This window comes from Amblyomma americanum, chromosome 4 (assembly GCF_052857255.1).
Source record: "Amblyomma americanum isolate KBUSLIRL-KWMA chromosome 4, ASM5285725v1, whole genome shotgun sequence".
Taxonomy (NCBI): Eukaryota; Metazoa; Arthropoda; class Arachnida; order Ixodida; family Ixodidae; genus Amblyomma; species Amblyomma americanum.
In genome coordinates, this window is record NC_135500.1 from 175141833 (window position 1) to 175205413 (window position 63581).

The window sequence follows — 63581 nt, forward strand, 5'->3', positions numbered from 1 at the left end:
CTATGCGCAGTTGTTTAATGTTCTCATAATTAGGAAATCTGATCCAAGCATAGCCTGACGACTCACTCTGACAGTGCATTGTAGGGTACTAACAAGAGCTGCATACAGATCAAATATGAACCCTTGTAACAAATTGATTGAAAGTGTGAAGACTGATTGCTAAGAAACTTCTGAAGTCGGGTTTCTTTTGAGTTGAGTTACACCGTTCTCTTTTATCAAGGACTGAGCGCGAAGACAACCGCTGTGGCTGTGCCAGGGATACGCCAGTGTTCATCAACGAAGGCGGTGTGAAAAAATGCGTCCGAGGTAAGCAGTTAATTCCAAGGTTGCACATTTGCTTCATCAAAAAATTTTTGTTGAGGGTTGCCTAAAAAGGTTTCGTATTTTTAGTTGCGTCCGGTTCTACTCTTAAATCTATGACGCGGCCAAACAGAGTTATAGGCGGTGGCACGCACGTGCTTGTAATTAGAAGTGCAGCTGCAAATTCTTTTGGCAAATCCCAGGGGTTTGTGAAATGATAACTCCCAATGGCGCCAAGGCACTCGCAAACTCATTCGATGTGATAGTTGACAAACTTAATCCAGATAGCGTAATGGGATTTTTGTTCAGGAAATAGCTGTTCGTGCTTTGTTGCAACTTTGAAGAGGAATAAACAGGCATCATTGGCACGCATCTGGTCTTCAGACCCCACAAATGTATCTTACTAGTCAATAATGAGCACCGTTTTCTCTATTGTTTTGATGTGCAAAGCGCAGGAGGGCAATATTCGCCTTTTTGGAGGCTTTTTAATCACGTTGTAGTCGCGCACCGTTTGGAGTGTCGCAGCAGAACCGAGAAGAACCAGCCCCGACAGTGTCGGGTCTCTAACTGTATACTTTCACTACACTGCTCGCACTATACGGGGCCCCGTGTCAACTTCTTCATTGACGGGCGCGAGTTGTGGCCCGCAGCCATAGCGTTACTCGAGGGGCGCTCTCTGGCGGGATACTCTCAGAATACTGTCTTGACAGATGTCTACACAGTGTCCTTTCGAAGTAACACCTCTAAATCGAGTAGCTCGCAGAATGAGCCTAACTTCAGCGTTATGTAAATTCGGTTCTTCGCAGCCAAGTCGATGTACGAGTCATGCGTGAGCCACCAGGAGTGCAGCTACCAGAACCCGAACCTGCAGTGCGTGGACTTCCTCTGCTACTGCCCGCTGCCATACGTGCTCACCGAGGCACATCGGTGCCTTGCACGTAAGTATGGCCGCCGACGCCCGTGCAGGCTTTGGGCTAAGAGCTGATGGCGTAAAGTATTGCTGCGTATACGGGGGAGCTTTTGTGCAACAAAAAACAGTTTTAGCTGTGCGTACGCAAGTGCTTGCATACGCAAAGCGCTACGGCGCTGCGTGCGTTACGCTGTCCGCTCCGAAGTATAGTTTTAGCTGGCCGTGCCGTAGCGTCCCTCAGGCGCACGTGGCGCCATCTAGTGACAAGACGTCAAACCACATCAACCCTCGGTTGAAGAACATTTCATCCGTTATTACTGATAACTAATGTGAGTGCATTGTGAGCCTTTTTTGTTCCAAGAAGAAAAACTATGCAAACCGAGGAAATAGAAGAACTGGCTAGAAGCCAGAAAACTGTTTCGCCAGGTGTCGTTGCTACGAGGAAAACACACTGCATATAGTTAGGCCTAGGAGCTTGAAAATCACCAAATTATCTGAAAAACAGGGGCTAGTTATCGCTTATACCGCTGCGTGTGGGCAAGAGTAGGCGAAATAAAAGCGAACCGCTAACATTTGAGCGAGCTCATGCGTCGGAGAATTCAGCGGCGACATGTATTTATTCCGAAGCGGGCGAGCAGGGCGCCGCGATCTTGTCAACGTTAGCGTACGCAAGCCACGCAAGCGCCGCAACGCAAAGTCCGCTGGCTAGCGTGTGCACGCAAGACGCAGGGCTTGCGTTTGCGTTCTGCGCATGCGCACTACCGTCCCAGCAAACTCCTTGCGTACGCTAAGCCGTTGCGTACGCACAGCTAAAACTGTCTAAAAACAGTTGAAATTGAAGACTTGTAATATCTTGTGCTGACGGGTTGTTCTTGGCGTCGATATCTTACGACAATAGGAAAGAGTGCGCCTTAATATTTTAGTTTTAAAACGTCAACATGCAAATGAACTCCTTCTGCGTTAACTTCAGCTGTGGCCAGTTATTTCAGATGTATATTAAATAATCGACGACGCCAAAAACGAGCAGTTAACCGCTAACCGAATGTAGCTAGTGTCTGGTTATGTTGAAAAGCAGGTGTGTGTGCGTGTGTGTGCGTGTGCGCGTGCGCGTGCGCGTGTGTCTTTACGTAGGTGTTGAGCTTGTGGCTGGTAAGTTTTTCATTGTGAACTATACACTTCTTTCCATCCACAGCGCCCGTTTCGTATAACAACATGGTCTTCACCATCGTACCAACCGCGGTGCTGATCGGAGCTCTACTTATGATCGGCGGTGCTTACACCTACAAAAAGTGAGTGGGGCGTCAGCATTGGACCCTTACGTGACGGCGCAATGGCACAGTTATATGATGAATAGATTCTATACATACGTAGACAGCGCACCTATAGTTCCTATACGTATTGTTCAGGCTAACTTATCGAACCGTTGCAGTGCAGTTCAGCCAGGAAATCCTAGGAAATCTAGCTTATAACCGCTTCTCTTTACTGTTGCCCACTGCTTCTACCCTCTTTGATCTGCGACAATGCGGCTCATCTGCTGTTATCGAACCAACGTGAAGGTTGTGCGCAGTGCACAGACAGCGTTGATCCTCTAAGCAGTGGAATTTTTCAGTCGATCTGGCCGTGATTTGTTTGTTGGCATTTTTGTCTCTTTAGTCAGAATATCGTGGCGCTGAAACACCACTCTTGTAAGTTAACACCCATAAAAAGAAATGTTAACGGACGTCGTTGTTGCCATCGTAAGATGTCATAACCATAAAGTGACGTGGTCGACTTCTTCAGGCTAATGAGATTGGTTTCCGCTAGGGTCTCTAAAATACAATGGCCGTCCGGCATTGCGGGTGCCGACGCTCTCAAGGATGAATGTGGCCATGTGAAAGAGGTCGCCAGTAGCGCTACTGAACCTTCCAGAAAGACTTCACGGTGCACAAAGCCTCTGCCTTGGAGTAGATAAGATCAGCTTCGATTTTAAGGAAGCATTGCTTCATCCGAGGACGGCTAATGCATCCTGGATACTTAATGCTTATTTTGGTTGCAAAGTTTAAGGGAGCGCAAGATTGTCCGCTTCATGTCTGCAGTCCTGTGAACATAGGTTAACGTGGCTTATAACTGCGACCTAGCTGTGTTCACATTAACCGTTCGCAAAGCTGGAATGCCTCATATGCATTTCTGGAAGAAAAGACCCGAGATGCGTTTGTGTGCACATGATGCGCGTGGGGTATAGTTCTCTGAGAGACGCTGTCATTATGGTCAGTTTCTATTCTGCTTGACACATGGATCTCACGTTAATATTTAAGTCACCACGGCGCTGTAACATTTGCTCGTGGCCATTTAAGTCTAATATGGCTAATAACCATTCCTCACACCATGCTATTGGCCATTAAGGTATTCTTCCTCACCTGATAACCTCCTGTAAGGGCGTGCGTGGCTTGGCCCGACCCACTTGTGCTTGAGAGCGATGTGCCGCAGCGTACCATACACTTGCGCTACATGCATACGTTGCCGCGTGTGGTATGAGGCAATAAATCTCATGACTGCCGCCATGGTCGTAGGGTTGCGGGTGGCAGCGGCGGCCGCTGGTCGTCGGCCAGCAGCCTCTTTACTCTGCGCAGCACAACTGAGCGGCCCTGGGAGTCCACGCGACGCGCGTCTTCGGCCATCCGGCTGAACCGCAAAGCCGGCTCCGGCCAGCGAACGCGGCGACCGCGGCGCTCGCTGGACGAGCACCGAGAAGCACTTTGGCACGCCAGGGCACCACGGCACCCCCCGCGGTACATCAGACCACGGGAGCAGAGCGTGCAGGTGCGCCGTCGTCCATGTTTTCCTATAAAGCGTCCAGCACTAAGCCGGCTTAACTTGGCACCCTTAAATCGCGTTCGAAGAACGTGTGAACGGGTATATAGTTATAGTAGGATACAACTTAGAGAATTTGCTTAGCGCCGTCCTGTATTACTCCGCTGGCCAATCACAAAAGTAAACGAAATCTGCTTTTGAATACTCGACTACATTCAACAAGGCAGATATCAGAATTCTACTGCTTATAATTTTTGTTCTTGTGATTAGCTGCTTGTTTTGTCAACGAGAGAAGTTTAGCCAACGGACTACTTTTTCGTCGTGGAGGAGTTCTGTGCGGCAGTCCTGAATGTGGGCGGAGCTTCACTGCAGACTTAAGTTGTATCCGACAGTATAGCTCTAGCGATCAGACGGGACACAGGGGACAACTCCTGCTGGTGAGATATGAGATGCCGATGCACCCGGTAATACGTGAACGTCGCGCACGAATTAACCGTACGTTGCGATTCCTTTGCGAATATGGCTCTGGTGGTGTCGCTCGAGGCTGTGTTTCGTGCCTGCCAGCTTCGGATAACTCCTAGTACTTCCTGCACTCTGAACAGGAATACGCCTATATGGGAGTAAACAGGGAGTAAGCTGTCTTCTAGCACAGCCCGCTTTAGAGAAAGAGAGTGCGCTAGAGAGGGGTTTGCTCTCTTTTTATTCCTTTCTGTTTAGAGCGTGTAATTGCACTCACCAGCGGTATAGATTGCTCGCAGGCGTTACATATTAGCTGAGTGTTGTCCACGAGGCCCATTGAAACCGAGCCCTGAGATTTTCTGAGATTTTCTGGAGATGGCGCTTTACACAGTGTTACACAGGAAGCACCTGTGCTTTATCGCTAGTAGGGAATGCGTGAGCGTCTGTCAGAGCAGAGGAGCTTTTGGGCTTCGGCTAATTAATCTACTGCCTCTTCCATCTAAAGTGGAGTGAAGCAGAGCCTGGAAGGAAAAAAAAAGTCTGATCGCGGAATAGTGAAACTGCTCTGAATAAAAGACAACCCGTTTGTTGATATGAGGTCGTCCTTCCCGGCATTGACCTGATATTCACCGGTACCAAGCTCTCTTTACACCATTCGGCTCTCCACGTACTTTTAGGTGATATCGCGAACTGCTGCTAACCGCTTGTGCGGCCGCAGTATCCTGCTTCTCAATCCTACAACAGCCATTGTCATGAATTCGCCACATACCGTTTGCACGCCGTGTTCTCAATACTTTATTCCGCTTGCATACAAAAGCTTTATGTCAACATATTCTCAGAAAACGACACTTTCCGGTCGAAATGTTTGTAGTGACTTTGAGGAAGCTGTGCGGAAAGAAAAAGGGAGAGCAAATGTAAGGACTCTCAGCCAGAGTTCAACAAATACTTTTCTCTCATTTTCTGACATACTGTTGCGGGAAAATTAAGGAGACGCATGTCGGATAAATTACTGTTTTACTGTCTCTGGGCCTTCTAGTTAATTAGCAGCCTTAGAGGTGGTATTTCACAAAACTGACACAAGCTGCACAAAATGGAACTAATGCCCATTATTTCGAATTTATCGACATGGCGATTTATGAAATCTGAACGACGCTTAGAAATTTTGGTAATGACATCTACTCCGGCCTAGCCACAGGAACTATGCTGCGCCAGCTGATCGCGCAGCCATCATTCAACTTATTTCCCGTCGCGGGGTTAGCAGCGAAAAGGTAATCAGGCGTGTCAGACACGTCGTCGCGCTCCGTCATTCTTCGGTGTCGACGCCAGTCAACCAGTGCAGTGCGGCTTGTGGCGCGTTAATTCAGAAGATGACATGTTCTGTGTGTGGTAAATCTGTAGAAACAATAGAACACCTCATACTAAATTGGGATGGTCTCCATCCCGATGTCGATGCTGGCACAGTCACTATTCCTGAGGCCCTAGGGTTTAGAGTTAACAGTAGTAGTGTAAATAAATCTGCGGCGGAAATTAGCAAAAAGCGATTGGAAGATTGGTGGCTCAAAATAAGAGAGGTGACATAAGATTGAAAGTGTAGGAAGACGTATATAAAGAAAATAGCGAATTTTATAGCTTACAACACAGTTAAACAAAAATAAAAATAAAGCTCACCATGGTGGCAACTGCCATCACCCCGTTTCAAAGAGGACGCTCCTACCTTCCATCCATCCATCCAGTGGCACCGCGGGCGTGTTTCTCCTATGGCCTACGTCACCGGGAGCAGCGACCCATAGCATGTAATCAAATTAAATGATTTCTTACATAAGACGGCCCCAGTTGTCTTTCGTTTATATTTTTGTTCCCCTTCTCATTGGTCCAAGTGACGTCACGGCACCGGTATCGAGAGACACCACTTGATATAACAGGTGCTTAAGATAATATAGAACTGAATAAAATGCGTGTTGTAATGCACATCTTATACGTGCTATCTAGCTAACTGTTCACGAGCAGGAATAATGGATGCTTAATGCGCGCTGACGATCGCAGACGTCGTTCTTGCAAGACGTCCGCGTCAAGGAGGAGTCAACGCTGTCGTCGGGCTCGGATTCGCACCGGGAACCGGCGCGTAGCACGAGAACTGCGGCCAGCAGGCAGCAGAGTCTTTCTGTGCACGAAGGGGTGTCCGTGCATATCATCGACAAGAGCCCCACCTCGGGGCGGGCCTCACAGGAGGTGTCCAGTTGAGTCACGTCCGCTATAACCTCTAGTCACACGGGAAGTCTGTATATTACTGGTTTTGTTTTAATACGGCGGTACAGAGATATTTTTGTTTGGCTATGTGCTTTGCGGATACATTGGATGAAATTCATAGCGTGATTATACAAGTGTTGACAACGAAATAGGACTCGCGTTACATATATTGATTAGCCACAGCCATGCGACTAAGGGCGTGGCAAACTAAACGAGCGCGTGTCTGTGCTAGATCTCATAGATGATTTTAAATGAGTTTTTTTGTTTACGTGGCGGTTATAGTTTTTTTGGACACGTTTAAACCGCAGGCTTATATATTTTCTTCAATTTTCAGGTCACACCTTAAGTAAGCAAGTGTTCAAAATGAGAGGAAGGGATTGTTCTTGTGCATCAAAGTTTTGGCCGACATGCATGTAAACTTTCGCTTTTACTGCTTTGCTGTTAAGGTATACTAAGGACAGGAAGTTGGCGTGTATGGAAGGATTACCGCTTTCTAACGGCAAGGAGACCGCTGTCATGAAACGAAACATCTATAAGCTAAAAAAGGCCAAAAAATGAAAAACAGGTGCCTCCATTTGCTACTGATTTTGAGAAGTAAATTGCGGTACGTCCAATGTTTTTTGACGCGGATCTCAGAGGCTCGGCAACAAAGCCATTTACTTCAAATGAGTGATCACGGAATCCTTTTCGGTGTAGACGTCACAAATTTGAATCGAGTGGCGGAAAAAATTTAAAAATCAATTTTCTCAGCTATAAGTGCGTATTTTGCTGCTGCAGAAACATCGAAATACCGAGGAATAGCCACACAATTAGTGAGAATTGAAGATCACTGGACGGTTCCGAGTTTGTAACGCGAATGATCCAGGGATAGCTGGCATATGGTCCTAAATAAATAGACACACCGGACTTGATATACTAGAGTGAGTGGGCTAACCACTAGGCCACAGCCGCAGACTCTTTAATGACGAAGAAGCGCATATAAAGGAGGGCAGAAAATAAAAACGAAGCTCAGTAAAGCCCATTTTCCTGCAAAAAAAAAAAAAGAAACCATTCAGAGGTTCGTATCTGGAGTTGTGCAGTTGGAATTTTCAGGTCCCCGGAACTCTCAAAGCCTTCTTGGAATGCGATATTTGTCCATTTTCGAGGTGAAGTAGACCTTTAGATTTTGATTGCTAAGGGGCAGCGGATCGATTCCATTACAGAGTGAATTAAAATACTGTTTTTTCTTCTCCGTTTTTTAGCTGGATCTGTTTGAAATTCGCGCGTACTTCGGCACTTAGGTCGGAGCAAGTTAGACTATTGGAAAAAGTGTCCAGAATTGCGAGCGCTCTTGCTTTTTGCTTTGCCGCAACTGTTTTTTCCTTGCAGATGTGCGTGATAGTTCAATGGAGGCCCTTTCGCAGGGTACAGAGAGACCGCTAGATCGAGCTTTTACTTAATAGCCCAGGAGAGGAAATTCATGCGAACGCATTGTGTGCAGCTGAGGTTCCTTGGCTGCGGCAGGCCCGGGGAGAGGTCAGCCGGCGCGAATCTCCGACTCAGCTGCTGCGCAGGGTGCTCGACGAGGCCGAGGTCAAGATCAACGTTGAGAGGTGCGGCTCCTTCGACCTCCACGACACAGAGCAGCCGCCGCTGCCAAAGTGCGTCTAGCCCCCCGCACGCTGTGCGGATAGTTATCGGTCGGGTTTCGTTTGAAGCTAACTTTATTCGGCAAGGATTACCATTTGTCCCTCCAACATTGTGTTGGAGGCGGGTTTTTAGTTGTGTCAGTCTTTACTGGGCCTCACAATAAGCACTGAAGACAGTGCCAACGGAAATAATTTTCCGCTGTCAGAAGCGACCTTCCAAACAATATATTGTAGTTCTTAATATGGTGGGGAATGGCGAGAAATGAGATGTTCATTCGAGAATCCGCTACCATCGTAGCTGTCACACAAAACAACAGAATACGCCTGGTGCCAGATTGTTTGCAAGCGTGGCATGCTGTTCCGTGAATGCAAGAAAAGAAGACATATAATCCAGTGAATGTTTACTGCGCTCGTGAGCGCATAAATAGGAACAATATGGGGCGTATTCCCACACGATTGCCTCAGCTTGCCAGCACCTCTGGGCTTATACTACGAAAAAGGAAATGTGCACCAGAATGTTTCAACCTCCTGGCTACAAGGCGCCGTTGTACATTATGGAGGCAATTCTGAGGGAAGCAATGGCCTGCATCTGTTCGAGACTTCGCCGTCGAGTTTAAAGCTTCGGACCTGAGGTTCACATTTTTTTTCTCGAAGTGTTAGAAAAGTGGCTGACAGCTCTGCGCTCTTGGCTCAAGTTTCCAAGAGCGTTGAGCAATTTATAAGGCGCACGAATCAGCTCACGTTAAAAAACGGCAACCATTTATAAATCACCAGATTGATTCTAATGGCGCTTGGATTTATCGAAAGTGCCATCTCACTATCGAAAGAACGCAAAAGCAAGACAGGAAAGATGAGCTTTTTTACCCCTGCTTCAACAGCGTTCGTGTTAGAAAACATGGCATCATTTGCCAACCAGAGTATGTGCGGTCAGTGTTTTTCAGGCCTATGAGCATAACGACAAAATTGTCTTGTCGATTGCTTCAGACTCTACTCTTATGTCGAGCTTTTACTGTTCTACGCAAACTAAAGGCTCGGAACAGAGAGAGAAACTAGGTACTATGACATGACCCGATGAAAGAGTCACTGGGTTCAAATGTGGCCTGATGCACGAGCCATTGTGAAGGTTGCGCGGCGGTTGGCGTTAGCACTGCACCAATGAGTACACATTGAAGGGGGGGGTGGTGCTCTTAAGGCTGCTGTCGACAGGTGTTCAAGATTCCCCAGTGCCGGCAGTGTTGTGATTGCAAGGGCTGGCGATCGAAATGTGCCGAACTCACGCAGTTCACCTTCGCACGGAAACCGGATCGAACGGGTCCGAAATAGCAGTGCTCGTAAGCGAGAACGAGGCACCCGCGCATCTGTTACGAGCAGTATCCCTCGCCTACTACAATGGCACGGCGGTGCTCTTAAAAACTGCCTGCAATCAAGCGTATCTGAATCACGGTAGAGACGGGCGGTCTTTTTTTTCTGTTCATTGGCAAACAACACCTCGAGCGGGGGAACTGCGCTGCTTAAACAATTGAGCGGAATAGGCGCGGCCTGATCGAAAGAATCTGCCCAGGTTGACCGGAAGCTGATGTAATACTAATGCTATTTAAGACCTAACACTGTGTATGAATAGTGCAGCATGATAACTAAAACCCTCGCAGGTGGCTCTGCGTGAGGAAGAGAGGAGGAGAAGGGGGGGAATGGTTTACTGTGTGCTTCAAAACAATATAGTGACAGCAGCCTCTGTCAAAAGAGATCTCATTTGTTAAACACTGCGCCTGAAACTTCATCGCAGTATTTACTGTTCCATTGCCAATATAGCTAGAACCATTCGTAATGGGTAAATAGACGTTTCACACATTGTGGAAGTTTCAAGATAATGTCGTCATTCTACAATTCTGGATGAGGTGGATGGGAGTAAGTGTACTGTATACGTGATCCGAACTATAAACACTCGCCTGAGAAGTATCGCATACCTAATATTTGTTTACAACAGTTTCGACGATGAGCTTAGAAAGGCTTTACTACATTTTCCTTCAAATGAAACACCATTATTAAAGTTCGAGTTGCGACAACCTAATTACACATGGGCTCATTATACATGACGCAAGCATACTTAAGACGTGTAGTGTGTTCAAGTGCAAGCGCACCTTTCAAATCGCTGTGATAGCCGTACGACTTCGTGCTCGTTAGCAGGGTCACATTGACCTACGCAGGGCTGTTTCACTTGCGGGAATGCAAGGTGTACAAAAGGCTTTTTTTTTATATTTCAAGCGAGCTGCCATAAGGTAGAGTTTGATACGAGAAGACTCGCTGGCACAAAATTATACGATTCTTGGCCTTTTTTTTTGTGACAAATAGAGGGCGGTGAATGCATGTGGTTAAGAGGACCCCGCTGAAATTCTGAACAAGTTTGGAACGTTTGCGGATTTCCACAACTATAAAAAAGAGAAACTGAGCGCTTTGATCTCGCGCAGATGTTCTTCCGTAAATCCCCTATTATAATTACCTTATCAGAATCCTCCACTCCGCGTTATTACAGAACCAGACTTTAACGGAACTAACCATTGTGAACAAGCAACATTTCTTCGGTTCTATTGCATCAGATCCTTATTGCTTGTTTTGTTGACTGGAAGATAACAGCAACAAAGCGTTTGCTGATGGAAAGCGAAATGACCAGAATGGAACGGAATTGAAATATGATCATTAGATTCATCTGGCTTAGACAGCACAGCTGGAGAAACTGCACACATCACATTACCGTATCTTCTCGCGAGGTCCGTGTCGAGCAACATAGCTCTTAATTTGAGACGTCCAAACTGTGCGCTGTGGCGCAGGTTCTTCGGTGACTATTCCGGTTCTCCTGTGAGCAAGTTGCAGGGGTCGGCCAAAGGGGAGTCTACCACCGAAGACTCGTTCATGAGGGAGATACGATACCAGATGAAGGCTGCCTTGTCGAGACCCTCCGTGCAGGACCGTGCTATGTCTACTGACGCTGCGCTCACCACCGATAGCGCAGTTCAGCTGGATAAGACTGCTCCCGACCATGTCGACAGGTCGCAACAGATGTCCGATGCACCTAGTATCAGTGAGACTGCCTTCTTTTCCATAGGTTTGATTGATATTTTGCATATCGCCTGAAAATGCAAAATGCTGCTCAGAAAAAGCTAAGGGAACCTTGAAGCGTTGCGATAAATGAGCAATGTGCTCCGAAATTTCGTTGCAAGTGAATCTGAAAAAGTACACACTACTTCTGCAGGCTAAATTCGCACTTTTTTATAAGATAATGGATACGGCTTGAAGGAACGATGAGAATCTTATGCAGAATTTACATATTCAGGAATACACATACTGCACTTGTGGGAGTTCTCTGTAGTGGAGTGTGAACAGTTATTTAAAGACGCATGCAACACAGTGATGATAGCTCAACAGTAGAGAACTGCGGAAACAGTGCTTTCTAAGCAAATACGTATCCTGGCTGTGCTACAGCTTATATGCGATGTGATTTCAATGAGTTACGTGTTTTTATAATTAGGCGCTGGAGCAGCATCAACGATGAATTTAATAGATACTTTCCAGTGCCAGGGAAGATTATCTGCAACGCTATATAACTTAACTACCACAAGGTGAAGTTGAAAAGGTCTCGTATTATGGCTCCTTTAGTTTTTCCTTCTCGTCTGTCTCATTTAGGTTTTGCTGAATGAGCCTTACATATCAGGCACTCATCTTTATGTGCAAAAATAATGCGTTCTAATTTTTGTGCTATCGTGCGCAGCGTCCATTGCGCACGAGTTTCTAGTGTATTGAACAGGGGACATTACTACTGCTTGAATGCAGGTCCAGAGCAAACCGCTGTTGCCCCAGCCCTGAAGTTAGTCCAGGAAATGGAACATGAGGCTACCGTTCCTGTTCAAAAGTTGGTCCAGGAAATCGAGTCCAAGCAGAACGCTACTAGGGAACCGGTCCCGACTGCTAAGCAGACAGAAGAGAGGGTCGTAATATCTGAGGTTATTTCACAAAATGTTGGAAAGGAGGGAAAACCCAATAATACGGACACATGTGCAACACGAGGCGAACAAAAACGGAGTGTTATCTCTTCTGGCAAACCGCTGAGCGTTCTTACGAGCATAACCAGCCAGGCCGCTGAGAGCGGTCCACTGCTGAATCTTCCTGACACTGCAAAGAACGACCGACAGCGTCTCGTAAAGTCAGATTTCGTGTACTTGACGACGGAAAATGTTAAAGACGTGGAGAAGACCGAGAAGGATGGCAGCAGCGTGAAGTTCACGCTGCCAACATCGCCAACATTTGGTCCTAAAGTCATATCAGACGTCTCAACTGCTAGGAGCCCTACTTTCAGAGACGTCCTTCAGGAACTCATTCAGCAGCATGCACAAAGAAAATCTGCAGCGTCATCACATGAAGGAGCACCGCGCAAGAATATTCAAGAAAAGACACCACCGCAGCTAAGCGGTTCTACTTCGGCGACTGCTGAGAGCGCGACTTGTCCTTCGCTTGCGAGAAAAAATTTCCCTCTTAAAGGGCCCGTAAAAACGAGTTCTTTTCTTCTCAAACCGCAAGGGGTAACAAGTAACTCGACGCCGGCAATGTCCCCACGCTTTTACACCAGAAGAATCGAGGGGTCTGAAATGCTTTGCTCGGCAGTGCAAATAACAACAAATGCTGTGGTGAATGAGGAATGTGCAAATAAGACTCTAGGTTACGGCGGCAAACTAAGCCTCGAAATAAAGAATAGAGCATCTCCTGGCTCACTGAATTTTCCGACGACAGCTGCCGAAGAATCTCGACCTCAGCTCGTGAAGAGTTTTCTTCTGCACACTGTCGGAGACGATGGAAAGCAGGATCAGAAACGAGCGGCTGCTATGCAACAAGTCAGACATAGACGAAGCTCTGATAGCTTCGTCACGAATGTAGATAAGAAGCCTTCTATAGTGTATGCTTCGGGAGATAGTTTCAGTGGATCGGTTGAAACGCCGTCCGACGAAAGCAAGCTGGAAGGATACGTATCGCCCAACAGCCCAAGGAATAATGGACCAGGACAGGCAATTTCGCTGAGTCAAGAACTGCAGACGACTCAGGCCGTTGTCAACCATGGCTTGGAGCGAATGTTCATGTTCTCGAGGATCGAAAACAATTGGAGCTTGACGTCTCCGAAGGCCATCCTCGGAAGCATGGACATTGAATCGAGCGAGACATCCTTGGGAGGTCTCCGAGCTACTTTCAAACAGTCTGCCGGTGCTTGTCAGATGGTGGTACCTCGGGACGAGGCTACGGTAGCGGTTCCTGCTCGGAAAGACAAGAAAACTAAAGGAAGTAAGCAAAAGAAGAGGGTGAACTTTCATGAGAAGCCCTTTGCTGACGTGCTTGCAGAAATAGAGCATTCTTATTCTGACCCTGGAAAGGTCAAGATTATGGAAGGTAAGCCGTTCACTGTCGCCTAAAAGCTACTCAGATAGGTTGATAAATTTCTTTCTCGCGCGCAGTACTGAGCATAAAGATCAAACTATTTTATAGTCTCTCATGAATATTGTCACGACCTGTGGAGCCGGCAGTATTATATATTTATAGTGTCGTAGCGGAAATGCGGCGCAAGGCACATATGCAAATCAAATAGCTAATCCACGAAAGTGATTCGGCGCCTTCGCACGCATAAATTTCTTGTGCTGGGCTGGCGGCCACAGCACGCTCAGTCCCATAAGATTCACCTAGTATTATGATTGTCTAGAGCGCAGACCAATCGTGACTGCCCTAAGAACGATATTTCAGTGGCAGGTCAGTCGCGACCGATTGTTTGGTACGATGTCATACAAACAGCTTTGTTAATTCGACCTGTGGTTTTGGCAGTAAGAACCGACATTGTTTATGCTAACACTGCATAAAATCAGTTGCTGGGCGAGTTGGTACTTCACGCTTACATTCACAGCGCAAAGACGAACATGGACACGAGGGGAGACACCATAGATATACTAGAATACTTGTTGTAGCAGATATAGTAGGATACTTGTTGTGAAGACATAAACAACTATTGATGGCTGCTGAATACGTATCTCTGTCCGTACAAATAGTGACTTTTTAAGATGCTTATTAGCAGAGAGCCAAATCTGTGATGCAAAACAGCGCAATAAATTGTTGCTGAGAGGACGTCAGTGCCCAGCACTTGAGAAAACTATCTCACCATGCACGCTGGAGAAACATGTACTCTCTCTCTCTAGGACTGTGTTGGCTTGGGAACAATGCTCGTTTTCTCTCACTGTAGTTTTCTTTTTGGAATTTCTTTGCACGTCATTCATGCACCAGCTAACCCACATCGCCACTCTCACAGCCTGCTCTCATAACATCGATCACATCTAGATGTTTCTGGTAATTACCAGCGCAATCCCAGTCGGTTATAGAAAGACTGTTGAGTTATTTACGCTTTTTCATTAACAGGTTTGAAAATGTACCAAACATGAAAACTTGTACACCGCGAGACTTCAGAGCTTTCCGAGAACCTGCGTATTAGTCTTAATTTATTTTTTTTTACGAATGTACTTTCTTTCCAGGCGAGAAAGAAACATCTGTGAGCAAGGGTGACACTGCGGCCGAAGTGTCTGCAGAAAGGAGCAATAATGAAGATAAAGAAAGCTGTGACGACATATTCATGCAATATTGCCGAGGTGCTGCAGACAAAAACAGTATCAGAGAGTGTGAGAGCGAAGACGGAAAAAAAGAAAAAACATGGACACCTCCACTTTCCATCGAGCAAGACGTAGGCGGACAACAAGTTAATACGCAAATCATGGAACAAGTCGGTGCTCAAGCCAAACATAAGGAAGCAGGGCGAAGTCTTGTCGAGTGGTGCGGCCCCCACGAATTGGCAGTGCGCAATAATGAGCTGTCGCTGTCGAATTCACAGGAAGCAGTTTCAGAGGAGTCGCTTGTGAGCCACCCGTTCTGTCCGTCGAATGAAGGGCCACTGGTGCCATCAGCATCGGCCACGCTGTCCTTCCTCTCGTCACAGTCGTGCGTCAGCGTTGTGCACCGCATGACAGACTTGACAGTCCTGGACAGCTTGGCAGACCTGGCTACTCCATTTCAAGAGACGGGAGATGAGAAATCGAGAACGGCAGCTGCAAATCTTCCCTACACATCAAAGCCCGATTCACGTGCACTGAAGGGGATTCATCACAGCCTGCGAGGGGCACTGGAACAGTATCAGCAAGGTGAGCAGCAATGGAAGGGGCACTCGTTGCTGTCAACATCTCGGCAAACCTCGGCTGAGAGATCTGCATGTTCATCTCGGCGCCTGCGTAAGTTGGAGCAGGCAAATCGACAGGACAGCAGGGAAGAAAGATCACGGCCGTTAAAACGGCCGAACACTGATGAAAGCCAGCATACGGTTCGGTTTGCAGCCAAGGAACAAAGATGGGGCGACGACATCATCCAGGTCATATTGATTGGAAACAAGCACTACCTTCGCGAGCGGTCACTCACTTCGCCGCGTCCGCTTTCGCCCTCGATGGCTGCGGTGTCGCCGCTGGACGAGACGCGGTACATCGCCCAGCAGATCGAACTGACACATGCCATCAAAGAGGACGTCGCCCACACCTGCCCTTCTCCAGAGCTGTGCTTGGCCGCTGGCGTGGTCCGGACAGTAGCGGTTCCAGAGGAAACGGTGATTACACCGGCGTACGCTCGCGACTTGTCGGCTTGCGATGCTACGCGAGCGTCGGCCCGCGCGAGCGACACTGGTCTGGATCAGAAGATGCCCTCATCGCCGTCTAGTAAAGCGTCGCCGCAATCATTGCCAGGGGCCTGTTCAGGGCCTCTGTCCGGGGTGAGATCACCAGATTCACTTGGCGCCACACATCGCGGTACCTGGAGCCCCAGCGGTGAGCAGCCTAAAATGGAAACGATTGCCGATGCGGTCTGCGAAATCGAGCTGCAGGACCCGCAGGCTGTTTCGGAGGCTCTGGGGTCCAAGATATCAGAGTCTGTGACCGGTGACGTGTTCAGCGGAGACAAAATTCAGATGGACAAGAGCCGTGTCCAGATAAGCGTGATCGAGGGCAGCACGGACCATTTCGTTCCCAGCCTGACTTTCGAGCTGGGAAGCGAGAGCCGGCTGACGCCCACTTGGCCTCAGTGGGACGCTCCCACGCGCGACCTGCTGGCGCCGGTTAAGCTGCTTTCTGCGGCCGTAGGCACGCCGGAGTCGTTCTCCAAGACCATCGGGTTGCCTTCAGCGGAGGGCCTGCTGATGTCGGACACCTCGACACCGGCTAGCCGCGTGAACACCGCGGTGCCGAGCTCGATGGATTGCAGCGTTGTCCTGGAGGCCAGCGCGAGCGCTCTGCCGCATGCCAGGACCGGGAGACCCAAAAGCGTGCGAAGCAGCAGCCATTCTGCGAAGATCATCGATGGCCCCTGCTTCGAATCCATATACAATTCCATCCTGCAGCGAGGGTCTTCACCGGGGCTTTCGCTGAGCATTCCGACGCTCGGATCTCGGGATTCAGCGGGCCTCTTTGGGGTCCGAGAGAGGCCAGAAAGATCAGCCTCTGAGTACTCGACTATTCTATCCCGACACGATGACTCGACGGACAGCGGAGCGGTGAAAATAGTTGCGACAAACTCGAGATCCGTGAGCTTGGCGCCGGGATTTTCAGATCCGCAGCCGAGTGAAAGTTGCTTTCACCAAGCCCTCGTGCAACGCACCATAGACGCTGCTACGGTCTTTGTGGAGGACGCAAAGAAAAGTGGCGACGAACAGAAGAAATCCACGCCTCCTTCGAGTGGCGAGACGCCACCGAACTACAATAGCAGGAGAGGCGTCAGCCACCCATCAAACGACCTGCCGCAAGGCGACGTGGTGGTCAGTGATATCCAGGACGGTGAGTGGGTCACTTTTTGTCGTTCTTGAGATAGATGAAACGTTTTATGTTATTCAGACAATTGAATTGCTTACCCTGAGGAAATGTTATAGATTTTATAGAAAGCTGGTCGCGTCTCATTTTGCTCTGTAACAATTTAGGGACAGAGAAGCTGCGCTGTGGAATGCTTCGTACAAGTTACGGTAACGTTTAGAGAAGTATTTGGTGGAAAGGATGTCATTAGTAGTTTAGTTTATACATGTTTGGCTTTGGCAAGGTCAGGGTATGTCGAGGCATTGCGCAGCATTTCTTCGCTGTTCGAGGATGGACGTGCGCGTGCAGATGCCGGCAGCGATGACGACGAGCGATCCTCGTTTTTCTCGTTCGAGGAGTCTGCATCCGAGACCTCGCTGCTTCCGGACGGCGCCAACTTGGACTGGTCGGTCTCGTCGCCTGCCTCACGGAGCCGTGCGGACCGAGGATGAGAAAGCGGGGTCACATGAAATAGGTAAGGACTGATTCTAGTGTACCGTGCTAAAGTTAAAAAAAAGTAGTGCATTCGAAGGGATACCTCCCTTTCATCCTGGAGCTGTGGCTCCATGGCAAAGGCGTCGTGCTGCTATGTCAGAGTTCGGGGTATCTATCGAGGCCGAATGCCAGATCGTCGGTGTACTGGTGTTCTGGTTTATGCTAAGGAAGCTTAGGTGGTTAAAAGTCTGTTTACCAGTTATCAGTGCAGCCCTCTAGTCTCTGACGCCAACGTAATGTCGAGAAGGACCCTTAACCAATAGCAGGCTTCCATTTGCTTCGACTTCACAAAGTTTTTATAATTGTGGGCTGGCTGCACTGTCCTTAGTGCTCTGGTTTACTATGCCAGCCCCGTGTGTCTCACATCGAAATTTGCGCAATAGTTGGCTTAAAAATGAAATAAATTATTTTCCCGATTTCACGCTTTATCTTATAATAGATTAGTTTCGCTCTAAATTTGTGCGTTTACGTCGTTAAATGGACGTAAAAATGACAGCCATTTATTACGAATGAATCGCGAAAAGCGGTTCTATGCTGGGGGTGTCTCTTGGATGCATGGTACACGCATAATTTCTTAGTGCTACGATGTACTCGATTAAAAAAATTCTGAAAGCCAAAACTTCCACATGGGTGACTTATCTTTGACGTCCTGTTGCTCTTGATTCACCTCCATAAACATGCTCGTGACCCATGCTCGTGGCACTGCACACCTACCCTCTAAGCAGAAAGGAGTAAAAAGAGAGTAAGCTGTCCTCAAGCACAGGCTACTCTCTTTTTACTCCCATGTAGGCGTATTCGTGTTTAGAGTGAGTAGCGATTGTGGACATCAATATCTTGGTGAACTGCGATGATGTAGTAATTAAAACACTGAATCGCTCATACTTCACACAGATGCATGTCAGGACCGCCATTAGGATCTGCTATCGCGAAACCATGGCAAGAAAGCCGCCTGCTAGTCGAGATTCCTCGGCGCTGGGCGGACACAAGAAATAGTTACCGGGATACACGACGAAGACACTCGAACGCGTCACAGCTCAATGCGTCCAGAAGTGGCGGCTGACGAACTGGGAATGTGTGGTGTATGTGCGAGTGATATTCGTATGCTTGGTCGAACGTAACGTTGCACGCGTTTGGCTCGCCGTTTCAAAGGTGGTTGTTAAGCGTGGTTTGTTCACTGCTCGTTGTTTGGAGGAGAATGATAAAAATTAAAGGGAACTCATGACAGCTTTCTCAAATGTGGCTGCACGCACATTTTGAAACGTTGTACCAAAACTTGACATAAGTGCGCCGTGCACATTCTGTAAGCGACTGACTCCCTGCGCTGGCTCGGTGGTTAGGGCGCTCGACTGCTGAGCCGGGTGACCTGGGTTCGATCCCGGCCACGGCGGCCGCGTTTGTTTCGATGGAGGCGAAAACCAAGGCGCCCGTGTGCTGTGCAATGCCAGTGCACTTCAAAGAGCCCCAAGTGGTCGAAATTATCCAGAGCCCTCTACTTCGGTGACCCTCATAGACTGAGTTTCTTTTATACGTTAAACCCCGTAAATCGAATCATGAAACGACTTATTTTTTGCGAAATCAGAATTTCACGGATGCAGCTAAGGTCGCAGTTTAGGAATATCTTGCGGGCGCAAAATTTCAGGAAGGAGAGTTGCAGGCCTCTTAGTGCTCCCCTCTTCCACGAAAGACACTTTCACGTTGCTATGCCGCGCTTATACAGCTAATAGAGGAAGGACAAACTGCACTGGACGAGTAATGTGAGATTTAAGAGCAAATGTGATGAAGACCGTTCGCGGCATTACTCAGTGAAATGTATAGTGAACTGGAAGGGTTCGAAGCGTTATGAATAAGAGATAAGCTGTCCCAGTTATTGTGAAAAAAAGTCAGTGAGCGTGCATCCCGTTTGACATTTCATTTATCTCAAGTTTATATTAAAGCCAATAGGAATGTGCTCTTTTTGGATAATTTTCTTTTCCCACAAATTATTCCCGTGTCCAATTTTCGAAGTTGTATGCGACTCAAGAGAAAAGCTAAAATTAGTTCATCGCGATAGTAGGTCGTTTATAATACTTCAAGTCCCACTAGAGGATCCCTTTGGAGGAGTCGTACAAATGAAGTATGCAGTAGAAACGGCGCGCTCGGTTAATGAACCTCACGAAGGCCACGAAGCAAACTGTCAGCGGATTTAGCAGCGCTGAATTGCTCTTCTCTTAAATGAATCGCGCTACCTGTCTGGTGGAAAAATCTCAGTTCTCCTCAGTCGCCAGCGTTATCGTACAACTATAGAGAGAACCTGCTAACTCTGAGGCCCAAATACACGCGGAAAACTTCGGCGATGTTTCTACAGAGTTTTTCAGACGTTTCCACTTTTCTCATCATCGCAGCTGCCGAGGTAACTGCCCCCGAAGACGAGCAAACTCTGTGAGCAACGACGGTCTGCCTATGCTGCTTGGAGCGCAATCGACCGCGGGGCTGTTGCGAGCTCTACTTATGCGTGCCTAAATTTGGTGAACAGAGCAACGTTATTGAATAAATGAGCATATAAACGACTCCGCATCCCGTCCATTCAGATATATATGGTTGCACTGGATTCATTGCAGCATAACACGGCGCATTGTGCGAGTTGGTAGGCCTGCATGCTGGAAGGCAGTGAGCGTGTTCGATCTGCGCCTTCTCGCCCTTAGACTGTCTTCCACCATGCTGGATATGGGAGCCATGGCTTTGCGAGATGACACTGCCGAAACCTCGATACTGGAAGACACTGAAAGGGAGCCTCCTCTTTACTGCGGGAGCTACTTTAGAGAAGTCCGCTTTTCGCAATTACTGCAGCAGAGGTGAAGGCCAGGTCTATTCAGATTCCTTAACAGGTGGCCATCAGATAACGTAGCCTTGTTGTTGCACTCTGATCAAGGAAAGAAAAAGCGCTGCAGGGGTCAGTCCTTTGAGAGTAGCTGCATTGACCCAACCATTAGTTCCTAAAGAGGGGAACCATTACTCCCTCAAGAAATATTTAAAGTAGGACGAACGCCAGTGTTAGTCTCTGTCACAGTCTGGCCATTTCTTCTAGGAACTTAGTGGTGCAATTACTCAATTAAGCAGTTTTTGCTTACAGTGTATGAGCAAGAAGTAAATCCAATATCTTAAAAGAAACACTTTTTCTGCCATGTATCACGGTTACAGATAGTAAACATTTATTTTAAGTTAAATTTGCATGGAATATGCCTTAAGCGAGCCTGTAAACAATGTGGGCAAGAAACCTGGCCGAATGAATATCTAAGAGGCTCGTCCGCGTGAACCCCTAATACCGGTGAGCTGTTCGCTGAAGTGACTAGATCGCCTTAGATAATGAAAACCTTTCATGCTGGTAGCGTGTTGCAGTTAGCCATCATAAGCAATGCCACGATGAGTCTTTGTTTTTATCCAAGGCAAAGAAGTAAGACTTGCATCAATGTTCAACAGTTTCGTTTGCATAACCATACCACGGTTTCAAGTGCAGTATCAGCGGATGCTAAAACTTTCAGCACTGAGTCAACATTCCTAGCTTTTTTTTGCAGGAAAAAAATGCAGGTACGCTTGCTGGCCGGTTAAGGAATAGGAGGCACACACTCGTGATCATCACTGGTCACGTTAGCGTAATCCACTTCGCTGGCACAGGCGTGATGGTTGGTGGGTGTTTTGTGAAATGTATGGAGCACTTTTTAAAAATCTGAATGTAAACAAAATTGTTTTCTTAGATGCTATGTGTGAGAGATATAGAGAAATGAATGTCAGAGTAGATATATTACTGGCAGAGTCACACATGTTTCCGATTTCGTTATCTAGAAGCCATTTTTTAGGAGGAGCTTCAATGACCGAGTGTTCAGGAGCTTTGTCATAAGGACCGCCATAAATGCATGCCCAGCTTTCGTGGGTGTCACCAACTGGCGTCACCTCTGGGCCGCCAGTGGCGAACACCGCCTAACTGATTGGGAATATATTTATTAGTAATTGAGAAAAACTAAAGCCATTGCCGAGCTGCGGGCGTAGTCAGGCTGATGGAGATGATTACTCTTCCTACGCGGCGCAGAATCTGACTTATCAAGTTCTCACCGTCTCAAAAAACCGATCAATGTTGTGGGAGGTGCAGATCATGCCGGCTTGCCGACATGCTTGTCCTGTCCGCAGAAATTATTAGCTTGGGACCGGGAAACGCTGATGCCATAGCAAACCCCACCCGCACGCGGGATGGAGTGATTAATCGCACACATTCCGCGACAAGACGCGAATGTCTCTTGACAAAGCGAACGGTGCAGCGAAAACGAGCTAGGGCGGTCTTTCTGCTTGAACCGTCTCAAGAAATGAACGTGCTGTTTATGTGCAGAAAACGCGTTCGAAGCCACTGTAATTCCTGAAATTCTCAACCGTGCTAAACAATGGAAGATATATCCATGCTCAGCCCGTCTCAGCGCTTTTATCAATACATATTCAGTTCTTTGTCTGTTGCAAGCGTCAGACGTTTTTACCTTCAAATGCCAGGAGACCCTGCAAACCAGGCGTATGCAAATGGGAATGTGCCTACATAATTTGTATATATCTTCTGTATTCACAGTACGCAATCTGATCGCAACTAATTGCTGAACTACCAGAAACAGGTTTGTCAAAAGATGCTAATGGATCGCGACATCGATGCCGCGAATTCTAGCTCACGCAACACCACACTGTTTTACTTGAGCGCAGTATCACCTTTGCTGATGATGTCAGCTGGTGATCGTGCTTTGTACCATGGCAAGTAGTAGTAACCCGGCAGTGCTAGTATATGGGGCCTGTTGTGTAAGCACTTGGGAAATTAAGTAAACTGTATCACTATAGGCTTTCTCTTTAATAGAGATTTTGTGCTTAGGGTTGCCCGTATATAACCGCGAATTAGGAGACAATAATGTACGTATTTGCTAGTCACACCAACGAACCCCTATTTGCGCAAAATGTCAAGAAATATCTGTTTGTTTTTCACTTCTTTCTGACGCACCGGCATAATTCAAAGGATAACCTAAATATTCCGTCAGGCTGGCTTTTTGAACTTGTAGAGTGCGACCTGTTCCTTGTGTTCCTTTCAGACGCAGTCCTTTTGTAGGCACTTGCTAGCTTTATGTGGTAACTATCATAGCATATCTCATACTGCCTGGTGAAAGTGACGGTGGCATGCTAGGTGGCCTCGCAGCAGTTAAAAGTACTGTACCTTCTCGTGCGTTTCATTTCGTTCGTCGAGGTCAATACTCAGACGCATTTAAACATGAGTGATGGTGCATCTTTGCACATTGGCTGACTTCATCGATCTCCTTCAATAACGTCTTTCGGAGTGATCAGGGGTAAAAGCTGCGCTGCACGCGCAAACACCGCCAAGATCTCAGCGCGCCCCAAGCAACCACCCGTCACCTGGAAGACATGCGCGCCTCTTCCTTCATTCCTCGCCCCAAGGCGGCCTTCATTTTCCTCCTCGTTCTGTCCCGGACCTGGCAAGGGGGTCGCTTGCGGCTGCCGTCATTTTCCGTGTTTCCGTCATGCGCCGTGATTACGTAGTTTTCCCGTTATCGTACTGCCGGCCTTGTTTCTACAGCTTTTAGTTTGTGCTTTTTTGTGCACGGTTTCTTTCCGGTTAAGTCGAGTACAACCTCGGCTTCGGAGCTAATTTATCTCCTGCTAATAGATGGACGCGTTTCTTCCTGCCCGATTCTTGAGGCTTCTCGTAATGTTCAGAGACGTGCTGAAGGAAAAACACAACCGGTAACACTGCTAAAGCTGCTGTAGATACCTGCTCAATTTTGTTAGATCTCGACAGATATTACGTTTATGCATCACTTCAGTGAATAATGTTTCTACGCATGACTTGCAGAGGTACTTCAGCTTTGTTGCATTCCTTGTAAAGAGCAAAAACTCGCAGTTAGAAGGGATTCGGCGGTTTGAGCGCGGCCTGAAGTTGACTGTTTCTACAGCTCATTTTTTCCTTCTTTATTCCAACCTCGCAGTGGTAGTTTCGCTTTACGTTCGATAATGGTGCCCTCTATTTCTGTTTTTCGTTCTCTGAAAATCTTCTCGTTATTACTAGGATGTGAATTCTTCCTTGTGTGGCCACCCTTTGAATTTTTTCCTTCCACACCCTTCCGAAGTGACGTCATCAGTCAATAGGTTACACAGCTTCTTCATGCTATACGTGAGGAGGTGTTTAAAGGAAACGCTCACTTCAGTGGCTACCGATGATCTGAACGCGCACACGACGACTTCCGCGTGTGTATCGTGGTCCTTAGACGTGGTCCTTAGATATATCTCTCTCAAGCCATCGTTAATGTGTTCAATTTAGTCACAGGCGGTAATTTTATGCAAGGCCGCAAGGAAAAAAAAAATACGTAAAATGTCATTACAGGGTTATAAAAACGTTTTCCTATGTAAAGTAGATTGCCCCATTCGCTCTGCTAACCCCTACTGCGTATCCTGCTTAGTTAAATTGCAGGCATGCAACGCCAAGAGCTCTGGCACAACACCAACCTCTCTGTGTTATTATGTTCCACTCGCAACTAGAGAATTTCCAGTCTTGAAGAAGGTTCACCATGCTCCTGAGGCGAAACAATACAGATTTTTTAGTTTGGGCGCGTGAACTGGTTGCCAACATGGTTTGTGGATAGCGGCCCGCGTTTCTTTTTTCTGTGGTTTTTATACGCTGCCTGCTACCACCACTGACTGTTTGGTTATTTTACTTTTTGAAAGTTAAGAGCATAAAAAAAACAAAAGTCGTGGCAGCCTACCCTTCTCACAAGTTACGCCTTCATAAAACCCATATGCGAATTAGAAAAGGATATAAGGATATGGTCCTAGTATAGCAGCTTGCAACCAAACCTTCCAAAAAGTTTTCAGTCTCGGTCATGATGCTCGTCGTCGTGCTCAAAAGATTAACTTCTGTGAAGGGTTCTGTATACTGTCCTTAACGAAACCATTCCGATTTTCTTGTGAAACGCGGCACGCAACGCGTGATGAACGTTTTTGTTCGCGCAGAAAACGCCGGCTCCTGACACCTCAACCCTCGAAATACCTCGCGAGCAATCGGAGACTTGTTTAATTGATTCTGTACACAGCATACCGACGGCACTTATTCTTTTTACTTAATTAGGAACGCTAAGGTAACGATAGGAACACAATAGGCTCATAGTATAAAGCTCTGAAGGTGGCTTTTTGGTGCAAATGATTGTTTATTTTTCCTACAGTTAGTCTTGTCTTATTCAGTAACCAAAGGGATAGCTCTGATGATTCGGCTTTGGTTAGACCTGATCACACCTTGAAAGAGCGAGGACCATTGCACCGATTCTAAAGTGTGCAAATTTTCGATACTGAACACAGAGAGGAAGAAAAAACAGCGCAAGACCAAGACTTTCAATGTGCGCATGGCATTCGTGACATTAACATGTCGACGAAGCCTTAGCAGAGAAGGAATACGAAGAAGAGGAGCCGGTCAACGTTTATTCCCAGAGTGGTCTCAGTCGTCAAAATTCTTAGTTGCAGGCATACATATTTTACTCCAGTGGTGATCGCCGTACAAACCTCACGCGCTCTCCTCATTCACACACCTGTAGAACGGAGCCGTACACCGAATCTCTTTACAAGGTCAGGGGCATCCTTTGCGTGTAGTGGTTGATGTCACGAGCCATGGCTACAAACGTTCTCTTGCCTGCAGACTCACTGCATATGTATGCAGGGCTGAAGTAGCCTTCATAATGACAGTTCTGTCGGCCACAGGCATGAGGAGTATTTGCTATATTTATTAGGCTAAACTGATATCACGAGAAACTTTCACTGCGAAATAGGCACAGGCAGATTTCTACTTCGCCGCGCGATAACCATGTGAGTCGATCTCCTGGAAAAATTTATCTTCGTTCATTAGCTCCTCCTTTATTACATCGTAGTCGTAGCTCTCGAGCGTTCCTCCGTGCTCCTCAGGAATCACGTCGTCCGGCACCAAGGTGTGTAGCTCCTCTAAGTTGTAGCCGAACAGGCGGACCTGGAAACAGGCGCGAAAATCCATTAAAACAGCACTGTGCGCGTCCTACACGCGTTGTTGATACAGGCGCTCGTGAAGCATTCGAGGGGTTCAAAAACATGGGACCTTTACAATGCTCGCTGCATATCAGGATTTCTGCGAAGTAAACAGCATGACCGTCACGTGTCGCGAGCAAACACTTCCGAGTTCACCTATCAGCCAAAGCAAATGCTATCCTGGTAGGACTGCAGGCAAGCTCTCCCGAGAAAAGTGGCTTTCATGATCCAGGTGGTCCAGATGTTGTGTTCTAAGTAAGATTGGCTCTTGTGTGACAGTGACAGCTCCGTCGCTATCACAGTGAAGAGAGGGAATAGTATGGGAGCAGTCTTTTGGAAATAGTTACGACCAATTCTCTTTTGTTGCTCTGCCTTTTAGACTACGAGGCCACTTGTACGACCGAACTAGTATGCCGAGCGGCCTGCTGTGCACTCAGACAACTCTATTTTGAAGCATATTAAAGTTAGTGAGCAGAAGAGACTGCGGTACTTTACTTACCCTTTTGACCAGCTTAGACTTCATGAAAGGCTTGGCAATAGCGAAAAGGACGTCAAAGAGTGCAGGGTTATTGATAATATAGGCTCCTTTGACTCGTACCGGAATCACGTCCTGGGAAAAAAAAAGCAGACGGTTTAGCACAGCTAAGCGTGGATTATCGTGAGGTAGCACTAGTTAGCCTGAACAGTTAGGGTTCTTGTGTGCTAGACGCAGTGGACCGAAAGGCCTTTACCAGGAAGGCATTTACCATGAAAACCTTCACTATAAAGGCTTTGTAAGCACCTGAGTAAAGGCCTGCCAGGTGTACACTCCGGGCAGGTTTCCCACAACTTGGTGGGCAGATGGGCCGCCTGCCACAAAGCAGGCTTTACGGACGGACAGGGTTATTTCGGGCGTACGTACCATTGGCGGCAAAAGAGACAGACCCCCCCCCCCCCCTCCAAGTTGCGACCCGTGCCACTCTGCTTGGGGGCGCCACCTGACATAGGCTTCTGGGGTCGAAACGAGCCAACTGCGCCTGTCCCGCCGGTCAAAATTAGAAAATGCGTCTAGTGGTGCTACCGTACTAAAAGAACATGGAGAGCGACGACCGTCTGCAGGCTTCTTAATGTTCCTGCTAAGAAAGCTTGGTGCGGTACCAAACATGCAGCAAACATAGTTAAATTTAGGAACGTTCCTGCATGTTTCTTGAGTAATTACACCAAATCGTTGCATTAACTTTACGCCTGGCCCATCCACTTCCACTGCAAGACAACTCATTAAACTGAACGAGGGAGTTCAACATAGACGATTCCGTGCTTGCCACAGCACATACGAGTCGCTGTGCAGGTTTACGTTTCTTTTTTCTGTTGCTGAACCTAATGGCTCGCGGCTCAGCGCGGGAGGGTAAAACAAATCAAGGAAATGAACGGCCAATAGGACATGCTTAGACGTGTAAGAGATTTTTCCTTATTGGAGCGTTAATTATTTCTAGGACGAATCGGGAATACTTTTACTTTTCTCTTGCACAGGGTAGAGACATAAAGCAAATAAACGACTAGAATAATCTGAACCCCAAAAGGATGAACCGACATACCTTGAGGGAGTGCAAATAACTTCACATATATGGTGTTATTGATCGTGAAAAAAGTATCTACTACAGGTAGTCCAATAGAATCTCTGCTTGAAATGCTAATATTGTTACGTGACGGCCAGCCGAAGAATGAGACGAAATGACCGATGGCAATGAGATGGTTTTAATGGCCGCTGGCCTAGCGCGAGCGCTCCGTCTCGGGCCACTGCCAACTTCGTCTTCTTCGTCACACTACCCGGGGCCACCGAGCGATCGTCCCCATCGGTGACAAAGAGACGCGCGAAGTGGTGATGGGCTTCAGAGGATGGCGGGACAGGAAGCAGAAAGTGGTGAGGTGCTGGCCGCCACGATGAAGGACATGGCTGAATGATTCCTGGCCCGCGAAGCTTCCTGGCCGTAGGTCACCAGGAGCCGACGGCCGGGGCCCCAGGACGCGCCGAACGGCATGGGCAGGGGAACGGTGTCGTCACATGTGGGCAGCGTCTCGGGTCGGTGGGGTCGGGTCCTTGCGTCAGGTTCAGTTCATCGTGTTAAGTGATCTGGGCGGGGGAAGAACGGCCAGATCGGTTCGGGTCTGAAAAGCTGGGGCACGGCCGGGCGACGCAGACCAAGAACTCATGGCCGACGACCGCGGCTCCCGCATGCGCCGAAGCTACCGGACCAGTATGAGGATGAACTCCGCACCTCAAACCAAATGTTACGTGACGGCGAGCCGAAGAATGAGACGAGATGACCGATGGCAATGAGATGGTTTTAATGGCTGCTGGCCTAGCGCGACCGCTCGGTCTCGGGCCTCTGCCAACTTCGTCTTCTTCGTCATAATATTTTGTCTGTGAAATGGCGCCTGTAGAGGTAAAATATCTCGTCTTTGTACTATTTCTCGAGGTGTTAAAGTTATTTGCAGCGCCTGCGTGTTTAGACTGAGGGCAAAAATAGACATGCTCAAAATGCTGGACATTCCGCTGAAAGTTTATCGCTAGGATTATTCGTGCGGCTAATTCCTAAATCTAACTTACATCCTCCGAAAACACTGCGCCTACTGTAACTGTTTCTCGCATTAATCTTCATCATCCGTTCATCAAACGCTGAAACTAGTGAAACTTCTACGATCGCTTTTAACGAAGTGCTTATCATGATGGCGTTTCTTTGCATAGTACGCTTTCGGCATGTCCGAGAAGCAGTTTTAATGGATTTGCCTATTAAGCGTGCATTTTGTGTTTATGACATTCTACAGTTATGATAAAGTTAACAATTCCATGCCCTTTTCGTTCTGCTCTGAAGAGTGGGAGAGAAATACGAACGAAATAAGGTTGTCTTTTTTATCTCCGAAGCAAAAACAGACTTACCTGTACAAGGCTGAGGAACGTTCTGATCACAGAAGGCGTGAAGTGCGGCAGGTGGTAGGCACTGAGGTGCTTAAGGTCTAATACGGCCACAATGCCCTTGATTTGGAACTCTTCACGAAGAAGCAGGTGCTCGCCGTGAAGTATGGCTGCTCTGAAGAAGTCGTTCAATGAGCATATGTCGGCTCGCCAGCTTCCTGAGAGTGGAATGAGGGGTTAAAAAAAAACGATGTTCAATGACCTGACAGTTATAAATAAAACAACCTCATGAGTAGAAGAACGCAAAGAAAAGACATAGCAGCAAGGCATGTCATTTGCACGTAAGAAAACAGGGTCTGCTAGACGGGACAGACCTACGCACGGTGCAATCAACAGGCTACTCGGCTGACGTGTATTTTGTGAGCGCACAGGAATCAATACAAATCTATGGCTATCTTAAAGTAAAACGAATCAATTGTTCACGCCGATGTTAACTGCAAAGTTTCTGTTCCAGAGTTCCCGCGCTTCCGTTCTAGGCTCTCTTTGTGTCAGTCCGGAATACATAACAAATAAACCACGACTTAAAGGCTTCTTGATTGTACATTGAGACCGCGTGGAAATTACTCCATTGAATGGACTCTTTTATATAATTTCACTTTCTGTACGTTCATACGGAACTCTATGAGGCACTACAGGACACTTCAGACGTTATTTGTTATCTGTTTTCGAAGAGCAAAAAGAAAAAGAAACCACCCTGTGATATCACCATCATTTTTGAGAATTAATTGCCTTAAATGATCCTAGTATCTAACGTGTCATCTTTATAGTGTTACGATGGATAACTGTCGATGCCACTAAGTAGGCAACAGAACCAAAACGGTCAGTCAAGCACAACATTCCACTGGGCTCCGGATGGGAGAAGCTAGGCGCCCACTAGTGATGGGAGGGCTCGAAAAAAAGACAACTTTTGAAACAGAAAACATTTTTTTTTCTGATATTTTTCATGAGCCATAAAACGTAGGAAAAGGCTGAGCACAACCTAATGACACTTAAAAGGCATAATAGAGAGTTATTAAAGTCAAATGTGCAAAAGTAAACATAAAAAACGTGAAAGTTTTGGGTTTCATCTAGTATTATGGTTCAGTTTTAAAGTACGCCGGGGTTTAGCCATGGCATCGTGTTTACTTGTCATTCCATGAGAGAGCCTTAACCAACTGCGGCACATTGTACTGGCCTGCTGCATTCTCTTAATTGGCCTTTTGCTTTCCATTCTGACGGAGCTGGAGCCTATATGACGTCAGAAATATCGCGCAGTCCTCTTCTGCATGAGAACGCGGCTAGAGATGGTGAAATTTCAAAATTGAGTGTTCGAATAAACTGCTATTTCCTCGCCGCCGCTTTGATATAAGAAAATTGCTTCCTCAGAAAACAATGCTTGTAGGGCCTTCTAGACATAGAAAGCTTAAGGCACCTCTGTTTTTATTTACGTAAGAATTCATATCCGCTAACTGGCAAGCTTAGTGATGATAGAAAAAAAAAAAAACGATTCCCCAAGAAAACACTTTCGTGCATTGCAAAGTGAACATACTTTACGAAAGAATTCTTTTTGTATCTGATCACACACTCCGACTGCTTAAGTTCTTGCTTCGCCATTAGGTTAATTACTTCAAAGAAAAGCAAATTAACTCCGTTGGCACGGCAGTTAACCCAGCGTTTTGACATGAGATAATGCTGGCTTATGATCGCCCATATGCCGCTTGAGCTGCTCGCATTGTATGCAACTATGTGAAAAAGTCTTTCTCGCTGCAAAGCTCACCAGTGAGACTGAAAGTCTCTCTAAGTGTACACTATTCTGTTTGCCTGTGATCGTCAGTTTCCACGCTGATGTAAGAGGATTAGTACAACAGCGTAAAACTTAGGGCTAGTTGGTAGAGCACACAAGAGGGGACAGCAGAAGTGAGTGGACGTACACAAGCGTGATTAAGCTGATTAAGGAGCTGATTAAAGGTACATCATACACGATAAACTAGCTGATTAAGACTATACCAAACTAGAGGATTACCCCCAAAGTAGCTTCAAAAAGTTTATCACGTTTATTCCCTGTATGTTGGTCCAGCAGCAGGTGGTCAAATCGCAGGGATTGTTTTTCTGCTTCCCTCATCACACTGACGAATTCAACCTCCTGGCCTCTCTTCTAGCGAGAGTCTTGACGGCAGCACGCATGCGAGCCTTCGAAACTCGAAGGCTTTTCGCTGGCATTGCTTCTAAACAACGAAGCTGCCCCTTTGATTATATGATTTGTGTTCTTGTTCTAGGACTGTGGTGCAGTTCCTTCAAGACCAGTTTTTATAAAATTATACCGATCGGCTTGTTTGTCTGATTCTTTCTTGCCTTTGGTGCTGTCAGCTTTTGACAGCGTATTCCCGGATCTCACAACTTCATTGGATTAGCTTCTGCAGCGCTGTGACCAGAATAAATCAAACACTGTCTAGTACAGGCTGAGCATTTAACTTGGTGTCCGGTGGTCACTTCTAGCACCTTGCAGTGTTGCTTTGCTTGTACATTCCATGCATCACCATGGCTGTGAGTGCAGATAAAGGTATCTCCTGCCGGTATCACACCCCAGCAAATGGCATCATTTTGCAAACAGAAACACCAGGCAATTATGAATGTATCTGAACAATAATTCGCAAAAGCGTCTTTGGACTGTCAAACTCGAGGCGTACCTGGAAATATTTTGCGAGTACATTCTTGCTCCTCGTTATTTTACATTGTTTCTAATATTTCCAAAAAAAAAAACTAATTTCTTAGCTTTTTTTTTCTACTTCAAAATTTAAAGATGTTTTAACTCTCTGCCCACCAGTGGTGCCAAAGATGCACCCCGGACGGCGTCACTAGTCGCGCCGAGAAAGGCATTTATTTAGGTTGAGTTATCGAGACAAATAATTGTTTAAAGCTTGTAAAATGCGCTAAAAATTTTACGAAACTTTAGTCTGCCTTAGTCTGAATGCTGTGTAAGCAAATTAGTTTTGTAAAAGCTTACACTAAATATTCTTTGTTTACATGTTTTCTATTTTCTTTGTCATCAATGGGTCATCCTACGTGCACACAATGCAACATTTGTTCTCTGTGAAGGAAGGAGCTTGTATTTTTCTTCACATTTGGAAGTGCACTCTAAACAGGGGCGAACTTCGCCGCTGCTCGGATGTGTCCCGAGCTTCGGTCGTGGAAGGGAGGTCTTGGCATGCCAGTGAAAAGCAGTTCATGTGGCTTTACCACGAAAGTATGCGACAAACGGGCATACTTTCTCATGATCCCGCATTACCACATGATCATACAAAGTAAAAAAAAATGACTTCATGCGTTACGGCCTATGGTTATGTCTAAGCATTGTAGAACCTTGCCTGTTTCTATGTTGGCATCGTAGAGTGTTATGGCAGTGTCTAATATTGACTATCTTAGTGCCTCCGGTTATTAGCAAGGCATTTTTTTTTAGTTCAGTTCTAGACGATGCAGCTGAAGGACTAAGAGACTAACATGGATGCCGAGAGGTCTAAGATGGTTGCCAGATATGTTTTACTTTAAGCAATTCTTATATTAGTGAATTTCGGACATGGAACTCAGTTTTAAATGTTAGGTAAAACATTTCCTCCTTACACAAAAAAGGGGGACATGACCGCTCACTTCCTCGTTTTTAAAACTATTCTTGAAATGGAGATGTACCATACGGGAAGAAGTGGGGTACTGGAAAAGATGCACAAAAGAATGTACTTCCATAAATGCAAGAAAAGAAAAAAAATCAATTTGTGTCGTGTTTTTTTTTTTACCCGGTCCCTTAAGATATATGGAGAGTACAGTTTTTTTCAAACAGCTTACCGGTCTTGAACATTATGACACCTCTTCCTTTGGGATCCGTCTTGCGCGAAACCGTCACTAGCCGGTGCTTGCGGCAGGCCTCGTCGAAAGGAATACCGTGCAGATTCAAGGCATCAAACATATCCGGGTTATCCCTCCGGACTTTAAAGTACTTCTTGACATTTTTGAAAGCGCACTGCACGTCGAACTTGCGAGCTCTTAGAAACTTCAGTAGAAAGGCCTCGTCCATGGGGCACTCGAGCAGAGGTTCATCTGGTCATCACAGAGGTGTGAAGAGGCAGAACGCAGATTTTTTTTTTAGCCACCGTTTTCTTCTATGTACAAGTTCTGCAAAATTTATACCTGCCTGGCTCCCGTTTTTCATTCACCTTGCAATACCTTATAGACGAAACACTATATACGCCGAATGTATTTATTTATTATTTATTTATTCAGCGTACCCCTAAAGGCCTTCCTTCGAGGGTATTACATAGGGGGAGGGGGGTCAGTGTAAAAACATGTACAAGGAACATCAATAACAAGCAAAGGAACCATAAACAGGCTAGGTATATCGTGGAAAGAATAATTAAGCACCAGAGAGTAAATAAAAAGCAGACGATAAAAAAACAATATAATACAAATTATAGGTTTAGAGAAAAAGATTAAACATTATGAAAATGCAAAATACTACAGTGTACCTATTAGGCACGAAAGAACAGAAGTAATCGCAAAAGTAAAGCAACTGGAAAAAAGAAAACATTAAAAAATATCGGACATTTAGAACATTTCAAATGCCAACGCCGCAGCGGATGATAGCAAGCAATATGAAGGCGTTAGATTCAGTGGCTATGTGCGCTGGTAAATTGTTCCATTTTATGGTAGTGCGTGGTGTGAATGACTTCGCAAATTCCGATGAACGACGCGCGAGCGCTGTGTGCGATAAAAATACAGGTGAAATATCCCGTTTCATGTTCTCAAAGCGTATTGTTATCGAAGCTCTTCTTTCATTTAACGCCGATACCTTACTAGTAGCGTGAGAAATGTTTTTAAGAGCGTTACCTCTTACTCATCACGTTTCGAGATTTCGTGGGGTCTCCTACTAACATGAGTACAAAGCGCCATCTGTGGCTGCAACTAGAAAACAGCGTATCTCGCATTGAGACTTTTAGTTCCACCTACAATAGCATTGCAGAAACAACCACCTGCCGTGTGCCAATGATGACGTCACGGTCCAATATGGTGGATAGAGGTGGATGGATGGATGGAAAAACTTTATTTGCGGAAAATTTAGTGTTCTTGACCCTTACGGGTCACTGGGCGCCGTGTCGATCCTCGGTCTAGGATGCCGTACATGACAGCTGCCAGCCTGGCTCGGCGTACGAGAAATCGTTGCGCTTCCTCGTCCTGGCTGGCCAGCAAGTGCTCCCACTGCGTCACACTCGGGTGGTCTATTTGAGGGTGTAAGTCTACCTTAGTGAAGGTCCATGTGACATGCTCTAATGTAGGTTTACCCTGGCACCACGGACATTCGTCTGCATATTGTGTAGGAAAAATCTTGTGTAGTTTGTGCAGCTGCGGGTAGGTACCAGTTTGTAGTCTGCGCCAGTCTACCGCCTCCTCTTTGGATAGCCTTTTGTGTGGGGCTGGGTAGCGTTTCCGCTGACCCCTGTAATGATCGAGTATGTCTGAGTACGTGGGGGTAACAGGGTCAAAGGTGCCCGTGGTGCAAAGTGTTGAGTCTGCTCGGTTGACGTACCCTCGAGCTAACTGGTCTTCTGCCACGTTGCCCCTCATCCCCTCTTGTCCCGGAGCCTATACTATATTATGTTTAGTGTTTATGCTTCTTCTCGTCGTGTGTAGAATATGATTGGCGATGTTGTCGATCCTGCCTCTTAGGTAGTTTCTGCATGCTTGTTTGGAGTCTGTCACTATAGTGAGGTTTTGTCCTGTTGCGTTACCGTGCGATATTGCCAGAGCTATGGCGGCCTCTTCAGCTGCCTCTGTGCTTGGGTTGTTTGTCGTTGCGCTGGTTATTTCTTTCCCTCCGTCTGTTACAACAGCGATCGTTTCGCGTTGGTATCTGTACTTCGCTGCGTCCGTGTAGACTACACTGGGATTGTCGCTGAATTCCTTGCTGAGTTCTCGGACTCTGGCTTGTCGTCTTTCATGGTGTATATTGGGTTCCATGTGTCTGGCTATGGGTCCTACCCGGATGTTGTTTCTGTCTTCATTATTAATCTGTTCCTTGTCTTTTTGTGTGCCCAGGGGTAGCCCTAATTTCTCCATTAGATGTCTTCTCGTTCTAGTTTGAGCGAGTTTGTCTTGTTGCGCACTACGTTGCGTTTCTCGCAGTCCGTCGAAGGTGCTCGATACTCCCAGTGCAGTTAGCTTTTCGGTTGGTGTTGACAAAGGACAGAGGTGGAACTATGTGAGTATGACGTCAGAGGATGAAATGGAGACATATTTTCGGTTTCTCGAATCGGAGAGGGCGCCCATTAAAAGTGGTTGTGCCCTCTCATCTCTTTCTCTTCCCCCCTCATCAAAAAATGTCCTAAAACGGATAGGAAAACTGTCCACGGGGTGGCACTGGCAGGGACATTTTCTTTTTTTTTTTACCGTCCCACAATAATTTTTGTCCGCTATACATGCATACTCCGGTCGTGGTATAGAAATAAAGCCACAATTAAATAACAGATAAACATTATATACATGCAGTCACTAATTGAAGAGTTACCATATCGCACCGAAAGCCGAATTCTAGGCCCACCTTGACCCCCCCAACTGAAGCAAATTCTGTTTGGGACGTATCTTGAGGGGTGCAACTCGACAATGGGTAGACGTGCCTTTTTTTCTCATATTAAGTATTTTAATATGTTTTATTTAATAATGCTTACAGCGTCACAGTCCAAGACCACATACGTGCAATACCTGTGACAGCAAGCAATAATAGCTGCGTTAAAGCCCTTATCAAAACTCACAGAACAAAACATAATAGAAACATTTGCACTGTGCACACAAATAACGGTCACATTTTATGATATCACACCAATTGGTCTGTTTACATATCAGCTCTGCAGCCCATGCATAAATACAAATCATTTGGTAAATATTTGTTGTTGATTTTTACGTGTTTACGCTTGTCTTTACAACGCTGTACAGTACAATATCGTACGTAAGCACGGGAGATGGTTGGCAATGTCTTTTAGACGACTATTAAAGTTGCCTATTGCTCTCAAAGGCTCACTGAAATTTTTTTTTTGCGATAACCTAAGGGCTTAAAAAAATGGCTTTGAGATTAGTACTTAAGCTAAGAAAGTTTTTCGGTATTATATACAGGGCCTTTCAAATTATTTACTGCAGAGTTTTCCTTTAAAAGCCGTGAGGGACGCAAATTGATTGCACGGCATTCTACGTGATAATGTGCAATGAAAGACGGTTATATAACTAGAATTATCTATACCGTCACGAATTATTCTATTGCGAAATTGATATTGAGGCTTGCAGTATTCTTTTTTGTGTAGCGGCTGTGCTAATTTCCATCAAAAAGCAGTCCCTCTTAGGATGTAGCTCGTCAGTTGGTTAGTTCAATATTACACATAAAATTCCTTATGGTAGGCGGCACTGATCACAATAATCTCGTGCAAGCATATTTTTCCTGCTACGAAATGAAAGAAATCCCCAAACGGCATGCTTTGAACGTGAAATTTTAGAATTCTGCGTGTGTAAGCGCCTTCCACAGGAGACAGAGGGAAAATTTTCAGTCTTGCGACAAATGACACTAGAGTGATGTGATGTTCATGCTTACCCAAAATGAGATTCCGTAGATGGTTCACAGCGTCGTCTGTCATGTCACAAGCCCCTTGCGAGTCGTGAAATTCAAGTTCCTTCAAATATTTTATCGACGCGGTGTTCCTGGGCATTGTTTTCGCGCTCTCGTTGTTCGTCATAGCTGTCTGCTCTGTTATTGTAAAGAAGTGGTGATGGTTGCAATTAATGTGATTTTGATGAAAAGACAGAAGGTATCAAGATATCTTACCTTTAAACGTCGCAAACTTAGTGCAAGAATACATTCTAAGATCTTAGTGATCACCTCGTTGTCATCTATATCGCAGAAAACGGTGTCTACGGGGGCGGTTTGTGTATGTTGCATGACCATTAGTTTTCAGTCGAGTCCACTTATAACGAACCTGACGGTCGCACGGATAGCGTTCTTTGTATCCGAAGTTCGTAGTAAGTGCGCTTTTCATTTTGCAGCCAGAAATAGTGAGTCTACCAAAAAAGGCGTTTGTTCGTTATGTGCGTCGGCTTCTTCGAACGAGACCGTATCAGCGTACATTCCAAGCTGTGCAGAGAGGTCATACGTATGTTTCTTGCCGAGGCCAAGCAAGAGGCTGATTTAAGAATACGGCCTAACTAATCGCGGGCGTTCACGGCAACCGGTGACAGGTCGGCCTCTTCGTCATAAAATCCCTGGCTTCTTCAATGTATCACTTCGCAATGCCGGCCATCTCTGCATCAACAGCGCGTTGTTACAACTCCACGAGCGTCTAATCACGCGTGTGCTCAACAGCGTCGTAAGTCGTTTCTTGGACCATAAGCCATGCATTATGGAAGCAATTTACAATGCACAACGCCGTATGTCCCATCCACACGACCTCAATAATTTCCACAGCGGCGAGCAAGGATATCCAAACCAGAACGTCGCTGCTTCATCCGTCTGTCGTTATCGACATGCGCTTTATGCAGCGCCGGTGCTAGGACATCCTGAGCACATGAATAGCGCCCGTGTTCGGTGGCTGAATCTTGCACTGTTCATTCGGTGGCGAGAAGGTCATTGTCGCCATTGTCAGAGGAGGGAGCACGTGGTGTGTCGGAAAGTTGTGAAGCACAGCAGGAGCTCCAGTTTTTTTGCTATGTCATGGTCGAACTCAACAAGCCACTCGACGAGAAAATCTTGCCTCACCCATATGAACCTTACGCCCGGTTGCAGGATCCTCGAATAACAGCAAAATGTGACGCATTGTTGGCTTTGTGTTTGGCCAGTAGCGTACGAAAGCGTACGTCTCAAGCCATCACAGTTTCGTCGACTAGTCAATCACAAAGGGCAGCTGCTGTTCGCAGCCATTCATCCTTCTCCACTGAAGCACGTTAACACGAAACTTTGCGGTGCCTTCCACCAGCGCAGGTGTCGCCTTTCAGGGCATTCGTTTTTAACGGCATCATTTGGTGAAACTGCGCCGTTTTGTCAGCAGTGTATCGCCCTTCCTATTGCATGTTTAGGTCCCACATTCTTTCCGTGAGCGGGTGTCACGGGGGCCCAAATGGCGGTATTCAAGCTCCGCGCTTACCAGATGCGCAGGTTTTTTGTCTGCGAGGTTGAATTTACGGCGCCTCGTAGTTCGTTCTAATCAAGCCACGGCGCCATGGTCTTTCGTTGCATGTGAGACGCAGTCCAATTGCACTAATGCATATTTTGACGGTAGCAGCGCGTTCTTTCGTAGTATGCTAGCGTTAGTCATAACTGCGGCCGTTATATGTGGTTTCGAGTGTATTTGAAACCAAAAGCTAGTGGTTTGGTTTGGTTTGGTTTACGTGGGTTTAACATCCCAAAGCGACTCAGGCTGTGAGGGACGCTGTAGTGAAGGGCTCCAGAAATTTCGACCAACTGGGGTTGCTTAACGTGCACTGACATTGCAAAGTACACGAGCCTCTAGCATTTCGCCTCTAGCGAGATACGCAGAAGAGGTTAGGTGACTTGAGCAATATTTTTCCAGATGCACTTGTAAAGCCCAAGGCATAACATATACTGATACCTGCGTAAAACTGTGTTACGTCCTAGAATAACACACTGGTCATGCGGATGCCCTCAAAAAGCAGGCTTCCACAAATGCTGCCGCGTATTGTATTCTTAAACGCTCATAAAACGATTCAGTTCATTCCTTTTGGAGCTTACTTATTTCTCTATGCCGTGGCTCTTGAGAATTTTAATCTCAGTTCATTGCTCTGCGAATATCCATGTTTTAAAACTGGAATGGGTTGGGGGCGGCGTAATTTATGTGGCCTTTTCGCTTTTTAACGTTTAAAAACCGTCGTCGAAGACGTGAACGAATTATTAATGATTTATAAGCGTTCGCGTGAATTATGTAATAAAGCGAGAACGGGACCAGAAGGGGAGTTGGCGCTGCGTGACAGTGCTCTAGAAACTTTGCAGCCATGAGTGGCTATGGCGTGTTTTGATTTTAGTCCGTAACATGCGCACTCCACCATGGCGCCTGATGTGCCAATAACCTCGAGGTCATATTAACTGCACTTCATTTGCGAATGAAAGTGCGCGCAACTGCAAGACTGGTTAAAAATGACAGCCACTTCATGAGAACGTGATCTGGAAGTGGCAAGCATGTATAGTGCGTGAACAAAGCAGCGCACTAGAAATTTTTACTGGATCCCTTGACGTCATGAAGACGACACTCAAAGCAGCAACAGCCCATTTTTGTGCGCCGGCATCGTGCGTCTGCCACATGGTTCTCTAAAGGCGGTGCGTCGGCATCTTTTCGACTGATGAGTACCCGCCAGAAACACTTTCTGAAAATTGACCTCGCAGGCACAAAAAAGTACATTTTTTCTTCGCTCTGTTAACTCATACCCATCAGCAGGACATGTTTTTGGCGAAGTATGTGCCATTTTTTTGCATGAATTCACTTCTTTCTTTTTTCGACAGTAGGCCTGAATGCAACGTAGGCAAATAACACTGAATGACAAGAGCCTTAGGAAAACGCTGCTGATTTACAAGGCTGTTAAATGCTTCTCTAGCCTTCTAGTCAACAACACAATTGAGGAGCATGGGAAGTGGGTAAAATAATTTTCTTATTCCACTCACGACAACACTACATTTGTTTTGTTTTCATTCATATTGGTGTCAATGTGCACTCAATTAGAGAATAACATGAAACGAAAAACAAGGCTTGGACGGGTTCGTCAGCCCGTTAGCCAAAGTTTCGACGGGAGGACTTTTCTACGCCTGAGCCCTGACGAAGAAAAGTCATCTGATCGAAACGTTTGCTAGACGACTGAAGCTCCCCTTTAACCCTTGTTTTTTTCTGTTTTCAGTTGTCAGGGATCTCACCTTCCTGCTTTCTCTCTGCTCACGGAATACACGGTCAAACGTCAGACAGTGATCATGCAAGATGCCTACGCAGAAGAGCGTAGATGATTTCAGCAATATTTTTTCCAGACACGCATTGCTTTCGCGCAGTACACAGCAAAGAAAACTGCAGCGAGTAGTGATGATTTCCGTAGAAATGGTGTGGTAAAATCGTCATTTTGCTTCCCACTGAAACTAACTTAGAGCTCAGTTCCACTCCTGGCGACCATATATTTCGCGCGCAATCTGCGTAGCCAAAGCCCAAATTTTAAGGAAATTTTCATGAGTGCACGATAATGATCACCATCGCCATCTTAATTATCATCAGTATTATGAACAAGGTTACGTCTACTAGGGAAAATACATGTTCCAGACAAATGTTCCAGACTCGGCAGTCCTATATCCAAGCAGAATTTCTCATCTCATGTACCCTACCGATTCTCCGCTCGCTCCGTCTGCGTTTTGTACTCTTTGCTATCCGCCCTGTTATGCGAACAGATCACGAGTTATCGTTTCCCTGCATACGGCATATCTCTCGCCTAATGTCATATCCTCCTTTTTGATTTCAGTAAGAATACTGTAGCTTGCTTCCGTTCTCCAATTCATATTGCTCTCTTAGCATTAGCGCTGTCTACTGGCTTTTCATACCTCGCTGAGCGTTCGTTGTTCTAATTTCAAGCTTTTTCGTTGCCCTCCAAGTTGCTTCGCACAGGCGAGTGCTTAATGACGCGTCACTATATGCTTCTGTATTGAGAAGTATAAGTGAGCTGATATTCAACGATCTACAACGTGTCTTAAAATACACTTGCCAACAAAAAGAAGCGGACGTCTTAAATCCGTACTGCGAGAAACGTGAACATACCGCGGATAGCAGCCTGATCCTCGAGGACTCCGTCCCGGTCGGCGATGCACTCCTGAAGTGCCGCCTCGTGGGCACCTTATCTTCTCAAGACTGAAAAACCTTGAAGCTATTACGAGCCTCGGCGCAAGAAATCGCAAGCGTTCTCCGAACGACGGTTACGTTAAATTACAACTCCTCTTCCTTTAGCCGCGTCCAACGCAGATATAATCAACGACCTAAGGATTGACTTCCTTTTTGGCTGCATGTCGCAATTCCTGTCTGGTAAGGAAAATAAAAATGATGTCCCTCTAAGTAGCCGCGCGGCTCCCATCTAACCGGTTTTGCTCAGCGACACTTCTACGCTTGTCTATTAGTCCTTTTTTTTTTTTTTGGTCCGAATTCAGGAACAGCGAGAAACTCGACATGTTAGTCCCCTTGATGTGCTGCTGAAGAATTGCGCAAGCAAGCGGGCAATCTCTTCGATTATGCACGAGTTGGTATCACTCGGTTAAATATTCAGCGAGCGACAAAGCGCGGTATACAGAGAAAGTGTCTCTAATGTAGCACCAATTTCTGTGTTAAGCCAGAGGCCAGGAGTGCTTGGAGTGACGGAGGCGGGCAGTTTGCCCGCAAAATAGGGTGGTTGCCAGCTGTCATTTAGGACAGGAACTGTTTGAGGGTGGTTCGAATGTGCGGGCAGTCCCGGAAAGTGCGAGTTTTTTAACGGAAGTCTTAGAAGCGATAACTGCTGACGTTAGGCTTCTCGTAGAGCTTAGGTGGGAGGCGAGAGCAGCAGGGCATACAGTGGGGTGTGGTAGAATGTCTTGTTAGTAGCGAAGTGAGAGGTGGAAAGTTAATACTATCCCGCGTTTGAGTGCACCTCATTTAACACGTGCTGCTCACGAAAAGCAGCATGCGGGAAACGTGACGTCGCAGGCTGGAGTGATCGTATGCGGCGTTGAACGTTACATTGAGAGATAACTCAGTGTCATATCTTGAACCAAAAGTAAAACACAGGCTTTAAGAAGGCATTCGCAGCGACACCTAATTACATTGTGGGTTAGTATGCGATTGAATTAGAAGCTGTTAAGACTTTTCCCGGAAGTTACGTTACTTCCTGTCTGGTGGCGTCACCGGAATGCTCTGGTCTGGTGACATCACTGACCTCCATCAAACGCCGAATTTTGCGTGTGACCGACGGCACATTTTGGCTCCACGGGGCTTGTAATGATGTCGCGTTAAAACGGGATGCTTCGATAAACACGCCTGGAGTAAAACGACTTCCCCGTGGTAGGCACCAGAAAGTGCGCGCTCAGGCGATGGAAGCGAGTTTTGCGAGACGCCACCGCGTTGCGCTGGTATCAGCAAATGGGTTGGAAGAGGGGAAATAACGACAAGAGTGCCAGAATAACGTTACCCGCTGCTGTCCAGATCACTGCGGTGGAGTAGTGGGTCAGAATGGAAAAGTGTGGGTGTGTCCTTCGTTCACATAGAGTGCGGGTGCGGCAGTTAAAGGGGCTGTGGTTACAACTCGCACCCAGCTTGGCGTCGACACATGTCTGTACAGGACACTAGTAGATATGTCAGATGTTGCTGGATCTGAAGCAAAAGTCACCCTGGTCGGCGGGATCAGCACGGGGATACTGAAAGACCGGGGAAATATCTCTACCTGCAGAACTAACAGGACTGTTCGCAGATGGCTGTGCGAGCTGCAAGTGTTAAAAACTTCGGAATGAAAGCTCTGATAGGCCAATACCTTATAAGAAAGCAGCAAGGTGTAGTAGGGCCTCAACGAGATAATTGAACCTGTGCGCTGGGCGAAACTTTAACGCCAGCAAGGCCGGCGAAAACATTCCGATGTTTTACTTAGCGTTCCGTGCACTGCACTGCCCATAGCAAAATATACACTTGGTTTGTTTGTTGAAAAACAAATAGAAAAGGAATAGACAGGTCGAAAATCAGCGAAGAAAAAAAGAGCGACTGCTTTATTACCCGTAATTACGAACATGAGTGCCAAGGAAGTCATTACAAGAATGCGGTCTCTTCCCGTACTCTCTTCCTTGAATCGAGATAAAATGGGAACAGTTAGGATCATGGATGTTGCCATGATATTCCAACAAAACGGCGGGTAAATTTTGAGCTTTGCTCGTGTACTCCGTGTACCACAGATTAGCGTGTACAATGCAGGCGTTGTTACATGATGCGTAATATGATGACTTTTTTTGTTTCAGCTGGGCATCCATTTTTGTTCTTCGAACGGTTCGTCGCCAACACACATTTATCTCACGGATCTTACATCTAAGCGTTTCGAACCTCCCAGCAGGGACGTATCCAAGGGAGTGACTAAAGCCCCCCCCCCCCCCCCCCCCCTGCAGTGTTCTCGTTAGGCATGTCCCCCCCCCCCCGGGCTTCGCCCTTTACAACAGGCGTGGGCACCTCCCGAAAAAAAAAACATTTGGCTCCTTTATAAACACGGCTGGGTATAAACAGGAATTGAAGAAAGTTTATATCCAGACACACAGGAAATGGGCCTCGAGCGAAAAGCTACAAGGATAGCTTGAGAGATGCTCGAGGACTTGTAAAAGCAGAGAAGCAGAATATGTGCACATTCAAGGCGAACATACATATAGAGAATGAAATTATGTAGTATGGAAAACAGCAAAAACAAGAGAAATACTTGCGCTCATGAAACAAACATATTAGAATGAAGACAGTAACTAACGGTCAACGACCGTCAAGCAGTGTGCAGGCACCTAAGAAATAGTGAGCACAAACGACAACGCTCACCTAGGCAATGAACAGAAAGTCTGTGCGGCAACTTAAAGTTCTTAATGGGGGCGGTAAAGATATTTTGGTTGTATATGCTGTGGTGATTTATTGTGCATGGCGAAACGAAACGAAGGCTCTGGTCTCCGTATAACGCCCTCGTTCGAGGAACATCTCATATCTGTTTGCTTTTGGTGTGAAAGCGTTTCTCATACGGCTTAAGTTCAGCAAGAGTTCTCAGGCAGTCGGACGAGCGTAGTGGTGAGAATGTAAGGCAGTGCAACAAGCGATACCCAAACATCGTATGCGCACGATGATTCCTATATTGTGGAAATAAAGTTTCTGTGTAGGCCGTGTAACCCGCACCAGCAGCCAGTCTAGTTGCCTTCTTTTGGACACCAAGTATGACGTTTAGATTTGCTTTGGATGTTGTACCCCGAATGAGGGGGCAGTAGTTTATGTACGATCGAAATGTAGCGGGTTAAATAAGGACCTCAAGTTTTGGGGAAAATTAATTCCGATGTCTCGAGAGGAAGCCTATAGATCTAGCAAGCTTACTTTCGGTATGCGTTATATAGTCAGACCATAAAATGCAAGAGTCGAAAACAACGCCGAGCGATTTAAAATTCCCACAATTTAAATGGCTGTAAAATTCGGCTAAAATTAGGACTGTGGTATTAACACATCAACCGCCCTCGAGACCTTTTTCGCGGCGACGCGTCGAGTAAACGGATGATGGCCACCGAAGCATGCTTCACAGCGACAGTTCCCCCTCTTACGCGGGTCGCTCTAGTTTCGCTGTGCCGGGAATGTTTAGGGTATATGTTAAAACCATGCAGCTCGCGTTCGACATAGCGGGGTGGGGTGGAATCACCAGCGATGTTTATCCAAGGGAATTCTTCGCGGTTACCCAGTGCTCGAATGCAGGCAAATCACAAACTTCCCTCTGCGTGGAATAACTTCGCGAACGGAGCTAGCGATTAGAGAGAGCCATCCGTAGCTTCCACAGCGCTGCACAGTTGTAGCGTGGCAGAGAATGGGCGGATTAGAGCGCTCGTTTCTCGGAGAGTCAGCCTACCGGTGCGCCACAGACCGCGACCCGTATGCGTAGGGTGGGGGCCTCAGCCAGCCGCAGCCCGGTTTCAGTGCGGATGGCTCCCCGTCGCCAGTTGGCGGGCGGCCGCCGGGGGTTACCACTGAATACGAGATGTGGCTGATGTCGCTGCCGACGGTGGTTTTTTCCAGTCTACGCACATGGCATGGCATTATTGTGTCGCTGTTGTCAAATCAGAATGACACGCAGATTGCAGAGCACAGAGTAATTCTAGAACGCCGTTTCGTTGAGGGTAAGGGATGAGACAGCACCGTTTTTAACGTTTCTTTAACTTTGTGGAAAAATGTGCGGCCAGAGTGGTTGACTAGTCTCCACAAGTACAGTAGGCTGATATAATTTGGCAATCAGGTGGTGGCTCAAAGCCATTTTATTATATCAACATAGCTGAGGTTTTAGTGCGACGGTATACACACCACAGACATTCATGACGCTGTCTGAAATTTGCCTTCCACTTGGCTGTGCTTACAGAAGCAAGTGCAAGCCTAGAAGGCCAATTAAGGTGGGATCCGGGCACGATGTTTTTGATCCTGCATTAGTCGATTTCCTTAGAGCATTTATTCTCATCAAGCACAATAAAAGTAGAGCCAAAAAATCGCGAAAGAAGCTACCATGATAGGTCAGCAGCCTCCAACACGGGGCTCTCCGCGGAGCCATTGCAATCGTAGGCGCTTTCTGGATCCGGCAGGACCGAAGGCCGCCGGCGTAAAGCGTGCCGGGAGCCGAGAACCGCGCGCAATTCTGCGGCCTCTGTCATTTCCTGGACCAGAGAGCCCGACGATGAAAGGCACACGCTGGACCGGCGCCGTGGTCGGATGATCGGAGGAGGGGACGCCGGCTCCTTCGACGCGTCGCACGGGGCGAACGGATCAGGCGGCGGCTCGAGTGGCATCACCGTCGGCGAGTTGTCGAACGAGACGGCCCGAGACGACGACGTACTGCGCGCCGGCCTCGACGACGGCACATCACCGGACTCACCACTCGCCTCCTGGGCGACCAGCTGCGGCAGCAAGATGGCGTTGTAGATTGACTCGAAGGTAGGGTCTTCGAGCGTGCTGGCCAGAAAGAGGTGCCGGTGTCTGAGGCCGGACCCGCCAGCTGCGAAGCTCTGCCGCAGAGACGTGCCGCTGGCCGCCGTCCAGAGGTCATCGCGGCTGGTGCCTTCCGGAAGACAGATGGCAACGGAAGACTCTGGCAAGACTACAATGTTTCGGGAAGACAGCGGTCCTAAGAATCGTACAGGCCTCTTTGGAGGCGTGGCCGCTGACGCCTTTGTCTTGTAAATGAAGGCAAGTCCTCTGGAAAAGCTTTCTGTGCCCTCTCCAGAAGAGCGCTCGATGGCCGCCTCACAGAGGTCTTCGTCGTTCATGTCATACTGGGTAGGGTATTGCAGCCCACGTGCACCCGGTGGCTTGGGTATTGCTTCGCTGGGGGCTTTTTGACGGCATATGCCTCCTGCAAAGAAATTGAAATAAAAGCTAATGAAACCATGTGATGGAAAGATATGTGACGAATATCCACTTTTCATGAAATGAGACAGCAGATGATGTCATGAGATCAAAGGCCAAGCTCTATGTACTCAATAGCTGAAATTTATTTACAAGGAAAGTGAACAATTCACGGCAACCGCCGGCAGAAAAGGGAACAAAAACCAACCGCATGTCTTGTTACGTGGAGTATTGGTGCACGAATTGGTTATGTAGCAAAACAAAAGGCTTGCTGACGCATTATCTTGATCTTTCTTGATTTTGTAGTAGGCCTCACAAACATCTTGCTAGCCTTCCATGTGCTTGAACAATATTACATTTTAATCTAACCACAGCTAACATTTGTTGCCTCGGCACTGGGCAACTACATACATGGACCGGGTTGAGTCGTATTTGTTGTTCTTTGTACTGTTTGACTAAAAATAGCTCTAGGCTGACTTGACTTATGCAAAATAACCTTGCCAGTAACGATAGACGAATCGACGGCCAATCAGAGATCGTTGTAACGTGCGAACTGTTTTGAGATTTTGATCCCTCTTTTGTCAGCACCAGCTGCTACTTGCTCAACGCTGCCAAGTCTTAACGACGCAAGGAATAGGCACCTGTTCTCGCCCGCAAAAATCTTGCCAAGTCTGCCACTCCAGATGATAGAAAGAAGTCTAGGTGAGAAAGTTTGTAGCTGAATGCAGCTATGGTGGCTCAGTGGTTAGGGCGCTTGTCTACTGAGCCGGAGTACCCGGGTCCGACCGCGGCGGCCACGTTTCGATGGAGGCGAAACGAAAAAAGGCGCCCGTGTGCTGTGCGATGTCAGTGCACGTTAAAGATCTCCAGGTGGTCGAAATTATTCCAGAGACCTCCACTACGGCACCTCTTTCTTCCTTTCTTTCACTCCCTCCTTTCTCTCTTCCCTTACGGCGCGGTTCGGGTGTCCACCGAGATATGTGAGACAGCTACTGCGTCATTTCTTTTCCTAAAAAACCACTTTTCAGAGAACCAATTTTAGAATAATTTCAAATAACCTTCACACAGATAACCATATTTCAAATTTCGCTTCTTCTCTATTTCAAGATAATTTGTGCATCTTGCAGGAGGCAGCTCTAAACTTATATCCCGCATTGCACTTTCGGAGCAGTTCCACGTCGTCTATTAGTTTAACCGGTTTTCGTTGTGTCCCGGTTCGATGGCGTATCCTGAATAGTGTGCGAGACATGTGCGTAAATAAGAAACGAAACAAAATTCACATGGCCGAATTAAAATCTAAGTTGATGAGGTTATACGCTAGATCTGCTGACCTTTTCGTTCGTCCTTGGCGATGCTTGTCATCTCGCTGTCCAAGCTAGCGAGGACATCTGCGAGCGGCCTTTCGGTGAAGTGAACAGGGGGCTCGAGCTTCATCGCCATGAACTGCCGGCATGCATTCTGAAATGGCAAGGTCAGGGTTGTTTCCGAAGTCGCGGACGGCGCAGACTCTATGAATACGGCGAGCCTCAGAGAAAGTCGGTGAGCTGCCTCTAGTTTCACGCGCTTCTTTAGCCAGGTGCTGTCTGGTGGCTACAGTCTTCTAGAAATTTGTCGGAGAGACACGAGAAGCTCCAAAACAGACCAATCCACTACTGTTTTATCAGTTCCTGTGTAACATTGTGAACGCGCCTCTAAAAGCGCGTTTGTACAGTAAACGAGCTTTTTAACATTTCGTTCCCGTGTCAGTGCGGCCTACACGGCTTAGGTTCTACCCCAGCTGCTCGACCGACGCCTCGGATCGCTCGTCTGTCGCCGCATCGGCCAGCTAGAAACTCTAGAGAGTAGACATCGCTAGGATATAGGAAGAAGAAAATCTGACGAGTTTCCAGTGAAATCTATCGAGGCCGTTAATTTTAAATCGGGAGTAATTAGCCTTCTTCACATGGACGCTTTACGCATGCGCGCCCATTCTACTCCAGCTATAAGAAAACCTCCTCCTACTGCGCATGCACAGTTCATGTTTGTGACAGGCGCATGCGACAGATGGCGGCAGCTGTCAAGCATACCCTTGCTGCTTCGCAAGCGCAGCTTACTCCTCGCTGAACTATATCGCGCCCGCGTCTCCTATGTGCCTTTGTTTGCAACCCGTAACAGACTAATTTTCGCCACTCCCTAGAGGGCGCCACTTCGTGTGAAAAAGGCGCAAGGGAAAGCACGCAACCATGCACGCAACCATGCACGCAACGAAAAGCAAGTGAAAGCAAGCAAAGTCCATGTGGGCAACCAAAAGCGTTAGCATCGCTACTGGCATTCTTTAGCGATATGGTTCGATGAAAAACAGCTTACTTGACTACGTTGATCAGTGAGGCTCCCCTGACCCTTGGCTTGGGCTGGAAGCCCCTGCGTCTCCACGCCTCGCTCTACATCGGTCTTGGTGAGGGCAGCCCTTTCCTCTTTGCGGTCGCAGTCGGGGGCGTTCATAGCTGCTGACCTCTGTGTGTGATTGGCGTCGCCAAGGCACGTGTATGTCGTCAGCAGAGGCCGTACGTCTGAGTTGGTGCTGTCTTCTAGAGACTGAGCTCTAGCCTTTTCTGCAGGCTCTCCGATCACCGAAGAGAGTCGACCGGCTATTTGTCCGATTTGCTCGATTTCGAGTCGTTGAGCTTGAATAGGATCAGACGTTTTTGCTTTAATCCGCAGGTGCTCGTCTTCCTGTAATAAGCTCGCAGAAGAGCAGGGGGTTTTAGGCGCGCCAATTGGCGTCGGCGGGAGGTCGGCAATTGCATTTTTTGAGACCTTTTCGTTGCTATTGAGACGCTGCTTCACAACAGCGTGCATGGGATCCTCTGACGTTGAATCTGGTTTTGGGCAATCGGCTTTAAGCTCCATTACCTCTGTTAAGCCGGCGCCGCTTTTTGTGTCCTGCAGTGCTCTAACGTTCAGAGCCGTCTGGGTTTCAACACAGTGATGGAGAAAATCTCGGGAGATGTCTTTGGTACTAACACCAACCTCTATTTTGCTTTCACTCTTGTTTGATCTTTCGACCAAGGCAACAGAATCCAAATGTGTTTCTGCGGAAACAGTGCCTTGCTGAGCGCCTGTTTTCATGGCGTTCTGCTCTCTCTGGTCGACGTGTCGCAGTCGGGCTTCAGGTGAGCTGGGTAGCGCGTTGGTTTCAACGTCAGGCCCGCAAGCTGTGCTTCCGGCGTGCGCCGAGAATGACGTGCGCTTTGTTGAGTAGCATGACCCTTCAGCTGTCCTGTTCTCTTCCCTATCTTTACTGGAGTTTGCGTCTCGAATCCGTGGTGGCACGGGCAGCTGTAATGCAACATGGGCCTTTTGGACAACGCTTAATATGTGATCATCCGCCACTGCCTTCGTGGCAGCTTCTGGTGTTTCCCGTTGATTTTTCACAGGCTCGACGGCAGCGTTACGTTGCTGCGTAGGCTTGACAGCCGCAGAGGAGCCGCACGCACCTAAGGCGGCTCCAAACACCATGCCTGCACATCGCGCGTGTCGTATTGAGGCATTAGACGTTTTTCAGGTGTTTAGGTTTTGCCACCACATGCCCGTCTTTATTTATGGAGGCAGCCTATACAAGACTGGTTGCAGTGCTAGTCGTAAGAGGATGTTGAAGACAATATCTCACCAGTGCGCAATACCTACCAAGCGGGAGATGTGTGTTGTGGTGGGGTGCAAATTAAATGGCCTTACCCGTTGCACCGAATGGAAGCATGCAGCCTGAAACATAACTATTATGGGCGAGCTGCTCGAGAAAATGCGATCGTTTCGAGAAAACGAGGCACCATAAAAACGAGTCCTGTTAGATAGCAGTGGCTATTAGCAACACTGCTTTGTGAGAAAAGGTTCTCAACGAATTATCTGTCCGGTACCCACCGCTGATTCCACTGGTCGCGCAGCTCGATGTTCGTGTAATACAACTGTTTTGCTCCTTGAGTGGTCACATGCATGAAAGCAGTGGGGAAATATTTCTATCATGATACAGAGGCCATTCATTCTAAGACTGTGCACTCAAAGGAGCCGGCATAAACTTAATGCACTGTGCTGATGCGATACAGCGAAATATTGCCTCCTAGTATGTATACTAAGTCATGACTTAACATCAGTTTAGACAAGTTCGTCGTTTTACAAATGCCATTTCGTTTCGGCGCGTTTTGTTTGGAAATTATGGAGCTCAAATCTTGCAGTCCCGTGATACCAACTGATCTTTCCCTAGTGCTTCAATGTTATTTCGACCTTATTTTTTAGTTACATAGTGCTTAAACTCATGGAACACGAGCCACGCTGTCTGTGCAACTAATCCTTATACCTTGCACAAGCCTCGCTGCGGCTGGCGCGAAAAAAATGGCTGGGTTCAACGAGGCCTGAACCTAGTTATACGAGCGAAAGCTGTGTTAAGCATGGTCTCCATAGTCTGAAATCAAATGTCGAGGTCAAGGTGAAAGGTCAAGGTCAGGTCCCCACTGTCTCAAATCAAATGTCAGCGTCAAGGTCAGGTACCCACTGGTCATAGTCATATGATCACGTGGTCATACTACCGTAGCCTTGGCCATACCACAACGCAGTTAAGTTTGGTTTGACCTTGTGCGGCATTGAAGGTCACACTGTCTCATCCACATCGAAATCGGAAGTTGTGCACCGAGGAGTAGAGCTCTCGCTCTAAAAACAACCGCTGTGCGCAGAAACATGCATGACGTTAGGCTTTCAGGCAGGAGGTGTTTTTTAAGAAAACTGACGACGAGACGGACATGAAAGCGTAGATTTACCCGGGGGATGCGTTGCATCCGGCACCCGTCTGACCGCCGTTGGTGGCGGTGCCGACGACCGCAGTAGAGCGTCGCTTTGCGCGCCAGCAGCAGCCGAAGTGGAGGCCGATCTGCGCTCGGACACGGTGTTGGTCGTTACGGAGAGGTCATCGCTGGGACGCCCCGCAGACAAGACCCGGCGCCACCGCTTTAGGTCCTTGATTAACGAGTCGTCTGCCAACTCGGAGGGCGGGGGTTGGCGCCTCGGTATCCACACCACGGGTGGCAGGCTGGACTCGGTCCGGAGGCAACGCCTGCGTCATTCCCAAATAGAGACACGTGGTCGCAGTCTGCTTAACTTTCGAATCTTTTATTTTCCTCGGACCATTAATAATATGTTCTCATTTTTTTATTAATTTTATTTCCTTTCCAAAAAAGAGGTTGCAGTCGTTAGCGATTCATCGATGCCGAAAGTCAAGGAAAATCATGCATTTAACGGTTGGTGGCCACCGCACCATTTGAAGCCATACCTGATCAAGCTCTTTTGTTCTGTAGTTAGTTACCCGCGACTTAGCGACGTTCTCTAACACTAGTGCCTCGCAAAACCGCAACAACGGAGCCACCTGTCGCCACGAAAAAAAATGCTTTTTTTCCTTTAGTGTTGAGGTCGCCACAAACGCAGTCAAGCATACGAAATACACGCCAGGCAATCAAGATCATTACCACCAGCCTGACTACGCCCACTGCAGGGCAAATGCCTCTACCATGCCTCTCCAATTAACCCTATCCTTTGCGAGCTGCGGTCACCGTATCCCCGCAAACTTTTTAATCTCATCCGCCCACCTAGCTTTCTGCCACCCCCTGCTACGCTTGCCTTCTCTTGGAATCCACTCTGTTACCCTTAAGGACCAGCGGTTAACTTGCCTTCGCATTACATGCCCAGCCCAAGCCCATTTCGTCCTCTTGATTTCGACTAGGATATCATTAACCCGTGTTTGTTCCCTGACCCACTCAGCCCGCTCCCGGTCTCTTAACGTTGCACCTATCATTTTTCTCTCCAAAGCTCGCTACGTTGTTCTTAATTTAAGCTGAACCCTTTTCGCTAGCCTCCACGTTTCTACCTCGTTTCTGCCACGACAAGCCATAAGTGCAAATAAATTGCACGTGGATTCATTAAACTGATGCCTTCAATCGGTATCCACTGACCTTTTATAACATTTATAGTTTGCTTTGCTTGCTAAAGTTTCATCAGTAGGATTTGTCTTCATCTGGGCGAAGACAAGTTCGATTGTCGAAACGTTAGTTGGCTGGATGACATAGGCTCCCACTTGGGACTTGTTCCTTTTTTGCGTTGTCAAGAATCCCATCCTAGTATCTTCTTACTACGTTTTAAGCGGTGCTTGTAATTGAAGGAGAATGGTATTCGCAGCTGACTTTGGGACGTATGTAAGCAGAACGGAGACGTTAAATTTATTCTTTATAAACAAAGGAAAGCCAAAAGGGGAGGGGGGGGGAGTGGAAAGAGGTGAAAATGCCCTTTAGCATTCTATTTCGAAGTTTGCAGCTGAGCATTACATTTCTTCCCAGAGCCACACGCTTGAGCTCAGTTATCGCAAATGATGTTAATTTACGACATTTATACCGGAATTTTTGTCAGATTCCATACGCTGTACATGTCTGAAGCGTAAAAAGACGAAGGCGCTTGAACCCAACTTTTCAGCTCTCAATTTAAAGCTAGCGCAATATTCCGCATTACTAATTTCATTCGCTGTTCGCAGTGCTGGATTAGCGCAACTAAGTCGGAATAATTTTCTTGGTTTTTCATAGATCTTGTGCGCACAGTAAATGCAATCAGCTTAAGGTAATATTTTTCACTCGGCTTGGATGTTTAAAGAGGTCCCCTTCTAATGTTTTGTACTTTTTCTTGGTACGCGTTCTTCAAGGCGTTGGTAATTACTAAGTACATTGATTGCGCAAACGAAACCCGTTTTGATTTCTAGAGATGCCCTCAGGCGCAGTGAATGGGCAATTCGTTTCGAGCGAAGAGTAATGTGGCCTCATTCTGAGCATTGGAGTTCTATCAAAGGAAGGCGTTAGTGTCCTTTTGTCAGTTTTTATGTGTTCATGGATGTTAAATGAACAGCTATAACGGCCCAATTTTTCCACGATAATCTGATTATTAGAAAGTGGAAAATCTGCCTCACATAGCTGACTTGCTATTCGTAATGTTGTGGAAGTTGTTATGCTGGCTGTAGAATGTTTCCTCTTAGAGAACGTCCACTGCTCAATGGGTTGGCACTACTCCGCACCGTGGGTAAGGAATATAACACGCACGTACTTGTGTTTGTGTGTTTCGACGGTGACTACGACCTCCTGATGCTCGTTGAGAATCCTTCGGATCCGCTCGTCCCCTGGTAGCAACATCTGGATGGGAGGCGAGTTGCCGTCGCCGTTGCGTTGAGACCCTGCCAGGGGGAGGCATCAAAAAATCAGTGCCTGTGGTAAGGAGGAAAGCAAGCAGCCTGCGGAAGAAGGCTTACTGGGTGCAGTGTTAGTGCCAGCTTGTAGCCGCTTTTGAAAATGAAAGCGACTCGCACTTTCAAAGAAATGGCCAGAAACAATAAAGAATACAAAGAGAGGCCAAGGTGTTCGCCACAATTCATGCGCATATTCCAAGGATGCGAGGCCGCATTTTTTCGGTTAAAGGTGCAAATTTTCGTGTTATCTTTTCTGGAAGTTGTACACTCAGCGTCAGTTAAAACTAGAGCGAACAGCTGTATCGAAGCACGTGCAAATGTCCTATAACAGTTTTACTGTTGCACGTTTTATCAATGTTTAGCACATGTTGGGCTAATGTTCGTCTCTCGGCGGTTGTCTCATCAATGGTAAGAAACCAAGCCTGCTGGTGATTAGGCCTCCCTTTGCTTCGACTTGTGGGCAGTATGTTGCTAAAACCTGTCAGCGTTTCATGCCTATAGTCTGCGCGGAAAGAGCGAAAATAAAAACGTCCTAGTCTTACGGTGGAGTAATATTGCGCATAAACGGCCCATAATATCAAGTCGTTGTGGCACAAGAGGCTGAATTCCAAGCACCGCAATGAGTACTGCCGTTAAGGCATAACAAACTGAATACAGTTTGTTATGTTATGCTTGTTAATCTAAACTGAACCAGCATCTCAGAAGGTGAGCCGACGACATCGTTTGGTGTGCACGCTTTTGCGTCGGTTGAAAACAAAACACCATTCACCGCAAATCATGTTTTTGTTTTCAGTGCTCGGTCTTCCGTGCTCGTGCAGTGTCATCGTCCGTTCCTTCATTGACAACAAACAGGAACTGTATTGGGAGCTAAAAGAACCTGGCGAGTTCTGCGGCGGGACTCACCGGTTTCGCGCGTCTTATGGCCGACCATGCCTTGCTGCTCGAGCGTCTGCTGCAGCGGTGTGTCGGCGCCCGTCCTCGGTCGTCGTCCCAAAGAACACGGGAACACACAGTGCGAGGCGGACGGCGAGGAGCGCTCGGCCACCGAGCAGCACTCCGGCACCGTCGACAGTCCCGTCTCCTGCGACAGGGCAGTTCTGTCTTGCTCGTAGGGGCGCATTACATCTCGATGTGGCCCAGGACAAGCTAGGGCTTCTGGTTCCTAATGTTGTGCATTTCTTCCACCTCAGAAGAAGAACCCTAAGCGATGTCACATCTTGTAATGCGTAGTGGCTGCCCTGTCGTGGTTGAACGACATCGCGCCTTCGACGAGAAGCTTTATTATATACGCATATAACGCACGAACTTGAAACGGTAAAATTTTCTGATTTTGCTCGGGTGTTTCAAGTTTGTTACTTGAAATGTGTTGAAGACACCTATGGATTCAAATGGAGCTGAGGAAAGCTATTACAGAGCTGATTGCACCGAAGTAAACTCTACGCATTTGACATTTCGTTTATGCCGAAAGCCTACAGTCACCGTAAGATTAAAAAGTACACCTACTTTTATACGTAGCCCTTCGAGGAAAATACAAAATATGGGCAAGTATTAAGTAATCATTTGCTACAGTTGTTGCACACAAATGAATTCGAGGGTGCAACTACTAATTAGTGTGATTACCAAGTGTCCCGTGCCGTCAGCTGGCTGCTGTGGAAAAGGGATGTCGACTAAATCGTACCCCTAATGTGGCACCCTCTCCGACAGCAGCAGGCCACGCCACCTCGTGTCCCGCGTCCTTGTGGCTGACGTAGCGTGGCTGGTGCAGAGGGAGAGACAGCTCGCTTCGTGTGCGCAGTCGCCCGGCCTGGTAGTACCCTTGACGCGTGTAGGACTCCTCCCGGCTTTCCGCTTTGTCCCCCCAGGGCCGGCCTCGGCCCAGGATGAGCGTCGTCGACGACGTGGACGATGTGTCAGCGTGCACGCTGAGGCCAGGCTTTGCGCTCAGGCTGCTCGAGCGCTCGCGCTCACGCAGCTTCCTGCGTTCAGCGGGGCTCATTGTCGTTCACAGCGCAGGGAAAGAAGAAAGCAGCTTCTCGTTAAGCTCACCGATGTATTGAGCATGAAGGGAGTAGAAGTTCAGGAAAGGTTAGGTATTCAGAATCTTCCTGAATAGTTATTTATCTGCTACACACATTTACCGGCTCTTCAAACAAGTCCTCTGCCTTCTAATTACGACCACCTTGGTTCTCACTGCATTGTCCTGCAATAGTCTTCCGTTCATGCGAGGAACGCGCTACGTCTGTAGCATTAGCGCCTCCAAACATCCGCTGGCACCGATGATTCCATAGCTGAGTCAGTAATGTGTCGCCATTGAAGTTAGAAGGCTGACAGCTCAGTCGCTGGCTTCATCAGGCAGGCTTTCATGTACTCTTTATTGCATTCCCCTCTAAATGGAGACAGAGCGTGTTTTGGCGAGGCTGTCGGCGACGCATTGAGGCCCTTAGCGATGATCATTGGAAAGTAATATTGCGCAGAAACGGCCCATAATATCAAGTCGTTGTGGCACAAGAGGCTGCATTCCAAGCACCGCAATGAGTACTGCCGTTAAGGCATAACAAACTGAATCCAGTTTGTTATGTTATATTTGTTAATCTAAACTGAACCAGCATCTCAGAAGGTGAGCCGACGACATTGTTTGGTGTTCACGCTTTTGCGTCGGTTGAAAACAAAGGCCCATTCACCGCAAACCATAGCTTGCAAGGAACTTAGTCAACTTTGTCTGCAAGATTATCAATAACTAAATGAAATATTTTCTTTGTAACGTAACGTAGTATTCAGAAGCAAACTTAATACTGCAAACATGCCGGTATAGTAGAACGGCGAGGTTAGAAGCAAAATAAATTTGCTACAATGTACGAGGCCTTTGATTTCATTTGTTACGCGTGATGCACAATCCCGGCCGTAATATTACGAAGTACGCTTATGCGATCGCACTCTTGTCACGCCTTACCTAGCATAATCTGGGAAGAATTTTATACGTAGGTTAGCACATGCCGCTGATGCGCTTGTGCATCAGCGAAGTTTGAAGCATCAGTGGTTCAAGCTCCGAAGCGTGTTCAGTAATATTCTGATTGCGCCTGTAGACTGACAGAAGCATTGAAAGGACACTGAGGACAAATAAAAATCGATCAGTATCGATATGGTACCGCGATCGAATCACAAGGAGGCCATTCTCACCGAAAACAGAGCTTTTATATAAGTTAGAAAAGAATGCAGGTGTCGCCACCACCGGCCGAATTTGAAATCATAAATCCAGCCGCGGATCTTGGAGGCCACACCACACCACCATTCACTTAAGAAAAAAAACGACGGCAGCCATCCTTATCGGTAAGGACGTCACCGGGTTGAATCGAGTGGCGGTAAAATTTTCACATCCAGTTTTTTTGGTGAGCAAAACGTCTCCTAATTGCTGTCATATTTACCAGCTCGTACGCATGGTTCGCGCACCATGCGAACAAAGCGTTTATTGTTTTATAAACTTCTGAGAATGTTACTGCATTTTTTGAGTTCGCGTATTATTGCATTAGAGTTTTCCGAGACAATGAGAGCCAAGATATTTGCTCTCAGCGAAAATGTCAGCTTCCACGTCAGCTCTTGCGCGAAGCCTTACACCATGGAGCTAACATGATTCTAAGAAAGCTGCGGCAATAATTTGGTGCTGTACAAAATACGATTTCCGTCAGGGTCTTTTTAGACCATGGAAATCGCTCTCTATTAATCGAGCCTATAAATTTAATGCCGTACTCCGAGAGAGCGCATTGCTAAACTAGTTTTTGCTGCGTTTTAAGCAAAAGACGACACGGAGGGGGACTAGCCAGAAAAGCGATTATTTTGTTTTGCGGTCCTTGTTAATGGTTGTTTTCTTACTGCTTTCACACACTTACAAATTGTTACTTACCTTTGATACACGTAGCCACCGACTACGAGGAGCAGCGCCAGAGCCAGCATTACGCTGACGGCAGTCGTGAAAATGTTCCCAACCACTCCGGACGCTGCAAGTGTAATTACGATTGTATGATTGCGTTCACTGGCTGGGATTTGGGGAAAAAAGTTCATTATATGCTAATAAGCATTAAAACAAACACGGACATGATGACTAGTTACGGTTAAATAAAGTCGCATAGTAGTATTTATGTTTCTTACAATCTCATAGAGGGCTAATACTTTATTTTTATACATTAGAATGTTCTTGACGCTTTGCAGCAGAGGTGTGGGTTCCCATGAGATTTGTTTTGACTCGCTGAGGTGGGCCAGAAACATGAACTTGCATATGGCGCATATCAGTGTTTGCAGTGTGTCTCTGGTGCATAGAAACCCATTATGCTAATCTAACATTTGCTTTTATTTCTTTTCTAATAAAAGCAGCAGTACTGAGAAATGTACAGTGCATCGCATGACTAACAATCACGCTCTGAAGCTACACTTTGCAACAAGACAGCGAAAGATGTCACCGGTGTCGTAACTATCATCATATAGCACTTTCTTGTGGTTCACAGTTCGGAGTGGAGGCGTCCAGCTCCTTTGGCGTCGCCTATCTTTGTTTCGAAAGTGTCGCTGAAATGTTTCTGGGTATACCTGGCTTCGCCTTCTTGAACTCGTCTTGCACCAAAGGGCAGTTTGAAATCAAGTTATTTCGCCTCGTCGACGACCGTCTTGGGTGCTCTAGACTGTTTGCGACACCCCCGACCTGCTTCGCAAGGCAGAAAATCGCATGTTGGAATCTTGACCTTTTCTATATCGGCAGCATCTCCGATGCACCTCTGATGACCTTAGCCCGCGGGGTGCCTAAGTCTCGCCGGTCGATATAGTGCGAGAGAGGCCGAAGAGGACTCACGCAGTTGGCACAGCCTCTCCGGCGTCAGTTCAAAAGGCGCCGAGCAGTTGCATATAAAGCTGATGCACTGGACGTTGGGATTCTTGTAGCTGCACTCCCGGTCACTGACACACGCTTCGTGAAGCTCCTTGGCTGGAAGAAAAAATAGTAAAGGAACACATGACTAAGAAACGGAACACAAAGAAACGGTTATCAAAGAGGCTGCAATAGCAAACGTATACCTGTGGTCGTCAGTCGGAAAAACAAAAGGGGACACTTAAGTTCCGCCTTAATAAAGGTACGACACGATAGCGTTAACGGGTTAATAATCATATATATGAAATTGGTCATTCTCGATTTTACATTCATAGATCCCTGGGAGTCCTCCTACCACTACTTGAGCAGAAGTGCAGTGGTTAAACGATGCGCCACATCCCTGCAGTGGCAGGTGCTGCTACCAGTGGGGCTTCTGCGAACTAAGGTTGCTCCTTCCGAGCAACCGAGCAACCTCTCGCGACCAGTCATTAATTTATCTGGTACCTGCCACCGTGGTCAGCTTGCTCACAGTCCGCTGGGCAGCTTGTGATGAAGCCACAAGGTCACGTGACTTAGGTGTCCCATATAGGTTGCTTCTCCGGGGATTTTCCGCTCACAACACCGACGACGCCACATTTTGTGCAGAGCGGGAGCTTTAACGTTATCGTAAAAGTATAACATTTTTTCACTGGCATCCGCAAACCTTTGTTTAACGACAGATCTTGCTAGAGTAATGCCAATTGGCCTGTTGTCACGACAAAAGTGGGTCTTTCGCTACGGCAAGAACTACACAAAATCCTGTAGTTACTACAAGAACTTGTCTTACTGCAAGTCCAGGCACCATAATATTGCGCGTATATCTGTTGCGACGACAGAAAATTTTCTGTCGTGGCTTTACAGGGGATCCATCAAAAATTCGTTGTTGAAAATTATTATTACTAGTACTGTCGTTGATTTTTGCTATGGTTTCAAGTTAGATTGACTCACGTCGGACACACTTTTCTGCGCCGCCTTCGCTGACGTAAACGGGCGTCGAGGGAGCGCAGGCGCACTGGGACCCGCGGTTTCCATAGCTGAAAAAAAAAAAACGTGAAACGAATAAGGAACAAGGCAGAGATTAAAGAAGTTAGAAAGAAGAGGTTAAAGAAAACTGCGGTTTTCTTTAAAAAAGAGAAAGCTCACGCACTGTTACTTTATGCGCATTTGCTGTAAAACATGATAGCCTGTTGAACAAAATGAATGGTCCGTGTTTTTGCATGGAGTTGGAAATCAGCCTTTAAATAGGTTCGCTTAATGTGCAGTGCTGTCGAACAGTATAGCACGCTTGAAAGTGGCCTTGACCTTTGGGTACCAGTAGTGCATGCCTCCTGATTACACCGTGTAGATACCACTGGACTTTCAGATGACAGTGGACGCGGCGCGAAAGGCAGATGCGCGATCTTCAAAGGTAACTCTGAGTAGACTGATATTTTTATTTATGTTTCAGGTTATTGATCGATAGAAGAGCGCAGCAGTGGCGGTGGTAAGAAGTGAAATCACCGAGTCACTAATGAACTTCGCTGCATGGGTATGACGCATGGACTTCTCCGAATAGCACATGGTTATGATATGGCGATGCCAACACGCATGACGAATCTGATACAAGTAGCCTTTTGTACCCCGACGTCACACATTTGCCAATGAATATGTTGCGTGGGGAGAGAGCGGCGGGGTGTAGTATATGCCCGGAAGAGAGCTGCAGAGGAGAGATAAAGAGGAAGAGGGAAGGCAGGGATGTTAACCAGAAGGGCGTTCCGGTTGGCTACCCTGCACTGGGGAGGAGTGATGAGGAGATTGAAAAGACAAAGGAAGAAGAGGCGAGGAGCGCAGTCAATGTTTTTCATTCAAGCCTTCAAATTTTACATGATTAGCTGGGCTTAGGGACATGGAAGATGTTTGAAACTATATACACCGTTAAGAATTGTCTCACGGAAAAGTATTCCTCTTAATAGAGTTTGTAATTTGCAACGTCATCATTCCACTCCATGAAACACCAACTAGTCAAGCCACCCTTGTGGAAAAATGACAACACTGCGATGCGTCTCCTAAAAAAGTTGTGTGGTTTTGAGCAATGGCGCTACATTACCGTTATAATTTTTCGATTTTGTAAAATCACCGCGTAAGATAATGAAGTCATGAGATGGATTTTGACTTTATAAAGTGCCCGGATACTTGCGGTAATGCCCCCCCCCCCCCCCCTCCAAAAAATGAAAGACAATGAAAACGTCAAACTGTGCATTATCTGGTGTTAAAATAAAGCCTCGTGTCGATCACGTAACAGTGATTTCGTTTCCTTAAATTGTTTGGGAAGGAATATCTCCATATTTATGCGTTACTGCTAGCGTGCAGAGTAGCCAAGTCAAGGGTGGCAGATCCAGCAGTTTGTGCAGAGAGGCTCACCGGATGCAGGCAAGGCCAAGCAGCTCGTTGCACTGGTTTTCGAGCGAGCAGACCGAGCCGAAGCCGTGCGCACCGTTGTTGCCCTGTCTTCCGCCGAGACCACCGCTGCCGTGCCTCTCTCTGTGCGTTGACTGCTCGGTTTCGCCATCGGCTGCGCGTCAAAGACAACGCGACTCTTGTATCAGGTTAAGGGAACTCGACAAGGGTCACAATAATTTGTTCTTGTTGGCAGCGCTTAAAAACACCAAAAACATGAAAGACGACGTCACAGGTGTTTTTAAGCGCTGTCAACAAGAATGGAACAGCACCAACTAGCCCGACAACTTGTACTATACAAGAATTTGGCCAGGTTCGTCGCAGCGCATTTGCCCCGTCGTCGAACCCACGACCTCTATAGATGGGTACACGCATTCATAACGGCTCGAGAGACTCGAAACTGCAGGATGGCTACTTCAGCGGAGGGAAAGGTCACATGACTTTCTTAAGAGCACAGCGTACATTTCTTGGGGAAAGTACAGAAAGAGAGTAGATTTTCTTTTGCCAAATGCACACTCATGCTTTAATGTGCGCGGAAATAGGTTGCTCCGGAAAAAAGAGGACAACCGACTACCTCGGGTTTTTCCGTATGCATAAAAATCTGAGCACACCATTGTTTTTCTATTTCGCCACCACTGAAAAACATTCACCGGTGACTGCGTGCAGCCAGTGACCTTGCCTTCAACTGCCGAATCCAAGGAAAAATGATTGTCCAAAATGATATGATGTGCTAAGCTGAGCAAAAGTGACTTCACAGATGACCTGGCTACTGTGTTAGCACCTTAAAGGACAGGTTTCAAATTTAATAACTTAAATGCAAAAGTAGTAAAAAACAAAGTCACCAACGTAGCCCGCTCGGGAGGGCAACGAACCCGGCAGGCTGAAGCGCTATAGCTATAGTGTATGGACCTCATGCTCTAAGTTTCACAGACGGGCACATCGTCGCAGAACAGCAGCGCTCCTAGCGGTCGCGCTCTGAACCTACAAACCCAGAGGAAAAAAGGAGGAGATGAAGAAAGGAGGAGACAGAATCGTGCTCTCACGAAATAAAGATGACCACGGCACACCTGGTGGTTCCTCTCGTGACCAAGGAATGAGGAGTAGCAGTGTGTTTCACCCGACATTTAAGGCAGATTTCATATCCTCTTGCCATCCTCAGTCTCGAAAAGCTAAGCGTGACTGAGCTCGAGCAACACTGCGTCGATTATTTAGGTGGTGTTAGCTCGAGTGCCATGTATCCGGTGTCCGAGAGCGAGAGTGCACATCTGAGATCCGACGAAGAACACGGCGCGCCTGCTGGCCACTGTACTATGGGGAAGGAACATAGGTACAAAGGCCGTGAGAAGAACAGGCATTTTAGGAACTTTACAGGCCACGAGATGTAGAACGGCGACGGCGAATTACTTTGTACCAAAGCTAAGACAGATGCACAAAAGAATGCAGCCTGGCGAAAGAGCGGTGCAGATCCAGAACATTGTGCTTGAATTACTGCATCTACGAGGCAATAGCATGAAGAGAACGCAGAGTTGAGGCAGCATAAGGCCGAAGGCGACAACGGTGCTCTTGGGAGCAAATTCGGGAGTTAAGGAGGCGAGTCCTAAGGAGCAAGCGCAGCTACTGCGGTATGTATCGCTGCTTTCTAGCAATGTATTTGGGATCTGCTGCGAGCCCCTGGCACGCAATGGAACAAATAAGTGAAACTAGAAGTCATTAAAATGGTTGAAGTACAAGAAAGCAGCTATTTAGAACGCAGAAAACTTTGCATTTCACTGCTGAATATGTATAAGAGTTCTGTACATTTTGCAATGGTGTACGATTTAGGAAGTTAGACATTTTAAACATTTCTTACTGGATAGCTGAAAGCCTCTATTCCCAGTACACTGCCGCGGGGAACCCCACTTAGTTCGCTCGTCGCCTGCGGTACGCTAGCCACTGTAGTAAGTTTCTGGCGGTCTTCAAACTATTACGCCAAGGCAGCTGCAAGAGCTCTAGATTTCGAGTATCGCGTAGGAAACTATTTCGTTCACTTGCGTTCGTTCGAATAAGTCACCATTTTTGTCATAGTGGTTATCGTGATGGGGGCTGCACAGTCGGTTTATGAGGAAAGCCTACGAGTTAACTATCTGACGCGCAGTTTGAATCGTAGACGGCACTGTATAAAGAGCTGGAAAGCTTATGAAGGCTACGACACTGTACAAAGAAAATAATGCTCCTATATGTTAAGCATGAAAAAAATAATTACTTGTTCACTGTCCTCTGCCGTAACTAACGACGTTACGAGTAGCGTAGCTGCTGAATGGCTTTGTTATTTGCGGGATGAGAAACCCCCGATGCATTTTTATGGTACGGAAACAGGAGATTGCTAACTGCTGTTGCTGTTGGAACGAAGATAGAGCGGGACGGATTGGTTAAATCGTTGTTGAGAGAGAACTCGTCACGTACCTGTGTTCAAGCTGCTGCGGTTGGTCTCATCTTGGGAAGAATCCTCCCAGAAATTGAAAGGGTCGATCGCACTGAAACAGCGGTACATGGAGTTGGGTGCTGTAAGCTTAAAAAAATTTGGTTAAAATTTTAAGTAGTAAAGAAGCATTCGGGGATCTTGAGGGCACAACGGGTATAACGCCTGAGAAGAGCTGGCTTCAAAAGCATTAGAGGGAAACCGTGCTTACCTTAGAAGGAAAAAGATCTGTCCATAAAATGAACGAGAGTCGTAGTCACTCAGGCCAATTCCTATGTTCCTATGTGGTTACTTGTGTGTAGGCATATCCAGCCTCAGTCTCCTTTCTTCTGTGGTGCACTCTAGATTATAATCAGTGCTTGTAGGTTGAGACTGGTTAAATTATTTGGCTCGCTCTGCGATTATTACAAGAAGAGAATTGTACGTGGACTACATTGGAGGCGTGGACAAAAGAGCACAGTATACCTGGAACGGTGGCTCTGGTGAATGTAGCATATCACCATGCAGCCCAGAGGAGACACGAGCTCTAACTACAGACGTGGCGTTTTGGCACCAATTAACTCGACTTTCAGCATCCCTTCTCACCGCAGCAACAGAGTTTGAAGAGAAAGCAATACTCACCCCGCGGATTCGAGCTGAAGTGCGACCGGTTGCGCGAGCACCCACGAAACTAGGCAAGCAAAGAGGGCGCAGCGCTGACCCATGTTTCTTCCAGGACGGTGC

At 47.0% G+C, this 63581-nt stretch overlaps 3 protein-coding genes across 3 annotated transcripts; 1 reads left to right on the forward strand and 2 right to left on the reverse strand.

Annotated features, from left to right (window-relative positions):
• Nucleotides 1–1114: 1114 nt before the first annotated feature.
• Nucleotides 1115–17697, forward strand: LOC144129918 (uncharacterized). The gene is made up of 11 exons (XM_077663977.1): nt 1115–1238; nt 2342–2359; nt 2403–2499; nt 3760–4009; nt 6503–6695; nt 8075–8110; nt 8187–8346; nt 11160–11410; nt 13258–13761; nt 14886–17216; nt 17538–17697. The coding sequence occupies exons 1-11, from the start codon at nt 1115–1117 to the stop codon at nt 17678–17680; spliced, it is 4107 nt and encodes a 1368-aa protein (XP_077520103.1). The 3' UTR covers nt 17681–17697.
• A 7505-nt stretch (nt 17698–25202) lies between these two features.
• LOC144128701 (alpha-tocopherol transfer protein-like) lies at nt 25203–36477 on the reverse strand. Its single transcript, XM_077662329.1, has 5 exons — nt 36332–36477; nt 32548–32799; nt 28696–28889; nt 26278–26388; nt 25203–25743 (listed from the first exon to the last, which is right to left on the reverse strand). The coding sequence occupies exons 1-5, from the start codon at nt 36471–36473 to the stop codon at nt 25564–25566; spliced, it is 879 nt and encodes a 292-aa protein (XP_077518455.1). The 5' UTR covers nt 36474–36477; the 3' UTR covers nt 25203–25563.
• Nucleotides 36478–44968: 8491 nt separating this feature from the next.
• Nucleotides 44969–55072, reverse strand: LOC144129919 (uncharacterized). The gene is made up of 7 exons (XM_077663978.1): nt 54755–55072; nt 53980–54157; nt 52938–53064; nt 50621–50913; nt 48180–49333; nt 47165–47291; nt 44969–45840 (listed from the first exon to the last, which is right to left on the reverse strand). Exons 1-7 carry the CDS (start codon nt 55070–55072, stop codon nt 44993–44995), a joined length of 3045 nt encoding a protein of 1014 aa, XP_077520104.1. The 3' UTR covers nt 44969–44992.
• Nucleotides 55073–63581: the final 8509 nt, after the last annotated feature.

Bases quoted from the DNA above. Each gene is read 5' to 3' on its own strand.
- LOC144129918 (XM_077663977.1), top strand. From the start codon at position 1,115: ATGTACGAGTCATGCGTGAGCCACCAGGAGTGCAGCTACCAGAACCCG. The intron at 2,500-3,759 runs GTGAGTGGGGCG...CCATGGTCGTAG, and splicing joins GGTGCTTACACCTACAAAAA to GGTTGCGGGTGGCAGCGGCG. The intron at 4,010-6,502 runs GTGCGCCGTCGT...TGACGATCGCAG, and splicing joins CACGGGAGCAGAGCGTGCAG to ACGTCGTTCTTGCAAGACGT.
- LOC144128701 (XM_077662329.1), bottom strand. From the start codon at position 36,473: ATGACGAACAACGAGAGCGCGAAAACAATGCCCAGGAACACCGCGTCG. The intron at 28,890-32,547 runs GTAAGCTGTTTG...TTCCACTCTCAG, and splicing joins TGTCATAATGTTCAAGACCG to GAAGCTGGCGAGCCGACATA. The intron at 26,389-28,695 runs GTAAGTCTGTTT...TTTTTTTCCCAG, and splicing joins CGTTCCTCAGCCTTGTACAG to GACGTGATTCCGGTACGAGT.
- LOC144129919 (XM_077663978.1), bottom strand. From the start codon at position 55,072: ATGAGCCCCGCTGAACGCAGGAAGCTGCGTGAGCGCGAGCGCTCGAGC. The intron at 54,158-54,754 runs GTACGATTTAGT...GCCCTGTCGCAG, and splicing joins GAGAGGGTGCCACATTAGGG to GAGACGGGACTGTCGACGGT. The intron at 53,065-53,979 runs GTGAGTCCCGCC...TCCCCCTGGCAG, and splicing joins CCATAAGACGCGCGAAACCG to GGTCTCAACGCAACGGCGAC.